Source organism: Neofelis nebulosa, chromosome X, assembly GCF_028018385.1.
Source record: "Neofelis nebulosa isolate mNeoNeb1 chromosome X, mNeoNeb1.pri, whole genome shotgun sequence".
Lineage (NCBI taxonomy): Eukaryota > Metazoa > Chordata > Mammalia > Carnivora > Felidae > Neofelis > Neofelis nebulosa.
In genome coordinates, this window is record NC_080800.1 from 128,270,285 (window position 1) to 128,342,373 (window position 72,089).

The following is a 72,089-nucleotide window of genomic DNA, read 5'->3' on the forward strand; positions in this document are numbered from 1 at the left end:
CATGATCAAGTGGAAATTATTCCTGGATTGCAAGTTCAGTTGAATATTCACAAATCAATCAATGTGATACACCACACTAATAAAAGGATAAAATCTCTCTTATCCTCTCAATAGATGCAGAAAAAGCATTTGACAAGTACAATATCCATTCTTGATAAAAACCCTCAACAAAGTAAGTTTAGAGGGAACATACCTGAACATCATAAAGGCCATATATGAAAAACCCACAGCAAATATCATCCCCAATGGGGAAAAACTGAGAGCTTTTCCTCTATGGTCAGGAACAAGAGAGGGACGTCTCCTCTCACCATTGTTATTTAGCATAGTACTAGAAGTCCTAGCCACAGCAATCAGACAACAAAAAGAAAGAAAAGGCATCCAAATCAGCAAGGAAGAAGTCAAACTTTCAATATACAGATGCTATGATATTCTATATAGAAAACCTAAAACACTCCACCAAAAAGTTGGTAGAACACAACTTCAGTAAAGTTGCAGGGTACAAAATCAACATATATAAATCTGTTATATTTCTATACACTAGTAATGAGGCAGCAGAAGGAGAAAGTAAGGAATCAATCCCATTTACAAATGCACCAAACCCACAGGAACCTAGGAATAAACCTACCCAAAAAGGTGAAAGACCTCTACACTGAAAACTATAAAACACTGATGAAAGAAATTGAAGACATCACAAGAAAATGGAAAGACATTCTATGCTCATGAATTGGAAGAACAAACATTAAAATATCCGTACTACTCAAAGCAATCTACACAAAATGCAATCCCTATCAAAACATCACCACCATTTTTCACAGAGTTAGAACAAAGAATCCTAAAATTTGTATGGAACTGATCCATACCTTCTTATAAACTTAAAGCCCCATGTGTAATTTTGCCTAGATTATCATTTAGATATTACATGGGCACCTCAAGTCCAACATACTCAAAGCTTATTTTTTTATGTTCCTTCCATATCTCAGAATATGGCATGATTTACATCTCACATCTAATAAATGACTAATTCTTGTTTATTCTACATTTTGTATATCATCCACTTTTCTTCATCTACAGTGCCCCTACTTTGATTCAGGCCACAATTATCTCTCATCTGATTTAGTGACAGATTTTATTGTAGTTTATATGTTTACATGTCCATTTATTCTACCAGACTGTGAGTAATGAGAGGCTAAGACCACTTATTCATTCAACTAGTATATATTAAGGGCCTACCACATGGCATATTATGACACATTTATCTCTGTATCTTTCACATCAAGTATATTCCTTGACATTAAGGATGTGCTCAGTATATGTTTGTCTTATTGAATTACATTGAAACTTACTATGTTACAGATGAGAAAAATAGAGCCCAAAGATGAAAAATGATCTGCCAAAGCTACACAGAAGATTAAGATACTAAATTTCACATTTCCTTACTCAGTCCTACTTTCTTTCCACAGAGCCACTTTGTCTCTACCTCCTACCCCTCCTTACCTTCCCACATTATTTTTCTCTCTCTCTCTGACTTTTCTACACCATTCTCTCATTGTTGGTGATATTTCTTTTATACTTGTTTGTCAGTTTCTGTGGGTAAAAATAAGTATCACCATCCCTATGGGTTTTTTGGTTAAGAATCTGTATTTCCTTGGCGTTGTTTACTTCTTCTGGCATCATCACTGCTGAATCAGGATGATCATAAGTCAGCTTTTCATCTGGCATTTCTAAAGAGTTCTTCTTGACTTCAGGAGAGTATGGATAAAACTGGCCAATATAGAAACTTGCAGGCTCTCAAATGGATTTAGTTGCATTCTGGGAAAAGCAGAATGAGGAAAAACTTTCAGAATTTGTGTAGAATACATGTTTTATATAGACAAAATAAGAAAGTATGGGTTATAATTACAAGTGCTATTTTACTGGATTTATGGATGAAGATTATGATAACTATTATTTTATTATTATTATTTTTATAAAGAGAGTGTGAGAGTGGGGGAGAGGGGCAGAGGGAGAGAGAGAGAGAGAGAGAGAGAGAGAGAGAGAGAGAGAATCCCAAGCAGGCACCATACTCAGTGCAGAGCCTGACACAGGGCTTGATCCCATGATCCTGGTATCATGACCTGAGCCAAAATCAAGAGTCAGACATTCAACCAACTGAGACACCTAAGCTCCCCTGATAATGATTATTTTAGACAGTATATTGGACTATCATACAAAATTGGGTTTTTAATGTATAATCTATTTCCACTTTCTACAGTTTAGTAAAACCTAAATGAGAAATCTAAATAAGCTCAGTACATTCTAAGAATATGAATAAAACATGTGGGTGATGCCTTCTTGAGAAAATTTCTGCTCCTACCTTGTTCAAGCCATGAATATAGGGGGCCCTCTTAGAATGGTTTACAAAACATTGTTTTCACATCTTTGTATCTCGATTAGTTCTGTTATCTCTGCTTGTAATTGTTTTTATTCATTCTTTTATTTATCAAATATTTTCTGTGCACCTACTCTGTGCCAGGCATTTTGTTGAGTTTGGGAGATTCAGTGATGGTTCTTTTTGCAGTTCATTCTGTCATCCCCTCTCTTACCTCTTGGCTTCTGCACATGCTGTTCTCTTTGGCTCTAATGTCCTTCTTATCCTTCAAATTTTTATTTAAATATCACCTTTTCTAGGAAGAATTCTATAACTCCTTCAGTATTGGATTAGGTGTATTTCTTCTTTGCTCCCTTCCATAGCATTTATCCTTCATTACATTTGTCTGTTTGCTATCTTTCCTATTAAATTACGAGCCCCTTGATACCAGGAATTCATCGATTAATTATATATTAATTAATAGTATACATAATATAATATGTATGTTATATAAAATTAATTAATTTATTTATATGTCAATTTATCACTATATCTTTATACTGTGGGTCTATATTAAGGCAACAATGAAAACAACTGAGATTAGTCAACCTTCTCACCCCTTAGGATGATACCCATAAAAACAATAATTATGTTAATGATCATTCATTCAACAGTGCCTTCTATGGGCCACTCACTAAGTGCTGATGATTCAACAACTAAATTTCCTTCTCTCATGAAGTTGACATTCAAGTGGGTGGGGAGAGAGGTTCGTTCTGTGCCAGATACTGTTCTAAGTATTTAAAATGTTTTAACCCATTTAATTCTCACAACAACCCTATGAGGTATATTTGTAAATTGTACTGATTTTACAAATGAGAAACCAAGGCCCAAAGAGATTAAGTAACTTGGCCAAAGATACATAGCTGACAAGTGGCTGATCTGGAATTTGACTCAGGTTGACTCATTCCAGAGTTTACACTCTTAATCACAACACCACAGAACCCTTTCATCTGCAAACGCCTTCAAGGATTTTTGCTCTAACTATTCCAAAATACTTGATAGCCCTGAATAGTCCATGTCATTGTATACTCCCTTGTCCACCAAAAGACCAGTTTAGGTGTCCTTTTCTTTATCACCTTTTATTATAATTATCTGTCTCCAATTCTAGACAGTGATCTCTTCGAGGGTAGATATAACATTTATCTTATTTGTCTTCACTGCTGTATCCCCAGGGCCTAGCACACTAGTCACTCAATTAATGCCTATTAAACAAATATCTGACTCTTGGCAATCTACGTAAATATTTTTTATTTGTGCTTTAAAACGTTATGTTTCTGAAAGATCATTTGTAGTTTCATGATTTTTCAAAAAGTTTATTTATTTTGAGAGAGAGAGAGAATCCCAAGCACAGGGCTTGATTTCATGAACCATGAGAGCATGACCTGAGCTGAAATCAAGAGATCAAGAGCTAGATGCTGGGGCACCTGGGTGGCTCAGTTAAGTGTCTGACTTTGGCTCAGGTCATGATCTCACAGCCCTGCATCCTCCAGCTGTCTGCTGTTAGCACAGAGCCTGCTTTGGATCCTCTGTCTCCCTTTCTCTCTGCCACTCCCGCACTCATTTTCTCTCTCTCTCTCTCTCTCTCTCTCTCTCTCTCTCAAATAAATAAATAAATAAATGCTTTAAAAAAAGAGTTGGATGCTTAACTGAGCCTCCCAGGTGTCCCTGCAATTTCATTATTTTTGGTAAGATATTGGGATAGTACAATTATATACAGAAATTGATATTGAGACATTACAAAATTCCTTATGTGATATCTAACAACTTATTTTACAAACTTGTTATATTCAGTGTATTTCAGGAAACATGTTTTCTTAGCTCTTTAGCTAATGGTGTGCTTTTCAGGAAACATTTAGACAAATTCATTGAGTTATCTAAGATCATACAGCTAGTTAGAGACAGTGTTGGCCTAGAAGCAAACATAGGTCTCCTGCCTCTCAGTCCAATGGCTCTTTTGTCTTTATGGATACCTTGTTGACATTAATTCAATTCCACTGGAAGTTGGAAATACTGTCTTACCACTGATCAATCCACCTACTTTTAAAAGCCAGTAATTTCAAAAAATAAATAAGTAATCTTGAAGGACAACAGAAAAATCACTCTGCCTTCCAAACATCTTCGTTACTACTATGATTTAAAAATCTCTAAGTTGTGATTTTATCATGAATTAAACACACCTTTCCATACTTATAGCAACTGGTTGTTCAAATCATTTCTGATATGACAATTAAGTCAAAAATATTTTGAAAGAAAGTAAAACATCTAACAAAGTCTGCTGAATAACGAGGACAGGGCATAGATAAAAGTGTTGTAGGAGTTTCAAATGTAGAAATAAATTAGGGTATTAGTAAAAACTACCATAGAGCTTTAGAGCAGAAATGAGCCTTAATAGTCAGGGAAGGATTCACAGAGGAATTGGGACTTGAAGGCAGAAAATTAAAAAATATATATAACTCATGTGAAGGGTAATATGAAAAGATGGATTGGTAGCCATGTGCATTGGTTCCTTAGAAGAGTGAAACATTCAACTTGTCTTATGTTAAAAGATCTGTTGAGAAGTGGAATGTATAGAGTTGGAGAATAACTTGATTGACAGGCAGAGTAATTTAAACTTAATGCTCTAGGAATTATAAATAAGTTTTTGAACACAGGAATAAAGTATGAGAATTAGCCACATTTAAGAAAGATATATTTGGCATATAACCATTCAAATTTAAAGCTGGACCTTAAAAAATAAAAGGATTTCAAACTGAAATTATCTCCTGCCCCTCCTATGGGCTACGTTAAGGTGAGGACAACTTCTTAATTTTCTTAATATTCATATTTACTGTTCATTGAGCACTTACTATATGCCAGACACATAATAAACCTTTCATATGCAAGACCTTATTCAATCTTTAAGAAATAGCACTTTCCGGGGCGCCTGGGTGGCGCAGTCGGTTAAGCGTCCGACTTCAGCCAGGTCACGATCTCGCGGTCCGTGAGTTCGAGCCCCGCGTCAGGCTCTGGGCTGATGGCTCGGAGCCTGGAGCCTGTTTCCGATTCTGTGTCTCCCTCTCTCTCTGCCCCTCCCCCGTTCATGCTCTGTCTCTCTCTGTCCCAAAAATAAATAAAAAACGTTGAAAAAAAAAAAATTAAAAAAAAAAAAAAAAAAAAAAGAAATAGCACTTTCCTTTGATGTGGGGACTACAGTTACCTCCATTTTATAGATGAAGACACAGGTTCAGAGAGGTGAATTGAGATGCACAAAGTCAGATAGCTCATAAATTTAGGAGCAAAAATTTGAACCCTGATTTGTTTGACCTGAATCTAGTTAGTATAATAGTTGGCACATAGTTGATGTGCAATAAATATCTCCCGAAAAAAAATGGGTGAATGAATATATTAGTAAATCTGTCCTCTTCTGCACATGAAAGTACAGATTAACTTTAATGGTTTTCATGATATAGATAAGTTCAAGTCCATATTAAGAGTAAAGAAGCAGAGGGGCGCCTGGGTGGCTCAGTTGGTTGAGCATCTGACTTCAGCTCAGGTCATGAACTCGCTGTGAGTTCAAGCCCCGCCTCGGCTCTGTGCTGACAGCTAGGAGCCTGGAGCCTGTTTCAGATTCTGTGTCTCCCTCTCTCTCTACCCCTCCCCCACTCATGCTCTGTCTCTCTCTCTGTGTCAAAAATAAACATTAAAAAAAAATAAAGAGTAAAGAAGCAGGGCGCCTGGGTGGCTCAGTCGGTTGAGCGCCCAACTTCAGCTCAGGTCATGATCTCGAGGCCCATGAGTTCAAGCTCCCTGTAGGGTTTGTGGAATCTGGAGATTGCTTCATATTCTGTGTCTCCGTCTCTCTGCCCCTCCCTTGCTTGCACTCTGTCTCCCTCTCTCTCTCAAAAAATAAATAAATGTTAAAAAAAAAAAGTTAAATAAGTTTGAGCCACAAAAGAGAAGAATTTACATAGGCAAATCTCTTGACTCTAGAAATTCTGATTAGGAAGAGATCTGGATTTGCTTAGAAATTACACATATGTGTGTGTATACACTATATATATATATATATATATATATAGTATATACACACACACACATCAACAAGAGAGTTGGAACACCTTTGACACACACATACACATATGTGCATGCAGACCCACACAACCATGTATGTTTTTAATCCCATGCTTTCTTTTATTTCCTTAACCGTCCTGCGAGGGTGTACATAATAGAATGTCAGAGCTAGAAGAGACCTTAGTAATTACCTAATCAGATCCCCTCATGTAAATGTAGAAATTGAGGCACTAGAAGGAAAGTAAATTGCAAAGGTCACACAAGGAGTTAGAGTAAGATTAAGAAACTGAGTTTCCTGACTCAAAGGTTTGTTTTACTGTGAACTGTCACCATTTACCATCTCAATTTTACAGATGGGGTAACCAAAGCATGCTAAGAATGTTGATGATCAAGCTCCTGCTACTTGTCCATTGAAGCAGGACTTGAAATCAGATCTTTTTTATTTTAAACTCCAGCTTGTTTTCATCCAAGTGCTTCTGTCTGGATGCCCAAAAGGAAGACTTATTCCTGTTGCATTAAATACTGAACTGAGGATAATTTACAGAAAACTTTGATCTTCACTTTAAGAGAAAATGTCCAAAGCTGCTTTATTTTCAGAAGAAGGACTGTCCCAAGAAGGCTGCATGAAGGCAGGGATTCTGTCTTCCTTACTGAATCCACAATACCTAGCACAAAAGAAGGCACTCAAAAAATATTTGTTGATTATATGGCATACTAAAGGCAGAAAGGGAAAGTAAGTTGGGTAATGGTTTCCCAATAAATGATGGATGGATAATTATTATTAGTGCTGAAAAAGTAGAAATGAATGCGGGTAAGAGGTGGGAGAAACCCTGAAACAAAGGAGAAGCTCTGTCTTTCTGACTGAAGCGGCAATCACTCAGCAAGGGCTGAGTGGTTTTGGTAGGACTGTGATCGGCAGAGATATTTAAATTAGGTCTCCTTAAAATTGCTACTTTCCACCCCACCCCCATTCCCCTTTAAATTTTGTTTCAGTCATTACCCAGGGACCGGATACAGAGATTCCTATGGGGAGTTCTAATGGGTCGATTCAATTTCAACTGGATGACGCCACTTAGCTAAGCATTAAGAGCTACAGCTCCGGGAAAGCAAACGACACAGAGAGAGGGAGAGAAAGAAATTATACCAAGGAGCAATAAATCCCTTCCCTCCCATCCTCCCCTATAATCCATTCACAAGACCTTCAGAAATCATCTACATTCACAAAACAGCCAGCTAGCTGAGCCGAACACACTGCAATCTCATCCCCCTCCCCCACCCCCGTCTCTGCAGATTATATACCAACACACCCTGAGCTATATAAATAATCACACACTAGCGGTATCTATTGCTCTGTTGAGATACCCTGCGTCTACAACTGCAGTTTCTGCTGCTTTGGTTCATCCGTCAGATTGGAGGAGACAGAGGCGGAGGCGGAGGCGGAGGCAGAAGAGAAAGAGGGGGAGGAGGTAAAGAAGGAAGAAGGGGAGGAGGGAAGGGGGAGGGAAGAGGAGTGGAAGGAAAACGCTGAAGGAGGAGGGGGAAAAGAAAGAGGAGGAGGAGGAGAAGGGGAGGAGAAAGAGGCGGAGGAGGAGGGGGAGGAGAAATAGAAGAAGGAGGAGGAGAAAGAGGAGGAGGAGATGAACAACTTACCCTGCTGAGCCTTCTTTGGGGAATACGTGCATCAAGATTTAGATCTGCATGTAAAATCTATACAAAGTATCTGCCACTACAGGTCTGACTCTCCTCCCCACCCCCACCCCCACCCCCCCGCACCATCGTTTTTTTTTTTTTTTGTTTTTTTTTTTTTCCTTCTTTCCGTTTTCTCTGCTGTGTCAGAAAGACCGACACAGAACTATCTCTGTTTCTGGCTCCACTGCCAGTGGAGTTTTCATTCAGACTTTCCGAAGAGAGGTGGAGAAACCTAAAGACTCAGGAGAAGAAGAGGTCTTTTGAGCCAAATGGGGCATCAGTTCTTCTGCTTTTCTCAGCATGGATAAACCTTTTCCTCAAGGTAAGCCGTAGAGATTAGCTCTTAAAGACCCTAGAATTCTTTCTATGCAATGCACAGATTGCCATTCATTCCAGCCATCGTGTGTGTGTGTGTGTGTGTGTGTGTGTGTGTGTGAGTGTGCGTGTGTGCGCGCGCGCGCGTGTGCACGCGTACAAGAGCAAACGCGTGGGTAAAATAAAATGAAAACCATTTAAATGAGATTTAAATGAATCAGCTTTTGCACAAAACTATCCGTATTGGAAATTTATAAATCAAAATGGAACTTCAAAATAACCCTTTTGTATCCAAATGTCAATTTAATTTCTAGCCTGTTGACCTTTAAATGCATTTTGGTGCTTGCCTAAGCCCCTTATAGCGCAGCCTAACCACCCAAGCTGAGGACGTAGGGAGAGCCCGTGCTGAGGCCAGTCTGGCTGCCCAGCGGGCATCCTGTCAGCGTGGGGCTAGTCTGCTATTGGCTCACAAGTCTGGGCTGTGCATCGTTCAGATTTCATCACATCACCTTGCCCTGGGTAGAAATGGCGCAAGCTGACACGGCATAACCCCCTACTTACATTGAGTCAGAGCAATGATTTAGAAATCTCTGGATCCATTCCTGCGTGTGTGTGCACATGTCTCTGTGTGGCACACGGAAATTTTGTCAAAAGTGAGAACCTGTGAGCGTGTCCAGTTAGCCAATAGGCATTTGATAGGACCTAGTACAAGTGGTTTATACTCCCTTCCATTCCTGTAGCTAATTATAATTATCATTCACCTCTGCATGCTGCAAACCAAGTTAGATGAACAGAAAACAGACCTTGAACTCTTAAACAGAAAATCTATTTTGAAATGCAAACTATTGTTGCTTTTCTGGGTACATTAAAACCTCATTGTAACATAATGTGCTATTACATGAATTTGGATATACCAGGTGTTAAATCATGTTCCCAACAAGTCGGCTGCATACATACATACCAATAAGGCACAGGCTAGCATTTTATCCACAAGGGAGTATTAGTCTTGCTCCCTGTACCTCTAAATAAACATTTACTAAGACTTTATTCTATGCATTTTGCTTTCTTTGTGTTCTGTTAAGTCTCTCTAGCTGCGAAACAATCTAGATGGTGGTCTGAGTGACTTGGATTTGGAGGGTTTTTATTCAGAGTTGAGGAGTTGGGTAGTGAGGAATTAAAAAACATAAAGGAAGGAGACTAATTCTTCATGAAAGACATTTTGAGACAGAGAAATGCAAACAACAAACTCGGCATAAAAAATGTAGAGTATCAAGATAAGCAGGAGCTTTACAAGCCCTCCTTTTGTGCCCCTCATTTTGCAGATAGAAAAACTGAGGCTTGGGATGGAAGTCACTTGCCCACAGTCACAAAACAAAGTAGAGCTAGAGTTAGGACTACAACTTAAATTTCTTGTATCTTATACAAGGATTTGAGGTTTAAAGAAAGATTCCTACTTCTTAAGTGAACAACTAGCGTTTTCCCCAGGATTAGAATTAGGTGAATTCATTTGTTATTACAATTTTTCCCTTTACTGCTCATCACTAAAACACGTATATCTTTAAAAATGCAAGGTCTTAAAACTACAAGACTCTCCAGTTTGAAATAAACTGCCATGAGTCTTAATGAAACTATTAAAGTAATGAATAGGACCAGGGTAGCAAAACGACAAGTTAAGAGTTAAATGTGGTGAGAACCTGGCAGCTCCAGCAAGATGTATGTGGTAGGAGGGAGGCCCAGTCAGTGGCTGAGAGGTTAGTAATGTAAACTATATACAACTTGGTATTTGTAAGGGGGGAGTGCTTTGATAGAGATGCAAATGCCTTTGCACAGAGAGGGATTTTTGGAGAGCAGACTTTGGAACAGTAGAACTAAGAAAACATATAAAGCCATAGCAGAAATTCCCCCTATGTTTGCTTTCAGTTATTCTGAGAACGAGTGTATATAACAGCAGAGCACAGAAAAAAGTAACACACCCCAGAGCTGTTACACAGTAAGGTACAAAACAGCATTGAACCCATGGGAGTGGGAGAAAACAGGAGCCAGGCTCTCCTTCTTTCCCCTCCTCTTCTTTGAAATTGAGGTTGAGTCATATTGTATCAGGAAGGATTTACCAGAGAAATCAGGCTGTCTTAAGGTATTAGCATAGTAGGGCTTTAGATAGGGAAGTTTTCAACTTTGGTCTCAACATGGCAGATTTTAGGTTCCAGGAAGTAAATATATTTTTCTTTCATTAACAAACAGCATTTCTTGAATAGATTTAGCTCTCTAGTCCCTAAGTTGGCATAAGAAAAGAAATTTCTGTTTAGGTTGAACATAGAAAATTTCAGGGCTACAGAAAAACTGTTGAGAAAGCTATGAGCACCTGGCCAGAGTGACTGAGATGGGAGTGGGTTTACAATGCATCATTCATTACTGCAGAGGCACTACGTGACAGAAATCACTAGATCCCACCAATGTGCAGCCAAGACTTGTAATCACCTTGGCTCCTATTTAATAATATTTGATATGCATATTCCCTCATTTAATAGAATGTAGAACTGACCAACAGCACAGTTTCTTAACTGTTTTTGCTCACAATGAATGGCCCTTTAATGGGTAGATTTCTGAATCATAAACATGCAAGCAGTAGTAGTTTTTCATCTAATCTATCTGCTGTAGCAGTCTCTTGCTTATTTGTTTCTTAACTTTTTTCCCCTTTTACCTTCCCCTACAGTATCTATTTCAGTTCATCCTGTTAGTCAGATTTGCAAACAATTTACTATTATTCAATCTTGTTTTATCCTTCTCAACACACTAATTTTACCCAGGTGCTCCTGTCCTGTGTATTGCAGATTTTCCACAGTCCATTCTAATAAAAGATTTTTCAGGGCAGGAAGAAACCATCCGAGTTCATCCTGTTAGTTCCCTTGTAAACAAGACACTAGCACCTCATCATCCCAGACCAATGCCCAGAGCTTCCTTTAATCATCCAATCAAGCATCTCAACTTCTCAGTCTTACAGAAATCTAATCAATATCTAGATACACCTCAACTTAAGCACCATATATACTCTTCTGCTGCGAAGACAGGATCCCCTTTGAACATGGTTCTGAGTCATTTCAATTATGACCTAGATTCCTCCAAGCTTAGCTTTTGAACCTTCTGGGCATGTCCCTGAGATACTTACGGATACCCTTGGAATCCCGTATGATTATCTCTTGTAACTTTGAGGCCTTGTATATCTTCCTTCAAGTTGTTGATTTTTAAATTTCCAATATGATTTGAATCTAGTTTCCTTTGGGAAATCAATGAGTCTAAAATGCATCCACTGCATTTGTTACTGTTCTTATAACAGACACAAAGAGCCCCACGCATTCTTTATCTGATCAATGGGGAATAAATCTATTTCTCATAAATTTGCCAAAAATAATTCTCTTGATTCAAAGCTTCTAAATCCACAGATCCTTCAAGTCAGCTGAACAATGTTTCTTTGTTTATTTAGGTGTTCCAATGAAAACTACTTTTTCCTTTCCAAAACTAAGATTATTAGTCTTCACAAAGTACAGCAAAGGTAGACGTTGGACACTTCAGGGGGCTGCGAGTCCAAGTAAATAAAAGAGACATAAATTTTGCTTTTGAGTGCCCAAATGAACAAGGGCATGTTGCTTAGTTTACCCTCAAGGATTGAAGATGTGGAAGGTATAGACGAAGATTTTTTTTTTTTCCAAACTTTGTAGTTACAGAATAATAGGCGAAGGTATAGACGAAGATAGTTTGGTTTTTTTTTTTTTTGACAAACTGTGTAGTTACAGAATGATAGACCATAATAGGGTTCAGTCCTTCAAAATCACCTAGTTTACCCCTATAATTATATAGACACTGAAATTGAGGCCCAAAAAAGCAAGTGATTTGACAAAAGTTTTATAGATATTTGAGCCTTAGAATGTCCACAGTGTTTATCTGCATTCTCTTGTGCTGCATTAAATAACACAAAAACAACTAACTAAAAAACGAAATTATAGTCAGACTGGTTCTTCTATGTGATGTGCCAGAAAGTTATTTTTAACCAAATTAAATCTTCTTTTCAAAAAATGAACAGATGTAAATTCAACTAAACAGGTTTGCATGGGGATATAGCCTCAAAAGGCAATGAGTCTGGTCATATTATTAGCCACTGAGGCCTTTGGCATCCATATTTCTCCTGTTATTGAGCTTTGGACACATTTCAGTGCCGTGTTTGCTTGCTTATGGAAATCTAATCAAGCACTATCCTCTTTCACTTGTTCATTTCTATTACTCATTCAAGCTTTGCATTCTATACAGTAGTGTGAGTAATTGATCTATTTTGAGGAGGCCTGAAATATGATGGATTTCAAATGTATGCTTTATTCATGCTAGTGTTTCCTAGGTCCTCATGCCTCCAGGATGACTCTGGGATTTGTGTTTAGGTTCTCTTGTGTACACCTTTTTGGTTGTTCAGTCTTCCAGGTGTTGCAATACAGCAATCTACTGTTTGTACAACATTTTCCTCATAGTCACCATTATCAGTACTAGGCTCAATCAGATCCTTCAGAAAATGACCAGCCACCAGTTCCTGATTGTGGTACAATGGAGACACAAGCACATATGCTTTCTAGATATTCAGCTTGGTTTAGATCTGATATAAGAACATTGTTGCTCTTTAAGAAAGCCAATTTACTATGTAAGGTAAACATAGGGAAAAGCAGTTGAAGTAGATTCTGCCTAGCAAATCCCATCAATGTAGATTTGACTTAGGGTAGTAATAGGTACAAATACAGGTGATAATTCAAATAATTCAGGGTTCATCTTTTATGGCTCCCTCATCCCAAGTGTTACTCCCACATGTATAAAAGGGTTTTTTTTCCTATTGTTCTACAGATAGCCTGATTTTTGCCTTCTGTGTCTCTGCCATATCAGTGCCATTATCACATCTTGCCTGCCTATATTCATTGAATCAAGCAATTCCTTTCTCATCTGTTTATTTATGCTTATCAGAAATTTCACTGAAGGGAGAATTTTGATTGATGATACCTATATGTTCACCTGTATGTATGTCTCATACATACACACTCACACAACTTCTCCTGGAAGACTTGTGAGGCTTTTTCTTTTACACTGGCATTGCTTCAGGATGAAGCCTTTGCATTTGAAATTAGGTTCCATTTTTATTATAATTGTGAGGCTCGAGGCCTAGATTTCTGTGTTAGCAAACATCTGAATGAGATAGCTGCTCCTGTGACCCTAGTCATATGATGCAATACAAAAGGAATCAATGATCTGAGCTTTGCTCCCAGAATGCTTTATAGCCTGGATAAGTTGACCAGATTTGCCTGTAAAGAAGTAGGCAAGGTAAGTTACAGAATAAAGGTGTAACATGAGGACTACCCTAAAGTAATTGAAGGTAGTGGTAGAGGAGACAGGGCTCAAGCTTTGTTTAGCTCCCTGCAAAGTATTCAGGCCGATGTGTTCTCATGCGTTGTTTGTGTTTCTTCTCTCCTAGGATTTTCTGATGTGCCCTAACGTCCATGTAACAACAAGGGCTCTTTATCACCACAAGTGCCACCCTGACCCAAAACCACTCAGAACTCAAGAATCAAGGCGAAATGGATGCTGCAGTGACAGATGATTTCCAACAAATTCTTCCTATTGAACAGCTGCGCTCTACTCATGCTAGCAATGATTATGTGGAACGGCCTCCAGTCCCCTGTAAACAGGCCCTCTCCAGCCCTTCCCTTATAGTGCAAACCCACAAATCTGATTGGTCCCTGGCTACCATGCCTACTGCTCTTCCCCGCAGTCTCAGCCAGTGCCATCAATTGCAGCCCTTGCCTCAGCATCTGAGCCAATCTAGCATTGCCAGCTCAATGTCCCATAGCACCACTGCCTCTGATCAAAGGCTCTTGGCCAGCATTACCCCCTCACCTTCAGGCCAGTCCATCATCCGAACCCAGCCTGGAGCAGGTGTCCACCCAAAGGTTGATGGTGCTCTGAAGGGAGAAGCTGAGCCATCTGCAGTGCACCCCAGTGAGCACCTCTTCATCTGCGAGGAGTGTGGGCGCTGCAAATGTGTCCTTTGCACGGCAGCTCGTCCTCTCCCCTCCTGCTGGCTGTGCAACCAGCGTTGCCTTTGCTCTGCTGAGAGCCTCCTCGATTATGGCACTTGTCTCTGCTGTGTTAAGGGCCTCTTCTACCACTGCTCCACTGATGACGAAGACAACTGCGCTGATGAGCCCTGCTCCTGTGGACCGAGCTCTTGCTTTGTCCGCTGGGCAGCCATGAGCCTCATCTCCCTCTTCCTACCTTGCCTGTGCTGCTACCTGCCTACCCGTGGATGCCTCCATCTGTGCCAGCAGGGCTATGATAGCCTCAGGCGACCAGGCTGCCGCTGTAAGAGGCACACCAACACTGTGTGCAGAAAAATCTCTTCTGGTAGTGCACCATTCCCCAAGGCCCAGGAGAAGTCTGTATGACCTTCCCACAAAATGGATCCAGAGCTTTCTCTTTCTTAGCCCCCATCAGTAAAGTGCAGGCCTCATCTTTGAAGAGGGGGAGGAGGAGTAAAGTAGCCAAAGTTAGGGCCTCACCAGTTTTGCTCCTGCAGTGTCAGGGGAATGGCCAAGTACATCCTGGTGCAGGATGCCTTGTTCTTGCTCACAGTATCTATCCCACTCCTCTTCAACCTTTTTACACCTTGCCGTTTTAGCCCTGTGGCTGTCATGGCAAATTCAGGTGATATATAGGCATGACATTTGGACACCGAGGGCTGACAGAGCCCGCAACGTGGAGGTTTAGGGGCTCCCCAATATAGTGCCTCTCGATGCAGGCTCTGAGCGTCACTCTACTTTCCACAGTGCCTTTGGAAACTTTCTTCTAAGATGGTTTTCACAGGTCCATGTGGAACAGCATTCAATATTCCAGGGAATCTGATCCCTTCTCCCTTGTTTACTGCCCTTCTCTTCTTTAGTCTCTTTTTCTCCCTGTCTCCTCTTGTTCTGTGCTCCTTCCCCCTTCGTTCCCAGTCTCTCTCCTTCTACTTTTCCTCTCTTTTCTTTCTGTCTCCCTTCCTTCTACTCCTTTGCTCCCTCTCTTTCAGACTAATCCATTCTCTACCTGTATTTCTATCTTGTTTGATCTATCTTTGTCTCTCTCTACCTGACTTTCTTTCTCTACTATGTCCGAAAGTGCTGTTTTTCCATAGGTGTTTCCTTTGACGCCAAACTTTGCTATGCTATACTATTTACTAAATTTTATTAAGGGAAATGGATTACTGTAATGAACTGATCACTAGCAATAGTCTATATCCTGACACGTGTGTGTGCGCTCATAACCACACTCACCTGTTTGTGAGCATATGAGGCAAAATTATCTTACATTTCCAGGTTTAACTAGTTGGAGTTTTACTCCCTTTCCCAATAATCAACTTATAGTACTGACAGATTCCACTAGCATGCGGAGTAGGATAGTAAATCAGGATGCTCATAACTTTGTATGTCTGACCCAAGTGCCAAAGGCAGACGTGCTTTATAGCTAAATGAACAAAGCAAAGGATATTACAGAGGTCTGTTCTCTCTTAGAAGCTAACTGCCCTGAGACTGCATGGCTCAGGCCTTAATTATGGACATAAAAAGTCATAAAACTTTAGAGCTGGAAGGAATCTTAACTGTTAATCTAGTTCAATGCCCTTATTTTACAGATGGGAAAACTGAGGCCTGGGGATAGGAAGGGATTTTCCCAAGGCCACACACTGAGTTCATAGCAGAGTTGGGACTGGAATACAGGCCTTCTGACTCCTAGTTAAATATTCTCTACCCTACACCACATTGAGTCCTGGGACTTTTCTCGTAGGACTCTATTAACAGTAACAGAAGGCCATTGCCATTCAATTTTCTGGAACCATGCCAACTTAGTGTACTGGTCTTTATGCAGTGCATGGTGGGTAGCTAATTAACTATCAGGTGTTGAGGCTGCCCCCAGTGGACATCATCTTTGGCTCTGTCACCTGTAGAAGCTCAAGTGTGGAAAAAACAAACAAACAAACAATCCCTAACCAAGCTGTACCTTCGCCTACTCTTTGCTGCACACATTGTGCTCACTCCTGGCTTTGTCTGCAATGGCAATTGCCTGAAAACCTAAATTTCAGCAACAGTGGAGAACTGAGATGAAAGACATATAATGCAGAGAACTGACTTCTCTTTTAAAAAATACCAAGAGCCTGTGTTGTGAATCCACTTCAATGGGAAAAGGCTGCAGTGGGGATGGCAGGCTCCTAAAGACAGCTGTTGTTAAAGACACAAGAATTAGATCCAGTTTCCCTCTGTAAGTGAATCCAAAATTCACTAAGGAATTCAGAGATTGAGGGCACTTGCTTGAAATCAAGGTGCTCCAACTTAGTTTAAGACTTCCAGACTCTGACTTTATATATCATCTCTTTTAAAGTGTGCATGGATGTGTATTGCAGAGTGGAGAGGTGGAGAGAAATGTATAGTCATACACAGGGGGAAGAAGAAGAGAACATCCATATCTCTTTGTTGGATATATACTATAGAAATATGTGCCACTCAGTTTTTGTTGGTTCTGAATCTTCCTGAAGTATACTGACATTTGGGCTGTACACAGCCTCATACTTTCACTTTCACCTCCTCTTCTAGAATTGCTTTGCTCTATTTTTGTATATATAAATATGTTATGATTATTATTAATAATGTTAATGATATTGCTGCAAATGGTGCCATATATAAGGTTTGGCTTCTTGGAACATTATAAACCCAAACCAATACCTGTAACCTCTTATGTTGCTTTCAGATCTTTCAATTTTAAGTAACTTTTAAAAATCTTACAAGTCTGCCTGATTGAACTTTGACTTATCTACCTACCCCTAAAGCTGTGCCCAGTTCTCTGAGTCCAGCTGGATGGTGATGAGTAGCAACACACACTTCTCCCCGCTTCTGCCTGAAATTTGCTTAGAGCTGAGATATATAAGGATTCTATGACACTAGTGCATTGTTCCTGGAGCTAAAGTTATTCTATGGATGTTTGCTTACTAGTATCAGGGCCCAAACTAACACAAGTTCCTCCTCTTTGATAGCTCCTTGATATCCCAATCCTGCAGTCCTTACTCAGGCAAATTGTGCACTGCCAGAGGGGCCCTGGGCTCTGCCATACACCCAGAAGAGCTCTTCTCAGTGTGTTTCTAAATGGCCTTACACTTGGTAGAAGAAACTGAAGGGTTACTCAAATGCAATTGCAATCTGCAATCTGCTGCTGAGTCAGGGCTTTCACTTGTGTCCAAGTTGGCCTGATACGGGCTGCATCTGGTTTACGTATAGATGGGTCCTGTTGGGGTATGCATACAGATGTGTGAGTGTGCATTTGCGTCCCTTCTGTGAAGTTATATATATGTATATGTATATGTATAGTATATGTATATGTATATATATATGTGTGTGTGCGCGTGTGTGTGTAAATATATATATTCACACATCTCTATATATTTTAATGTATTGCACATGTATATTTAAAATATATATGAAAGAACTCTAAATCCTGCAGAAAGCCTCTGTTTTCATTATTTTCTACCTTGTGGCATGTACTGTATAAACAGGAATATTAGAGGGTGTTTCCTGCTTAGCATTTTTTTTTTGCAGTCATCCATTACCGCCTTATTCTACTGCTTTCCGCATATTGGTTCCCTGATACATCTCATATGGCTTTAGTCAAGAGTTCTCCTCTAATTCCAGCCCGTCTTCCTCATCACAATAGCTATAATAAGTATAGTGAACACGTATATAGTGCTTACTGTATTGCTAAGCACTATTTTAAGCACATTACCTATATTGGCTCATTTAATTCCCACACTAACTGTAAGATGTAGGTACAATTACAAATGCCATTTTACAGATGTGAAAACTAAAGCACAGAGAGGTTATTTGAACTGCTAAAGGTAACAATGCTTATAAATTATGGAGCTAATATTTGACCCTAGGCTGTCTGAGTCCCAAGTCCCTGCTCCAGAGTTGGGTGTAGAAGTCTGGAGGATAATGCAAACTCTTCTGGTATAACAAGCCCCAAACAGTGAACAGTCCTTTCCCTAACTGCAGTTCATCTGCAGCCTAAAACTTGAAACAAATGTGCTCCTATGTTAGGAGTGAAGCAATAATTACAGACATCATATATGTCTCTTGCTTCCCAAGATGATGGCATTATAAACTTCTCCACTATTCCCTTTGAAAACATGTTTGCAGACAGTTGCCATTTTTCGGGCAGTTTACAGTGTAGAACTAGTAGCGAAATATTGTGACTTGTGCCAGAGAAGTTTACGAGTTTTTAAGACTTTGACCTTTTCTTTATAGGCCCAGAGAAAACTAATTTGATTTCTTTCTGCAGAAAGTAGAACTAAAACTATTTTTGGAACTTGAGATTAGTTGGAATTGTTAACATTTAAGTTCATTGATTATACTGAGAGCATTTTTCTGATTCAAATGTAAGCAATCCACGGATGACCACTGTTCAGTGTAATACCTTACTTTTCTCATCACTGCCTTCATACTGACAATCCTTTACCCTGGTATTATTTCAGAGCCATAAAGACTCTTAAAGAACGTCTACCCCAATGTCAACATTGTATAGTTGGAGGAAAAAATGCATAGAGAGGGAATAAAACCTGTCCAAAGTTACACAATTCTGAATTTGGGTGGAATTATGATTTATTTATTTTCAGAAATCTAAGTTTCTTAGAAAATAGAACTTGAAGCAAAAACTTATGTGCAATTCCAGGGAAGTAAGAGTAAGGAAAAAGAGTAGTGAGGAAGGAAGGAAGGAGAGCAAACAAAAAGGAGTGTATCATTGTGTTGTCCATAATCAGTTTCATGACAAGCTAATTTCTCAGTTTGTTATGACTGGCCATATTACATCTCCATACAGCCCATCTGGGGGACTAAAGGAGAAGAATTTATCTCCTGCCTCCTATCTCAATAGTCAAATACCTTCCCTGTAAGATATTAACTCCCCTACACTTCTGTGTAGTGCATGTGTGGATGCCCAAGCAGGTACCTTGGCATCTCATACGTCAGGAGCAAGGGGTAGCAAGTGTGTGGCTATGTGTGTACTATAGGGAGACTAATGAACTTGAGAACCTATGTATTCTTGACTTGCTTTGAAGGGCTTCCTTCTATATGGAAATGAAGTCCCTGGTTCAACTAGTGGAGAAACAAAGTCTCAAAATATCCTTCTTCTTAACATAAAAAGAAACTTTATCCTAGTGAACTCTTCAAAAAGTATGTCTAAACCAATGCATGTACATGCACTTATGTTCACTTAAGCTTCATCAGCATAATAGCAGGAAAACTGGTCAAGTTATTAAATTCAGGAAAAAATGGCTAAACAAGTTATTTTGCAACATAAAAATAAAACATTCTGTTGGTCAACTGAATTTTCTCTATTTCAGCCACTAATTATGATATATAGACACATTCTAAGAGCTATACTATCTCTTATTCTCATACTCAATAATTCCCCGTGCCCAATAGACTATGCTCAGATGAAGTCAAAGCATCTAGTTAATAAAAACATCCCATCGATATAGTTTTATATCTATGGACAGTGTCATTAAAGCATTGGAATGCATTCCACTCATTTAATTCTTGCTTTTTTTATGTAAGAAAAGATGAGCATAGGAGAATTCTGAAAGTTTTTCATGGTGAATAATGAAACCATATCATCACTCCAAACAATACAGAAAACTCTCCTTCAGTGACATCTACTTTACTGAGTCCAGTGGTTACTTCTCTGTTCTCATGTACCTGACTTACTAGCACCATTTGACATAGTTGTTCATTCTGTCCTCGTAAAAACACTTTTACCACTTGGCTTCCAGGATACCATATTCTTCTGGTTTTCCTCCTACTTCACTGTCTGCTCCTCTCTATTCTTTACTGGATACCCTCATTTTCCTCACCTCTTCATATTCAAGTATCTCAGCAATTGGTCTTTGAAATATGCTCTTTGGGTACCATTTACATGATGACTTTCAAAATTGTATCTCCAGCCTGGACTGCTCCCTTGAACTTCTCACTCTTATATCCAACTGCCTATTTCACATCTCTACTCTGATATCTAGTAGAAATTTCAAACATAACATGTTCAAACTTATTTTTTCTCTCCTCAAACCTGAACTTGGCAGCATTTCTTATCTCTTTTAATGCCAATTCCAAACTTCTAGTTGCTCAGGTCAAAAAATTTTATACTTACCCACTAGGCGTTTTATTAGTTATAAATGTAGCTAAAATTCTCAACCTCCAAATCCTCAATTAGTCTTTTATTCTGATGATTTATCATGTGGTCATTAGTGCCCCTTTTGAACCTCTGGCCTAAAGTTTGATAAGATTGAAATCCTTGGTCCCTTTATCCTAATCTAGGCCCACATCCTTATCTTGACCATTAAATTGATTAGCACACTACCGGTATTGCTGCTTTAAAAGGCCAGAATGACAAGACACATAGCCCTCAAGGAAAGACATCTTGAGAATGACACTGCTCATTGTTTAATCTTGCTGTTATTACAATCAATGTTATATATGTTGCTCCCAAATGTATTTGCTGGCCAATCTCCTGGAAAAGTAGAGGGTAATCTTGACCCACAAGCTGTGATTCTCCAACTACTCAGGCAATGCTTTTGACTATACCATATAATGGGCATGTGTCTGATGGTAAAAGCCACAGATGACAAGGATCTGGAAATCCCCAAGTCATCTAAGAACTAACAAACACTGTTGATGCAGATTACTAAGGAAAGAAAGCAGAGACAATCACTCAGGCAAACACCCTAGTTTTATTAATATAGGGCTTTGACCTCAATTCACCTGTATGTTTTTGTACTGTGACAAGATGAGTGAACTATACAAGCATTCTGAAGGCTCATTTTGAACCTATGTTCTAAGGCTTAAACTAAAGGGAGACTGAATGACTCAATTGGCCCTTTTCTCTTATGTCCACATTGTAATCTTAACCTTCAAAGTCCCACCACTCAGATGACAAAAACAAAACAAAATAAACAAACACTAAACTAAAAAGGAAACCCAAGGAAAAGAACACTACTTTTTATAATGCCAGAGATTAGTTGGGTAACAATTTTACTCTGTGAAAGGGTCCCTTTCCTATGGGAGTGAAGACCTCTCAAGTAGGAGAAGTCTTTACACCTATATTAATACATAAGCTATATTAAAGGAAAGAGAGGAAAAGTAGTGAGGAGTAATACTAAAGGCAGGCTGAGAAAATTTTTTTAAAAGGTTAAGAAAATAAGTCACATGAAAGAAAAAGGCTCTGTAATCACTTTGTTTCTCTCACCTAAAACTCCATTTCACCAGCCTCTTGGCACAGTTGTATCCTTGAACTCCTTTTTGTCCTTGACTTTTGTCAGCACACTTCTTTCTTTTTCAAGCTCCTGTACCACACCCACTGGAATGATTCTGTGAGTGTGTGTGTGTGCGTGTCTGTGTGTGTGTGTGTGAGAGAGAGAGAGAGAGAGAGAGAGAGAGAGAAAGAGAGAGAGAGAGAGAGAGAGAGAGAGAGAGAGATGGATGGACACTTGAGCTTTCCCTTAGAGGTTCAGAGTTAAGAGTATGCCCATTAACACTCTCAGCTTTTCACACTCCATTCTAGAACATGCCCCCTAGTACCTAGATCTTACACTAAATGACAAGGTTTCTCTCTTTCAGAAAGAAATACCAGACTGGATTCGTGGCTTTCCCTGGATTGGCTTCTTCTCAATGTGTTGTTGTGGAAATTATAGTACCCTGAGACCAATTAAATCAGAATCTTTGGAATTGGGGCTGAGGAATAGACTTTTTTAAAGCTCCCAGGTGATTATAATATGCAAACAGGGTTGAGAAAGCCTAATCACTTCACTCTATAAATGCAGATACTGAAACTCAGAGGGGGGAAGTGACTTAATCATAACCACACAGTGAGTTATAAACAAAGTTAGGAGTATGAGAACACAGGTCGGCTGGCTTCTAGGCCAGAGGTCTTCTCTTCATACTTCGCTGCTTCTCTTTCTATCCTGTGCTTTGTGGACTTTTGCTTTTCTCGTTTGTAAAATGAAGATAACAAATCCTAGAGATTTTGTGAGAGTCATTAAGACAGACACATTTTTTAATGTCTAAGTTTCTGCACAAATATGAAGGACTGTTATACATGAGTGAATTAATATACAACACATATGTGAAGCTGAGTCCATAAAACAACATAATGAAAGTTGTTTTCTATTTTTTAATGTTTTATTTTTGCGAGAGAGAGCATTAGTTGGGGAGAGGCAGAGAGAGAGGGGGACAGATGATCTGAAGCTGGCTCTGTGCGGACAGCAGAGAGCTCAGTGCAGGGTTTGAACTCACAAACTAACGAAACATGAGATCATGACCTGAGCTGAAGTCTGATGCTCAACCAACTGAGCCACCAAGCGCCCCAGTTGTTTTCTATTTTAATCAGTCAATTATTTGGATATTGTGTATACCTAATAACATGTATCAAGATGGAACACTTGTGTGGGTTGTGTATCTTTAAACTGAACTTGGTGTCAGTGACAAGAAATTAGGAGTCGACGACAGAGGTCATTCTTTTCTTTCTCTTTTCCTCACTGGAATAGAGATTTAAAAAAATTTATAAAAGCAGTGGAATATCTGGACTACTTGTAGTCAGTCAACTACAACATGGCCCTGGGACTGAACTAGCCCAGGGTTTCTATTAGACTTGAAGATTCCATTCCTGAGGACAGTTAAGGGCTGGAGAGAAGGAATAAAAAACGGGTGCCTTTTCTGAAAGCCAGGATATATGAAAAAGCAGGGGGAGAGCTGCCCATTAGGAGGAGCTACTGTTATAGAAGCAAGAAAGGAGGGATGAGGTTTTCCTATTTGGCTGATCTGAGGAAGTAGATTATTTGGGGCTATAGTATCTCCAGAATAATCTGTAACCACAAGGAACACATTTCCTGAATTTCAGGGCCCTAGAACAGAATATCTAGACCCATTCCTGTGTTATCCATCCCAGATATTAGGAATTTCCAGAAGGGCCACTTCTATTCCCCTAGGAGTCATACATCTGGCTACTTGTTTATTTGGTAAAAATGGAATTCTGTACCATTTATAAAATGGAACTCTTGTGTCTTCCTTATTTTGAAAGTATAATGCACATTCCTCATTCATCATTTATTTTTTCCAATGATTTTTAAGAATTTATTTGAAAGTTATTTTTAAATACAAAATACATGTATTTAACAAAGCACTCCTTTATCCTTTTATTTCAGCCATGCTAATAAATTAAAAACAAGCCATGATTAAACTAGGTATTTCTATATGTCAAATTATAAACTAGTTTAAAAAATCTATTTAGTATATATATCGTCATTTCATCTTGAAATGCCTGCTTTTTAAGGTGGAGGCAGAGAGACAAGGAATTTGAAGGAGTCAAGAGGCCTAAAAGCATAGTGATGGGCATTTATAATCCAGACCTGCCTCAGGCAGGGGTTACCTTTCAGGTAATTAAGTGGTGATGACCTGCACTTACGAAAAAATGGGTTGTTAGAGGCCATGTTTCAGGGGTCTATGATTCCCTAGAAAATATAAGCCAAAAAGCTACTTGCTAATAGCTACACTGCCAATGAAGTGCTTGTACTTTTGCCTGACAACAATTAATACAAAAAACAAGGATGAGCTGCATATTATAGCATGTGGACAGAATGAGAAATCAGATTGTCTCTAGTTCTAAAGGAATGATCAATGTTGGTTGTGGTATTAGCCATAGGCATTAATAGTAGGGACATTGAAATCTCTTTCAAGAGAACTTCAAATAAACAGAATGGAGATTGGGCCTGAGGAGAATAAAGGGTAATTACTCCATAAAAGGCTACAGCATAAGCTGCAGTACATAAGCAACACTGAATTTAGAATCAGAAGATAAATGCAATAACACATAGGACAATATGAGATGGTAGAAGCCAGCCTTGATGAATTTCATCCAAAGAATTATAGGTTGTGCCATCATGTGCTACTTGCCTTTGGTAGGTTACTTAGGCTTTCTGTGCCTGGTTTTGAACCCAGAAACCACGACTCTAAATATGTTTCGCCCTTAACTACTACAATCAACTTATATTCAGTATAAAAATGGCTGTATCAGTAGAGTCGTAATATGTCCTAGCTGATCAGGCCCTCTATCCTAACTTACATTCCCTCAAAAGCCTAGCAGAGCCTGAGACAAGGATTTACATGCAGTTAGTTTACTTGGCAAGATGACTCGGGAAACAGGAAAGGGGACTGAGAAGAATGAATCAGGAAAGGAGTGACCATCAATTCGAGGGTATATTATTAATCTGTTTACCACTGTAGGCAACTGTGGACTATTCCCACTGAGGGACTCTCTTTGGAACTATGTAGATGCGCTTCACAATTTTCCATCAGACATAAAAGGGAGGTGTATTTATCCATCATATTTTATCTCCCGTTGACCAAAGGTGATCTGAGAGAGTATTAACTCACTGGCACTTGCAGGTTTGTCCATGAACTAAAATCACTAAGCAGTCTCTTGCAGGTGTTCTACCTGGTGATAGCAGACAAGCCCCATGGCAGGAAGAAATACTATAAGAAACAGCTGAATGAGGAAGCATCACATTACTCCTGCATACAGCTGCACAGTAATGTCCTGAACAAAAAGATGGTCCAGGAGTATGTGAAGTGTGGCATAAAGGATGTTCAACACACCCTCCTTCTTGAAACACATTCTTTACTTGTCATCTAGCACACCACACTCTCCTAGTTCTCTTCCTGCCTCAATCATCTCTCCTTTTCTAAGTCCTTTAATGGTTCTTCTTCATCTCTCTGAACTCTCTGATATTAGAATGCCAAAAATTTCAGTTCTTAGTCTTCTCTTCTCTTCTCTTCCTCTCTTTCTTTTTTTCTCTTCATCTCATCTCATCTTATCTCTACTCACTTTTTTGGTGATCTCATCTACTCTTGTGTTTATGTAACATTTTTATATACACACAACTCCTAAATTTATACCTCTATCCCCAAATCTCCCCTGAATTCCAAACTGCTTTCTTAAAATCTCCACTTAAAAGTTTAATAATGAGGGGTGCCTGGGTGGCTCAGTCGGTTAAGCGGCCGACTTCGGCTCAGGTCATGATCTCACGGTCCGTGAGTTCGAGCCCCACATCAGGCTCTGTGCTGACAGCTCGGAGCCTGGAGCCTGTTTCGGATTCTGTGTCTCCTTCTCTCTGACCCTCCCCCATTCATGCTCTGTCTCTCTCTGTCTCAACAATAAATAAACGCTAAAAAGAATTTAAAAAAAAAGTTTAATAATGATATACAACTTAACATATTTAGGAGATAAAACTCCTGAAAACTGCTGCTCTCTCAGTTTCCCCCACCTCAGTAAATGATGACTCCATTCTTCCAATGACTCAAGCCAAGCATTTTGAGGTATCCTTGACTCCTACCTTTTTCTCATATCAATAGGTCAACAAATACTGTTAACTCTGCCCTAAAAATAAATCTAGAATTTGACCACTTCTCTCTATTATCACTACTACTCTCTGGTCTCATCCACCCTTATCTCCTCCCTTGATAACTGCAGCAGCTCCTTGATTCTACTCTTGATGCCTCCTCCAAAGTCCAATCCCAATAGAGAAACCAGAGTGATTGTTCTAAAATTGAAGACTGGATCTTGTCATTATCCTGTATAAAATCCTCCAATGATCTTTCAATTCCCTTAGAATCAGATTAATAATTTTCATCATGGTTATAAGGCTCTACATACCTGCTCTTTTCCTGATATCTACCTGACCCACTCCCTCACTTAAATCAGGAGTCCACTCAAATGTCACTTCCTAAAGAAGACCTTCCATGGCCACCCTAAATTGGCATTTCCTTCCTCTCATTGTTAGTGTTATTGTTGTCATAGACTATAATTCCAAAATACATTATCTGTGTTTCTAAATGAGTAACATTTATTTTTAATCTATAAAGGTACAATTTACATCATTTGGTGTACAATTCTTTGAGTTTTGACAAATGCATCAAACTGTATAACTACCACCATAATCAGGATACTGAACTGTTCTATCACCCTTAAAATTCCTTCATACAAATTCTTTGTAGATAACTCTTGTCTGCAGCCCCTGGCAACCACTGATCTGACTTCTGTCTCTATAGTTAGGAGTTTCATGAATGTCATATAAACTGAATCATACAGTATGTAGCCTTTTGAATCTGGCTTCTTAAACTTGACATATTTGAGATTCATTTATGTTGTATGTTTCAGTAGTTTGTTTCTTTCTATTGTATTCACTTGCAATTTGAAGGACATTTGAATTGTTTCCAATTTTGGGCAATTAAGAATAAAGTTGTTCTACATATTCATACACAGGTATTTATGTAAATATAAGTTTAAAAAAATTTTTTTTAAAATGTTTACTTATTTTTGAGACAGAGAGAGACAGAGCATGAATGGGGGGAGGGTCAGAGAGAGAGGGAGACACAGAATCAGAAGTAGGCTCCAGGCTCTGAGCTGTCAGCACAGAGTCCGACGCGGGGCTCGAACCCACAGACCGCGAGATCGTGACCTGAGCCGAAGCCGGACGCTTAACCGACTGAGCCACCCAGGCGCCCCTGTAAATATAAGTTTTTATTTCTAGTGAGAAAATACCTATGATGTAGGTATTTATGTAAATATAAGTTTTTATTTCTAGTAAGCAAATACCTATTAATGGGTCATATAATAAGTGTATGCTTAACTTTATAAGAAAATTTCAAACTGTTTTCCAAAGTGGCTGTACCCTTGCTCACCAGGAATGTGTCAGAGTTCCAATTGTTCCAAATCCCCCTCAGCACTTGATACTGTTACTTAAAACTTTTTTTAGCCACTCTAATAGATGTGTTAGTGGTGTCTCATTCTGGTTTTCATTGTATGCATGTTTTTCTTTAAATTATTGAGCATTCTATAATATATATCATACTAGTTTAAGGTATTTGTCTTCTGATTGCATTATCTCTAACATTTCTGTGTCTGTTTCTATTCTATAATTTTCCTCCTGGTATGAGTAACATTTGCATGAATTTTTCATTGGTTGTTAGACTATGAGAATTAATATTTTTGGACAATGGACTTTGTTGTCTTTTTTAAAAGAGTGTTAAAGTTTGATAAACTTTTGTATCAAGGTGATTTCTTGGAAATTTCTTTTTTTGAGAGAGAGAGAGAGAGAGCACATGGAGGGGGGGTAGAGGGAGAATCTTAGGCAAGCCCCATGCCCAATGTTGAGCCTGACTCAGGGCTCAATGTGGGGCCTGATATCATGCCAGTGGGTTCATGACCTGAGCCTAAGTCAAGAGTCAGACACTTAACTGACTGAACCACCCAGGCGCCCCTGGATATTTCTTTTTTTAAGCTCTGCCAGGGAAAGTCTAGATATCCTTTCCTTATGGCTAATTTTCTAAGTCTAGATATCCTTTTCTTTATGGCTATTTTTCTAAGGTGTGACTCTTTTTTGTGGTTTCCACTGAATGTCCAACATTTATCAGAGGTATTTTTACTTTGGCTTGTCAGAACTCAAATAACTCTCAGCTCTGTCAACTCTGGGCATTGTTATTAGATTTGCCTTGTGGAGTTTCATCCCATACATGTGTGGATTAATATTCAACCAAAGACCTAAGACAACTCATATGCAGATTTCTGGAGAGGTTTTTCCTGAGTAATTCTCCCTCTTCAGCTCTCCACCCCCAAAGCTGTAGCATCCCAAGCATCCTCAAACTCCAGTTTCTGTCTTCTCAACTTAGACTGATGTGCTATGCTTGGTATTCTCCTAGCACTACTATCCAGAAGGTGTCTCCAAGCACAAAATAATTCCAGGACCCCCTTCAATTGTTTTCCTTGCTTTGGAGGCCACAATCCTTTGCTCTGGTTTTCCAATGTCTGGAAATGGTCACTGCATATTTGTGTCTACCTTTTAAATTTTTTATGGTGGGAAGATCATTTCAAATGCTAAGGTTTGAGTTTGAATTTCAGACATTTTCTTTTTTCTATACCCATACCTTAGGTTATCTTATCCAATAGTATTGCTTTATATAATATTTATATCTTGATACATTTCCAAAATTTATTTCTCCTGCTTGGACTTCACTTCCCAAATCCAGATGTATATAGTCAACTGCCGTATTCACTCAAATGTTTAAGGGACATCTGAAGCTTCACATATTTAAAACTAAAGTCTTGAAGAGAGAAAACGTGAGGAGCTGCCACTGCCACTAGCACCCCTGGCTCTGTGTCCTTGAATTCACTCCAACAGTGGATTTCTATGAAGTTCAATCATGGTGGATTTCTATGAAGTTCTGGGCATGCAAAGACATGCCTCAGCCAAGGATATTAAACAGGACTACTGGAAACTGGCACTGAGGTGGCATCCAGATAAAAACCCTGAGAATAAAGAAGAACCATAGAGAAAATTCAAACACATAGCTGAGGTGTATGAGGTGTTATCAGATGCCAGGAAATAAGATATGTATGAAAAATATGGCAAAGACAGATTAAATGGTAGAGGTGGGGTTCATTTTTATAATTTGTTTGAGTTTTGCCTCACATTCCATAACCCATATGACATCTCCAAGGAATTTTTTGGTGGAAGGGACCTGTTTTCATCTGACTTCTTCAAAGACCCATTTGAGGACGTTTTTGAGAGTCAAAGAGGCCCCAGTGGAAGCAAAAGCTGAGATACAGAGTTATTTTTATCTGCCTTCAGTGGATTTCCATCTTCTGAAGGAGGGTTTTATTCCTTTTTAATTTTATATTATTTTAATTAATTAATTAATTTTTTTTAAATATAATTTATTGTCAAGTTGGCTAACATACAATATACACAGTGTTCTCTTGGTTTTGGGGGTAAATTCTTGTGATTCATCACTTACATACAACACCCGGTGCTCATCCCAACAAGTGCCCTCCTCAATGCCCATCACCCATTTTCCCCTCTCCCCTGCCCCTCCATCAACCCTCAGTTTGTTCTCTGTATTTAAGAGTCTCATGGTTTGCCTCCCTCTCTGTTGGAAAATATTTCTCCCCCTCCTTTCCCCCATGGTCCCCCAAGTGCCACATATGAGTGAAAACATATGATATCTGTCTTTCTTTGACTGACTTATTTCACTCAGCATAACACCCTCCAGTTCCATCCACGTTGTTGCAAATGGCACAATTTCATTCTTTCTCATTGCCAAGTAGTATTCCATTGTATATATAAACCACATCTTCTTGATTCATTCATCAGTTGATGGACATTTACGCTGTTTCCCTACTTTGGCTATTGTTGAAAGTGCTGCTATAAATATGGGGGTACATGTTTTGAAGGGACACATGCACCCCAATGTTTATAGCAGTACTATTGACAGTAGCCAAAGTAGGGAAAGAGCGTAAATGTCCAGCAACTGATGAATGGATAAGGAAGATGTGGTTTATATATACAATAGAATACTACTTGGCAATGAGAAAGAATGAAATTGTGCCATTTGCAACAATGTGGTTGGAACTGGAGGGTGTTATGCTAAGTGAAATAAGTCAGTCAAAGAAAGAGAGATATCATGTTTTCACTCATATGTGGCACTTGAGAAACTTAACAGAAGACCATGGTGGAAGGAAAGTTTAGGTTTAAAAAAGTAAAGCTGCTAAACTGAGTCTTTTTCATTTTCCCTATGTGTTTGGTGCAAAAAAAAAAAAAAAAAAAAAAAACCTTCAGGAATGAAAAAAAGTCTTCATTCCTTTATCCTTTCCTTCCAAACCTTCTACACCACTGTTCTCCACTTAAGTAAGTGACAACTCCATTATTCTAGTTTTTATGTCCATCCTTGAGTCTTTTCTTTCTCTAACACCTCACATGTAATATATCAAGAAGTACTTCAGGCTATGCCACTCAAATTATATATGGAATACAGCCCCCTTTTATGACCTCCACTGCTACTACTCTATTGAAGCTCACATTATCTCTCACCCATATTACCTTAATAGCTGCCTAACAGGTCTTCTTGCTTCTGTTACTATACTCTCTATATTCTATCTCTTCAGAAAAGTCAGAGTGGTGCTGTTAAACTATAGGTCAGATAATGCCAGGCAGATAATTTGGAGTTAGTAGAGGGAAAGTGAGTTTTATTCATATATCCATCTTTCTGGAAGGTGGGTTTTAAGTGGCAGTTCACTTGGAAAAGCAATGTTTTCTTCTAAAAGTGTGCAAGGATAATATATTTTTCTTCTTTTTCCCTATTTTTTCCTTATTTTTGTTTGTAATAGTAGGTGTACTTTCAGCTAGGTGTGCTCAGAAACTTTGGCTTTCTCTCCTGCTACTTCTTTTGTAGACTCTTCCTCCCAAGACCTTGAAAAAATAGTGTGGTTTGAGGCATACTCTTCTTAGAAGAAGCTTAGTTATATCTCTTTCTTTGTTCATTTATCTGTTCATTCATTCAAAAATATTGAGTACCTATTCTGTGCCAAACACTGTTCTAATTGAATAAGACGTATGGCCCCTACCCTTATGAAGCCTACATTCTATTGTGGAGAAATAATCACAAGTTAATTTTATATAGCCATAAATGATATAAGGAAACTGTGGGATGATGATAGGGAGTACTGGGATAAGAATGTGAGTCAATAATACCTTGGAGAAGAGACTGAAGGTGTGTGTAAGAAGCCTGGGGTAAAATCAAGGGAAAGCTCTTTATAGTAGAGATCCTTATCTACCACTACACAAAGGTAGGAAAAACAAACAGGACTTGCTCTTTTTCAGAACTTCATGTCAAATTGTAAAAACAATTTATAGCTTAGAGATATCTAATCAGGAATAAGTTATACTCCTAACCAGGTAAACTCTTTTACCAACAATTCAACAAATCTCACAAGAAAGAACCCAGATGCTCCAAGGCTGTGTACAAATCTCAACTGAGCTTCCCATTTGTATTCACACTCCAAACTTAGAAGTGAAAATTCATGGACCCCTCCTCAGAACTATTGAATTAGAATTTTGGAATAAGGCCTAGGAATTTGGATTTAAACAAGCCCTCCAGGTGACTCTTATGTAAGTTAAAGTTTGATAAATGCAAATTTAGATCATAATACATAGGTGGAAAGAACTTTAAGTTCCCAACATCTTATTAGTGCAAAAAAGGTCTAGAATAGGTAGGATCACCCATGTTAACACATAAGCAAGGTGAAAAGAAGTAGCATGGCAAAAAGTTGAACACACTGTAGGGGAAAAGAAGTCAAAAGAACTAAATCTGGAAGAAAATATATAACAAATACTGAAAGTCACCTCCTCATCTTCCTTGAATAATAAAACTCCCATGTTTCACCTGGGCATATAGTTGCACAGTTAGAAAGTTACATTGTTAAACCTTTGTTGCAGGTAGATGTGGCCATATAATTAAGTTATGGCTAATAGGATATGAGAAAAAGTAATATGCTTCACTTTCAGATACCTTCTCTTGAAAAGAATGAGTATGCTCCCCTTACCCTTTCTCCCTTCTTACTGGCTATAGGTATGAAAATGGTAACTGGAGGAGTCTATTTAGACACAGACATTGAAGCTATACAATTTGTCCAACCAACCCCATACCACCTTACCTCTGGACTGTTATGTGAAATAGAATAAAATTCTATCTCGTTTGAGCTACTGTATTTTGGAATCTCTTTGTTATAGCAGTTTAGAATATACCCTAATTAATAGACTGTATGAATCTGATAAAACAAAGACTCAAAGACAAATGATAAAACAACAGAATGAGATGAAAAGGCAGAGTATAGAACTCAGGCATCAAATCAAAGATCAAAGCAATACTACTGTAGAATTAATAATTAGGAAACTGAAAAGAGTAAAAAAGATGGATTAAAATATTGTTATTAATATAAAGAAAGGCCTGGGATATATTCACTCAGGAAATATTTTGTGTAGCAGCTACTTTTTTCCACACACTGTTCTAGGTACAGATAATTGGGGGGAAGAGTTTACATAGGTTGTATTTCAAACAAAAGAAATAGTATGAGTGAAAACCTTGAGGCAGAAAAAAGGCTGGTGTTTTTATTCATAATGGAAATGAAATTGGCACAGCTAAAGGCACATGAACAAGGGGAGCAGAATTGTACGGGGTTAAGTTGGAAAGTCTAGAAGGACAAGATTATGCAGGGCCTCTATGGACCATGGTAAGAATTTCAATTTTATTCTAGGATAATTGGGAAGCCACTGGGATATTTTGGGTGGGGGACAGGCATGATATATTTTATATGTTAAAGCTAGCTGTTATATGAAGGTTAGATTACAAGGGGGTAAGAAAGGAAACAGGGAAACCCACTGCTCACTTTCCCTCCAATAACAACTCCAAGGCAAGTAATGATGATGGCCCAAACTAGGGAATGCCTATGAGTAAATATCTAAGTGATGTCTCACAAAGATTGTGTGTGTGAATATGAAGCTCAGAGAAAAAGTCTGATCTGAAGATATAAAATTGGAAGTCCTCAGCATATTTGCTAATTGAAGATATAGGACCAAACAAAATCAGCTGGAGTTGAAATGTAGCATAGGAAGATAAGAGAATTCAAGCCCAAGCTCTGAGGAGCTTTCAACATTTAGAATGAGTAGAAGGGGAGAAATTTCCAAATAATAATGAAAGGGGGAATTCAGAGAGGTAGGAAGAAAGCCAGAAGAGTGTGGTGTTATGGAAGGTGGAAGAAGAGTGCGTTTCACTAAATAAAATGCTGCATGGAGTGGTCAAATGAGATGAGAACTGAACAGTGTTTGTTGAATTTAGCTATAAAGAAGTCTTTAGTGGGGATTCTGTTAGATTACAGATGGTTAAAGAGTAGGAGACAGGTATATAAGTGTTTTTAATGATAAGATGACTGGCAGCCTGTACCTCATAGGAGAAAGCCTCACTTGCTTTTTATTGCCTGTCCTCTTCCTTTTTTCAAACATAATATCTGGGTCTAGGGAAAGCAGTCTAGGTTAGCTTAGCTATAGCTCACTCAGTTTGCTTAGAGCAATGTTTTTCTTCCTTGATCCATTTCTCTGGCATTGGAAGATGTGGCCTTTCATGTTACTGGAAGGTTATATCAGAGGTTCAGGTTTGGGCTTGGAAGGAAGCCACTTAAGTCTTTAAGCTAAAAGAGAGAGGGGGAGGTGGGGAGAGAGAGGAGGGAGAAAGACAGAGACAGAGATCTTTCTATATGACTCAGCCAGGCTACTAGAGTTTTTATTTAATATTAGGTTCCAAGTTCTCAGCTAACAATAAAGCATTTTTGTTTGTTTTCTTTGTATTCTTTGTGGCTATACCTATGTCAGGGACCTCATAGAAATAAGGGAGAGTTGGGATAAGTCAGGATTCATATATTCCCAAGATTTCCTTTCAAAATATAATCTCAATAGATCCTCTTAACAGCTCCCCATGGCAGCTTCTTACATGACCAAGCTATCAACTTGAATTACGGATCCCTTGGCAGTCCCTGTCTTGTTCCAAACCTGTGCTTGTACTTTTATACTGAAATCTTTCTGGTATTCACACACCTCTCATCTACAGTAATAGAGTCATAACTTTAACTTCAGTCCTATGGTTGTCACTCTCCTGTTGCCAAACTCCCCCAAGAAATTGACCGTATGCTTAGGCTGATTTCTACAGCTTGTTAATGCTTTCCCGATATCACGCTCTGTTCAACTACTTGACTGAAATTTCTTGTCATGTGCACTGAATCTGCTATTTAGTATTTGCCTTATGTTAACGAGTGTGTCTAGGTTTCTGTTACCAATCCTTCCTGATGTGGTCTGTATAGTCATTGACCAATGTATTAAGTCTCAGCCCATTTCTCATAGCTATAGGAATAAGGTAATAACCAATTGTGGTTCCAATTGGTTTCTTAAAAAACAAAATGATCTCATTTTGAGAGAAACTCATTGGTTCTTCCCTTTTAAATATATTCGTGCCTAGTATTTCCTTAGGTCAATATTAACATCTCTACCATTTTCTTATTGTAATAAAATTTCAATGGGTTTACTTTTGTGGCTGTATAGATTTGAGGACAAGACCATTTCCCCTCCACAAAATGACCTAATAGTTTATAATTTTCATAAAGTTATTATTTATATATAATAAAATTCATCCATTTTAAATGTACCATCAGATTAATTTTGATAATTGTATACAGTTATGTAACTACCACACACATAGCCAGGTTTGGGAACCACTGCTACCTCTCTACATTCACACTATTTTTAGCAATTTTCTTAGGTGGTTTTTATACACACTCCAGTTTGAGCACCACTGATATATTGTGCTTGGTCCAGGGTTACTTTGAATCCAATCCTCTTTCTCTCTTTTTCTCTCATAGATTGTTTATATGTTGTGGGGGATTGGTTTCCCAGCATCCACAGATAGTTGACTTATTTTTCTGCTTATGTTACCACAGGCAGAGCCATGCATTCAACTGGTGTGGATTCATAGAATGGAAATTGTCATTATGTTTGGCTTAGCATAATATTAATGAGGTAGTGCTTCCACAAATGCATGTCCTGAAGTTCAATGTCAAATAGAAATGGTTTTCTTTCTTTTTCTTTCTTTCTTTCTTTCTTTCTTTCTTTCTTTCTTTCTTTCTTTTCTTTCTTTCTTCTTTGTTTGTTTCTTTCTTTCTTTCTTTCTCTAAACCACTGTTTGTAATTCAGTGGCTATAGGTACCACTGTGGTCTGATACCCCAGATGTCAGGGATTCACCTATAATAGGTAATGGGGAATAAAGGTGATGAGGAAAATGATTATTTTCATTTTAATAGAAAGTAATGACTTTAGAATTAGTCCTTCAAAATTTATGTTCTGAGTTTCTGCACCAATAGGATACAGAATAAAACAACAATGTGGGTCAGAAATTTTCTATGAGATACACAATTACTATTTGGTATCATTGCACTCTTCTCCCAGTATGGAAGTATAGAGTGGGTGATTAGTAAGTAAGAATCATTTTACATAATAAAAAGTATTCTGGAAATGAAGAATACCTATGCATTAGAGCCATGGGATCTAATCCTGACTTTACTACTAACTCACCGTTCTGTTTCACTTTCCCCATTTTACAACAAGAAGGATAAATTAAATAATCTCTGAGGACACTTCAAACTCTGAAATTCCATGAAGCTATAATTCTCACCACTTCTCTCCTTCTCCCAAACTGTGAGGAGAGGGAGAAGATGTGTTGGATTGCTTTTACTCTCTCGGCTTAACAATTAGCTCTTCAGTTGATTAATGCTCTGCTGGCAACAACAGCATCTTAGTGAAGATGATTTAGTATTTCAGCAATTGATGGATGCTTATAAATGTGCCAGTTTGGTGTATTGAAATTAGTAAGGTTTCTAAAGGTATTTCAAACTGGCTTTAATTAATTAAATGCTAGATAGATGCATTCCAAGGTTAACCACTTAATAAATTGGCAACCGAATAAAAAATGGAATCAAACATTTTGAGCAGTTTACTGGAAGAGATCTGGGCTTTCCACCAAGGGATTCTGTAGCAACTCTGGCAGCAGAATGGGCCATTTTTAAGCTCCTGACTCATTGTCACTATATCCTTTCACCCAAGACTGAATCCTTCCCCATAAAAAACTGCATAGTGTTGCTTGACTGGTAGCAACAATGACTGTGTTGGTATCCACAGACTAAAAGAAAGTCCTTACATTAAATCTTAATAGTTGAGACAAGAACCATCTTTAATTTACTGTGTACTTGAACATAAGAATATTGTAAAGGAGGACAATAGTGATAATTCTTAGGTATGTAGAAAAGTTCTTTGCTATTTCTCTGAACTGGTATTTAAGTGGAGGACTAGAAAAAGGGATCATAAAATAAGATAATTTGATCCTGCTTAGAAGACTGTAGAGAGTGTTAAGGTTTTCAAGATTGAAAATGAGAATTAAAGGTTGCCCATGTACCTATGAGAAATTAATTCAGGAAAACTTCTGTTTTCAGAGAAACTAAAGGAATAGATATTATCATCCATGTTGTCAGGAAGCTATATTTATAAAAACCTGAGCACCTTGTTAAATCAAGTTATAATACCAAGAAACACAGCAAGCAGCTACTTTATGCTCAACCCTGTGCTAAGTGCTATGAAGAACATGAGAAAGAAAGGAGATTCATGCTTGAGAGTACTTACAAAGACAGCATGATATAATGGAAAGACTTATGGACTGAGAGTCAGAAGCCTTGGATTCCACCAGCTTAATCTGTGATTTTGATAAGGGACTTCTCTCCAAGTTTCAGATTCCCAGACCATTGAAATAGGATTCAATGAGATAATATGTGAAGTACTTCAGAAATTATGAAGAGCTAGTCACATGTGGTCAATGACAATATACTTGCTAATGACTAGAGGTAATAATAGTGAAGTAAAAAAAACCCACAAAACAGAACTCCGATAGACAAATTTGTGTTCGAATCCTGTGCTTGTCATTTACTAGCTGTGTGGCTTTGGGGGAGTCACTTAACCTCTATAAGCCTCAGTTCCCCATTTGTAAAATTAGGGTATGATAACAATAAGAACTTACCTCAAAATATTGTTGCCTGTCACATAGCAGGTATTTGTTAATGACAGCCTTTATTACTCATCAAAATAAATGCAGTTAGGTAGGAAACTGTATGGTAAGCTGTAAAGGCAATGGGAATTTTAAATTCCATGTCAAAATACACTGTGAGCAAAGCTACCATGATAGCAGAAATAACTTAGGGTACCCCTTTTCAGAAATTTTATATAATGATTTTGTGTTCTTTGGGTAAATACCCTGTGGTGTGATTGCTGGATCAAAAAAAAATAGTTCTATTTTTAACTTTTTGAGGAATAGCCATACTGTTTTTACAGTGGCTGCACCAGTTTGTATTCCCACCAACAGTGCAAGAGGGTTCCTCTTTCTCTGCATCCTCACCAACACCTGTTGTTTCTTATGTTGTTAATTTTACTGAAAAGTGTGAGGTGATGTCTCATTGTAGTTTTGATTTATATTTCCTTGATGGTGAGTGATGAGCATTTTTTGTGTGTGTCTGTTGACCATCTGGATATCTTCTTTGGAAAAATCTCTGTTTATGTCTTCTGCTCATTTCTATATTGGTTTACTCATTTTCAGTGTGTTGAGTTTTGCAAGTTCTTTATATGTTTTGGATACTAGCCCTTTATCAGATATGTCATTTGCAAATATTTTCTACTTTTCTGTAGGTTGCCTTTTAGTTTTGTTATTTTCTTTCCTGTGCAGAAGCTTTTTATTTTAATGAAGTCCCAATAGTTTATTTTGGTTTTGCTTCCCTTGCCCCAGAAGACATATCTAGGGATACATGTACCCCTATGGTTACAGCAGCTTTATTTATAATAGCCAAAATATGGAAGTGGCCCAAGTGCCCAAGTGTCCATTGATTGATGAATGGATAAAGAAGATGTGGTACACACACACACACACACACACACACACACTGGGAAATTACTCAGCCATAAAGAGGAACAAAATCTTGCCATTTGCAACAACATGGATGGAGCTGGAAAGTGTTACTTCAAGCAAAATAAGTCAGAGAAAGACAAATACCATATGATTTCACTCATAGGTGGAATTTTAGAAACAAAATGAGCAAAGGGGGAAAAAAGAAAGAGACAAACCAAGAAACATACTCTTAACTATAGAGAATAAACTGATGGTCACTAGAAGGGAGGTGCAGGGGGACGGGTGAAATAGGTGATGGGGATTAAGGAGTGCACTTGTGATGAGCATAGAGTGATGTATGGAAGTGTTGAATCACTAAATGGTACACCTGAAACTAATGTAACAGTGTATGTTAAGTAAAAACATAAAACTTAAAAAAATAAAAAGAAATAAAAAATAAATTTTATATAATGAAAATAGACCTTCAAAAGAAAACTACGCTTGTATATTTTAAGAAATTATGTGAGATTAAGGCAGAAGCACTGGAGACAGAGATGAGTCGGTGAGGAGTTAAAATCTATGAGTAGATGACTCATTGATGACAAAAACATGACAAGTGAGAAAAGGTGACTCGAGTTTTTGGCTTGAGTGATTGGATAGATGATGGTACCATTTGTTCATTCAACAAAAATTTATTGATGTCTAGTATGTACCAGGTTCTGAAAATAGGGTGGTAAACTAAACAGATATAGTTCTTGTCCACGTGTATGTTACAATCTAGTGGGAGAAACAGGATATAAACAAAATAAAACAAAAAATGTAGTCCAAAACCGTGATAAGTGTTAAGAAAGAAAATACAGACTGCTATCTCAAACTATGCCAGAGAGACAAACAGTGAAAAGGATTTCAGACTTAGATTCCACCTACACCTGCCTAAAGAACCCAGAAAACCGCCAGAGGATTAGCAGAACGGAGTCTCCGGAGCCAAGCGCAGACGAGAGGCCCACGGAAGAGGGTAGGAAGGGCGGCGAGGCGGTGCGCGCTCCACGGACTGGCGGGAGGGAGCCGGGGCGGAGGGGCGGCTCGCCGGCCAAGCAGAGCCCCCGAGTCGGGCTGGCAAAAGCGGAGGGGCCGGACGGACTGTGTTCCGACAGCAAGCGCGACTTAGCGTCTGGGAGGTCAGAAGTTAACAGCTCTGCTCAGAAAGCGGGAAGGCTGGAGGACAAAGGGAGGGAGAGCTGCTGAGCCCCCGGACGGCAGAGCTCAGCTTGGCGGGGAACAAAGGCGCTCGCCAGCGCCATCTCCCCCGCCCATCCCCCAGCCAAAATCCCAAAGAGAACCAGTTCCTGCCAGGGAACTTGCTCACTCCGCGCAAACACCCAACTCTGTGCTTCTGCGGAGCCAAACCTCCGGCAGCGGATCTGACTCCCTCCCGCTGCCACAGGGCCCCTCCTGAAGTGGATCACCTAAGGAGAAGCGAGCTAAGCCTGCCCCTCCCGCCCCCGTGCACCTTGCCTACCCACCCCAGCTAATACGCCAGCTCCCCAGCACCACAAGCCTGGCAGTGTGCAAGTAGACCAGACGGGCCACGCCACCCCACAGTGAATCCCGCCCCTAGGAGAGGGGAAGAGAAGGCACGCACCAGTCTGACTGTGGCCCCAGCGGTGGGCTGGGGGCAGACATCAGGTCGGACTGCGGCCCCGCCCACCAACTCCAGTTATACACCACAGCACGGGGGAAGCGCCCTGCGGGTCCTCACCACTCCAGGGACTGTCCAAAATGACCAAACGGAAGAATTCCCCTCAGAAGAATCTCCAGGAAATAACAACAGCTAATGAACTGATCAAAAAGGATTTAAATAATATAACAGAAAGTGAATTTAGAATAATAGTCATAAAATTAATCGCTGGGCTTGAAAACAGTATACAGGACAGCAGAGAATCTCTTGCCACAGAGATCAAGGGACTAAGGAACAGTCACGAGGAGCTGAAAAACGCTTTAAATGAAATGCAAAACAAAATGGAAACCACGACGGCTCGGATTGAAGAGGCAGAGGAGAGAATAGGTGAACTAGAAGATAAAGTTATGGAGAAAGAGGAAGCTGAAAGAAAGAGAGATAAAAAAATCCAGGAGTATGAGGGGAAAATTAGAGAACTAAGTGATACACTAAAAAGAAATAATATACGCATAATTGGTATTCCAGAGGAGGAAGAGAGAGGGAAAGGTGCTGAAGGGGTACTTGAAGAAATTATAGCTGAGAACTTCCCTGAACTGGGGAAGGAAAAAGGCATTGAAATCCAAGAGGCACAGAGAACTCCCTTCAGACGTAACTTGAATCGATCTTCTGCACGACATATCATAGTGAAACTGGCAAAATACAAGGATAAAGAGAAAATTCTGAAAGCAGCAAGGGATAAACATGCCCTCACATATAAAGGGAGACCTATAAGACTCGTGACTGATCTCTCCTTTGAAACTTGGCAGGCCAGAAGGCTTGGCACGATATCTTCAGTGTGCTAAACAGAAAAAATATGCAGCCGAGAATCCTTTATCCAGCAAGTCTGTCATTTAGAATAGAAGGAGAGATAAAGGTCTTCCCAAACAAACAAAAACTGAAGGAATTTGTCACCACGAAACCAGCCCTACAAGAGATCCTAAGGGGGATCCTGTGAGACAAAGTACCAGAGACATCACTACAAGCATAAAACATACAGACATCACAATGACTCTAAACCCGTATCTTTCTATAATAACACTGAATGTAAATGGATTAAATGCGCCAACCAAAAGACATAGGGTTTCAGAATGGATAAAAAAACAAGACCCATCTATTTGCTGTCTACAAGAGACTCATTTTAGATCTGAGGACACCTTTAGATTGAGAGTGAGGGGATGGAGAACTATTTATCATGCTACTGGAAGCCAAAAGAAAGCTGGAGTAGCCATACTTATATCAGACAAACTAGACTTTAAATTAAAGGCTGTAACAAGAGATGAAGAAGGGCATTATATAATAATTACAGGGTCTATCCATCAGGAAGAGCTAACAATTATAAATGTCTATGCGCCAAATACCGGAGCCCCCAGATATATAAAACAGTTACTCATAAACATAAGCAACCTTATTGATAAGAATGTGGTCATTGCAGGGGATTTTAACACACCACTTACAGAAATGGATAGATCATCTAGACACACAGTCAATAAAGAAACAAGGGCCCTGAATGATACATTGGATCAGATGGACTTGACAGATATATTTAGAACTCTGCATCCCAAAGCAACAGAATATACTTTCTTCTCGAGTGCACATGGAACATTCTCCAAGATAGATCATATACTGGGTCACAAAACAGCCCTTCATAAGTTTACAAGAATTGAAATTATACCATGCATACTTTCAGACCACAATGCTATGAAGCTTGAAATCAACCACAGGAAAAAGTCTGGAAAACCTCCAAAAGCATGGAGGTTAAAGAACACCCTACTAACGAATGAGTGGGTCAACCAGGCAATTAGAGAAGAAATTAAAAAATATATGGAAACAAACGAAAATGAAAATACAACAATCCAAACGCTTTGGGACGCAGCGAAGGCAGTCCTGAGAGGAAAATACATCGCAATCCAGGCCTATCTCAAGAAACAAGAAAAATCCCAAATACAAAATCTAACAGCACACCTAAAGGAAATAGAGGCAGAACAGCAAAGGCAGCCTAAACCCAGCAGAAGAAGAGAAATCATAAAGATCAGAGCAGAAATAAACAATATAGAATCTAAAAAAACTGTAGAGCAGATCAACGAAACCAAGAGTTGGTTTTTTGAAAAAATAAACAAAATTGACAAACCTCTAGCCAGGCTTCTCAAAAAGAAAAGGGAGATGACCCAAATAGATAAAATCATGAATGAAAATGGAATTATTACAACCAATCCCTCAGAGATACAAACAATTATCAGGGAATACTATGAAAAATTATATGCCAACAAATTGGACAACCTTGAAGAAATGGACAAATTCCTAAACACCCACACTCTTCCAAAACTCAATCAGGAGGAAATAGAAAGCTTGAACAGACCCATAACCAGCGAAGAAATTGAATCGGTTATCAAAAATCTCCCAACAAATAAGAGTCCAGGACCAGATGGCTTCCCAGGGGAGTTCTACCAGACGTTTAAAGCAGAGATAATACCTATCCTTCTCAAGCTATTCCAAGAAATAGAAAGGGAAGGAAAACTTCCAGACTCATTCTATGAAGCCAGTATTACTTTGATTCCTAAACCAGACAGAGACCCAGTAAAAAAAGAGAACTACAGGCCAATATCCCTGATGAATATGGATGCAAAAATTCTCAATAAGATACTAGCAAATCGAATTCAACAGCATATAAAAAGAATTATTCACCATGATCAAGTGGGATTCATTCCTGGGATGCAGGGCTGGTTCAACATTCGCAAATCGATCAACGTGATACATCACATTAACAAAAAAAAAGAGAAGAACCATATGATCCTGTCAATCGATGCAGAAAAGGCCTTTGACAAAATCCAGCACCCTTTCTTAATAAAAACCCTTGAGAAAGTCGGGATAGAAGGAACATACTTAAAGATCATAAAAGCCATTTATGAAAAGCCCACAGCTAACATCATCCTCAATGGGGAAAAACTGAGAGCTTTTTCCCTGAGATCAGGAACACGACAGGGATGCCCACTCTCACCGCTGTTGTTTAATATAGTGCTGGAAGTTCTAGCATCAGCAATCAGACAACAAAAGGAAATCAAAGGCATCCAAATTGGCAAAGATGAAGTCAAGCTTTCGCTTTTTGCAGATGACATGATATTATACATGGAAAATCCGATAGACTCCACCAAAAGTCTGCTAGAACTGATACATGAATTCAGCAAAGTTGCCGGATACAAAATCAATGTACAGAAATCAGTTGCATTCTTATACACTAACAATGAAGCAACAGAAAGACAAATAAAGAAACTGATCCCATTCACAATTGCACCAAGAAGCATAAAATACCTAGGAATAAATCTAACCAAAGATGTAAAAGATCTGTATGCTGAAAACTATAGAAAGCTTATGCAGGTAATTGAAGAAGATATAAAGAAATGGAAAGACATTCCCTGCTCATGGATTGGAAGAATAAATATTGTCAAAATGTCAATACTACCCAAAGCTATCTACACATTCAATGCAATACCAATCAAAATTGCACCAGCATTCTTCTCGAAACTAGAACAAGCAATCCTAAAATTCATATGGAACCACAAAAGGCCCCGAATAGCCAAAGTAATTTTGAAGAAGACCAAAGCAGGAGGCATCACAATCCCAGACTTTAGCCTCTACTACAAAGCTGTCATCATCAAGACAGCATGGTATTGGCATAAAAACAGACACATAGACCAATGGAATCGAATAGAAACCCCAGAACTAGACCCACAAACGTATGGCCAACTCATTTTTGACAAAGCAGGAAAGAACATCCAATGGAAAAAAGACAGTCTCTTTAACAAATGGTGCTGGGAGAACTGGACAGCAACATGCAGAAGGTTGAAACTAGACCACTTTCTCACACCATTCACAAAAATAAACTCAAAATGGATAAAGGACCTGAATGTGAGACAGGAAACCATCAAAACCTTAGAGGAGAAAGCAGGAAAAGACCTCTCTGACCTCAGCCGTAGCAATCTCTTACTCGGCACATCCCCAAAGGCAAGGGAATTAAAAGCAAAAGTGAATTACTGGGACCTTATGAAGATAAAAAGCTTCTGCACAGCAAAGGAAACAACCAACAAAACTAAAAGGCAACCAACGGAATGGGAAAAGATATTTGCAAATGACACATCGGACAAAGGGCTAGTATCCAAAATCTATAAAGAGCTCATCAAACTCCACACCCGAAAAACAAATAACCCAGTGAAGAAATGGGCAGAAAACATGAATAGACACTTCTCTAAAGAAGACATCCGGATGGCCAACAGGCACATGAAAAGATGTTCAACGTCGCTCCTCATCAGGGAAATACAAATCAAAACCACACTCAGATACCACCTCACGCCAGTCAGAGTGGCCAAAATGAAGAAATCAGGAGACTATAGATGCTGGAGAGGATGTGGAGAGACGGGAACCCTCTTGCACTGTTGGTGGGAATGCAAATTGGTGCAGCCGCTCTGGAAAGCAGTGTGGAGGTTCCTCAGAAAATTAAAAATAGACCTACCCTATGACCCAGCAATAGCACTGCTAGGAATTTATCCAAGGGATACAGGAGTACTGATGCATAGGGGCACTTGTACCCCAATGTTTATAGCAGCACTCTCAACAATCGCCAAATTATGGAAAGAGCCTAAATGTCCATCAACTGATGAATGGATAAAGAAATTGTGGTTTATATACACAATGGAATACTACGTGGCAATGAGAAAGAATGAAATATGGCCTTTTGTAGCAACGTGGATGGAACTGGAGAGTGTGATGCTAAGTGAAATAAGCCATACAGAGAAAGACAGATACCATATGGTTTCACTCTTATGTGGATCCTGAGAAACGTAACAGAAACCCATGGGGGAGGGGAAGGGAGAAAAAAAAAAAAAAAAAGAGGTTAGAGTGGGAGAGAGCCAAAGCATAAGAGACTGTTAAAAACTGAGAACAAACTGAGGGTTGATGGGGGGTGGGAGGGAGGGCAGGGTGGGTGATGGGTATTGAGGAGGGCACCTTTTGGGATGAGCACTGGGTGTTGTATGGAAACCAATTTGACAGTAAATTTCATATATTAAAAAATAAATAAATAAATAAATAAATAAATAAATAAATAAATAAAAAAAGAAAAGGATTTCACAAATGGTGAAAACCTTGAAAACAAGTTTTTGAGGAAAAACAAAATTATGACCTTATTTTTTGAACATGTTAAATTTTGAACTATCAGTGGGAAACTGATACAGTTGAAGATATTCAGAAGTCAGTGAAGATAATAGATTTGGAACTCAGAGTAGATCTGGGTGGCAGATATTAAAAGAAAATTTATTCAGATGGTGATTGAAGTTCTAAGATTACATGAAGTCATCTAACAACAATATACAGGGCAGGGGGCCCCAGACAAGTGTGTGTGTGCAAATGCGTGTATGTGTGGGGCTCCTGGGTGACTCAGTTGGTTAAGCGTCAAACTTCAGCTCAGGTCATGATCTCATCGTTCGTGAGTTCAAGCCCTGCTTCGGGCTCTGTGCTGACAGTTTAGAGCCTGGAGCCCGCTTCAGATTCTGTGTCTCCCTCTCTCTGCCCCTCCCCGGCTCACACTCTGTCTCTCTCTCAAAAAAATAATTAAAAATTTTTTTAAATGTGCGTATGTGTATGTGTGCATGTGCAGTTTTGTTTTTAATTGGATTTGAATGTCTTCAGTTGGGGCACACACTATATACTTCAAACATAGTCCATATCATTCCCTGTTTTTCTTATAACTGAATGGCTTCAATTTCATAAATGCATTTTACCTATTTGGTCTCTGGGAACATTTGAGTTTTCATTTCTGATATAGAAAAAAAAAAAAAGACAGACTTCCTAGCATTTAACATTCACATTTTTTAAAAAATTTTTATATTTATTTATTTAGTTACTTAAAATTGTATTTTTTTAATTTACATCCAAATTAGTTAGCATATAGTGCAACAATGATTTCAGGAGTAGATTTCTTAGTGCCCCTTGCCCATTTAGCCCATCCCCCCTCCCACACCCTCTCCAGTAACCCTCTGTTTGTTCTCTATATTTATAAGTCCTGGCATTTAACATTTAAAACACATATTAACCTGTCAACATATTTTAAATATTATTTGTAAATAATCATGCAAAAATGTACTTTTTTCTATTTTGATGTACAGTTCTATGAATTTTAACATTTGTATTGGTACATGTAAATCACCATCACAATCTGGGCACAGGACAATTTCAATAGCCAAAAATAACTACCTCATTATACCACTTTATAGTCATCTCTCCCTCCACCCATAAACCCTGATAATCTGTTCTCCATCCTTTATAGTATTGCCTTTTTCACAATGCAATATAAATGAAATAATGCAATATGTAGCCCTTTGAGACTGGCTTCTTTCATGCAGAATCATGTCTTTGAGAGTCATCCAAATTGTTCTGTAGATCAATAGTTTGTTCTCCTTATTCTGAGTAGTATTCTGTTGTATGAGCATACTAAAGTTTGTGCATGTATTCACTCATGGAATGACATTTGGATTCTTTCCAGTTTGGGGCTATTATAAATACTGCTGATATAAACATTGCTGCTCAGACATAAGTTTTCATTTCTCTGGGGCAGAAACTCAGAGGTGAGATTGTTGGGTCATATGGTAAGTCTATGTTTGACTTTACAGAAAATTGCCAAACCATTTTCCAGAGTGACTGTCACATTGTTCCTTCTAGTAATGTATGAGAGTCTCATTTGCCCATATACTTGTCAGTGTTTGGTATTGTCAATATTTATTAAAAATTTCTTTTTTGTTATAAAAGTAAAGGATGTATTGTTAATATTTAAGGAAATATACAAGAAAGGCAAAAAATATAAAATAAAGTTCTCTAATGTCTCTCCTCTTACCCATGAGAAACCTGTTAATGGTCTCAAATGTATTTCTTCAGAAGTATTTGACTTATTCATAAGTATATATGGACATATACAACCATCCTTGTGCTGCTTTTTAAAATTCAAATGATATTATAAGAGAATATGGTTTGTAAGTAAAAGTACATTGTACATTAACATCTATGTTCCATTATGAGATAATTTCTGTATAAGGTGGGAGGTTAAGATTGAGGGTGTTTTTATTTTGTGTATTGATGTACAATTTTTGAAACACCATTTGTTGAAAAAACTATCTTTACTAAATTGAATTGTTTTTGTACCTTGGCGAAAAATCATACGACCATATTTGTGTGGGCATATTTCTTTTTTTAATTTTACACTTTATTTTTTATTTAACTTTTTGTTTTGATTCCAATTAGTTAACATACAGTATTATATTAATTTCAGGTGTATAAAATAGTAATTCGACAGTTCCATACACCACTCTGTGTTCAACATTACAAGTGCACTCCTTAATCCCCATCATCTATTTCACCCACCCCCCTACCCACATCCCCTGTGGTAAACATCAGTTTGTTCTCTATAAATAAGAATCTGTTTCTTCTTTTTCTCTCTGTTTTTTTCCCCTTCGATCCTTTGTTTGTTTCTTAAATTCCACATATGAATGAAATCATGTGGTATTTGTCTTTCCCTGACTGATGTATTTCACTTAGCGTTATACATTAGCGTAGTTGCAAATGCAAGATTTCATTCTTTTTTATGGATGAATAATTTTCCATTGTGTATGTGTATGTATATGTATGTATATGCATATATATCATGTCTTCTTTATCAATTCATCTATTGATGGACACTTGGGCTGCTTCCTTATCTTGCTTATTAAACAATGCTGTTGTAAAAGTAGGGATGCACATATCCCTTTGAATTGGTGTTCTTGTATTTTTGTGTAAACACCCAATAGTGTGATTGCTGGATTATAAGGTAGTCCTATTTTCAATTTTTTGAGGAATTTCCATATTGTTTTCTACAGTGGCTGCACCAGTTTGCATTCCCACCAACAATTGGAATGAGGGTTCCCCATTCCTATGAGGGTTCTCCTTTTTCCACATCCTCACAATCACTTGTTTTTGCTTGTGTTGTTGTTAGCTATTCTGACAGGTGTGAGGTGATATCTCATTGTAGTTTTGATTTGCATTTCCCTGATGATAAGTGATGATGGACATCTTTTCATGTGTCTGTTGGTCATCTGTATGTCTTTGTCAGAAATATATCTATTCATGTCTTCTGTCCATTTTCAATTGTATTATTCATTTTTGGGTGTTGAGTTCTATAAGTTCTTTATATATTTTGGATACTAGTCTTTTATCAGATGTGTTATTTGCAAATATCTCCTTCCATTCTGTAAGTTGCCTTTTAGTTTTGTTGATTGTTTCCTTCCTTCTGCAGGACCTTTTATTTTGATGTGGTCTCAATAGTTTATTTTTTATTTTGTTTCCCTTGCCTCAGGAGACTTATCTAGAAAGAAGTTGCTATAGTCATCACAGAAGTTACAGCCTCTGTTCTCTTCTAGGATTTTATGGTTTCAAGTTTCACAGTTAGGTCTTTAATCCATTATTTTTGTGTATGGTGTAAGAAAGTGGTCATTTTTCATGTTGCTGTCCAGTTTTCCCAACACCATTGGTTGAACAGACTGTCTTTTTTCCATTGAATATTCTTTCCTGTTTTATCAAATATTAATTGACCATATAATTGTGGGTTTATTTCTGGATTTTTCTATTCTGTTTCATGGATCTATGTGTCTATTGTTGTGTTAATACTATACCGTTTTGATCACTACAGCTTTGTAGTACAACTTGAAGTCCAGAATTAGAATGCCTCCAGCTTTGCCTTTCTTTTTTTAAGGTTGCTTTGGCTATTCAGGGTCTTTGGTGGTTCCATACCAATTTTAGGGTTGTTTGTTCTAGCTCTGTGAAAAATGCTATTGGTATTTTGATACAGATCGCATTAATTATGTAGATTGCTTTGAGTAATATAGATATTTTAACAATATTTGTTCATCCAACCCATGAGCATGGAAGGCATTTCCAATTCTTTGTGATGTCTTCAGTTTCTTTCCTCAGTCCTTTATAGTTTCTGAGTACAGGTCTTTCACCTCTTTGGTTAGGTTCCTTCCTAGGTATCTTATTATTTTTGGTGCAATTGTAAATGGTATTGATTCCTTGAATTCTTTTTCCTGTTGCTTCATTATTGGAGTATAGAAATGCAACACATTTCTGTACATTTGATTTTGTATATTATGATTTCAATGAATTTGTGTATCAGTTCTATCATTTTTTGTGGAATCTTTTGGGTTCTCTATATAGGGTATCATGTCATCTGCAAATAGTGAAAGTTTGACTTATTCCTTGCTGATTTGGATGTTTTTTAAAATTTCTTTTTGTTTTCTTAATGCTGAGGCTAGGACTTCCAATATTATTTAAAATAACAGTGGTAAGAATGGGCATCCCTATCTTGCTCCTGACCATAGAGGAAAAGCTCTCAGATTTTCCCCATTGAGGATGATATTAGCTGTAGATTTTCATATATGACCTTTATTACATTGAGGTATGCTCCCTCTAAACCTACTTTGTTGAGGGTTTTTATCAAGAATGGATGTAGTATCATGAAGGCCCTATATGAAAGACCCAAAGCTAATATCCTCCTCAATGGAAAAAATCTGAAAGCTTTCCCCCTAAGGTCAAGACCACGACAGAGATATCCACTTTCACCACTGTTGTTCAACGTAGTACTGGAAGTCCCAGCCTCAGCAATCAGAAAACAAAAAGAAATAAAAGGTATCCAAATTGGCAAGGAAGAAGCCAAACTTTCCCTCTTCGCAGACGGCATGATATTTTACATAGAAAACCTGAAAAATTCCACCAATAACTGCTAGAGTTGATACATGAATTCAGAAAAGTCTCAGGATATAAAATCAATGTACAGAAATATGTTGCATTTCTATACACCAATAATAAGGCAGCAGGAAGAGAAATGAAGGAAATGATCCCATTTATAATTGCAAAAAAGCCATAAGACACCTATGAATAAACCTAACCAAAGATGTAAAAGATCCATACTCTGAAAACTATAGAATGTTTATGAAAGAAATTGAAGAAGACACAAAGAAATGGAAAAACATTCTGTGTTTATGGATTGGAAGAACAAAAATTGTTAAAACGTCTACACTATCCAAAGCAATTTACCCATTCAATGTAATCCCTATCAAAATAATACCAGCATTCTTCACAGACCTAGAACAGACAGTTCTAAAATTTGTATGGAACCAGAAAAGACACCGAATAGCCAAAGTAATGTTGGAAAAGAAAACCAAAGCTGGAAGCATCACAATTCCAGACTTCAAGCTGTATTACAAAGCTGTAATCATCAAGACAGTATGGTACTGGCACAAAAACAGTCACATAATCAGTAGAACAGAATAGAGAACCCATAAATGGGCCCACAAATGTATGGCCAACTAAACTTCAACAAAACAGGAAATAATATCCAATGGAAAAAAGACAGTCTCTTCAGTACATGGTGTTGGAAAAGCTGGACAGTGCCATGCAGAAGAATGAACCTGGACTAATTTCTTATACCATACACAAAAATAAATTCAAAATGGATGAAAGACCTCAATGTGAGACAGGAAACCACCAAAATCCTAGAGAAGAAAACAGGCAACAACCTCTTTGGCCTCAGCCACAGCAACTTCTTACTAGACATGTCTCTGGAGGCAAGGAAAACAAAAGCAAAAATGAACTATTGAGGCCTCATCAAGATAAAAAGCTTCTTCACAGTGAAAGAAACAATCAACAAAACTAAAGGGCTACCGACAGAATGAGAGAAGATATTTGCAAATGACATATTGGATAAAGGGTTGGTCTCCAAAATCTATAAAGAACTTATCAAACTCCCCCCTCAAAATAAATAATCCAATGAAGAAATGGGCAGAAGACATGAATAAACACTTTTCCAAAGAAGACATCCAGATCACTATCAGGCATAAGGAAAGATGTTCAACACCACTCATCATCAGGGAAATACAAATCAAAACCACACTCAGATATCACCTCACACCTGTCAGAATGGCTAAAATTAACAACTCAGGAAACAACAGATTTTGGCGAACATGTGCAGAAACGGGAACCCTCTGGCACTGTTGGTGGGAATGCAAACTGGTGCAGCCACCCTGGAAAAGAGTGTGGAGGTTTCTCAAAAAGTTAAAAATAGAATTATCCTACAACCCAGCAATTGCACTACTAGGTGTTTACCCAAAGGATATAGGAGTGCTGATTTGAAGGGGCATGTTCACCCCAATATTTATAGTAGCACTATCAATGATAGCCAAATTATGGAAAGAGCCCAATTCCCATCAACTGATGAATGGATAAAGAAGATGTGTATACATATGTATACTCCATACAATGGAGTATTACTTAACCATCAAAAAGAATGAAATCGATTTTTAGGGAAGATGGCGGCGTAGGAGGACGCTGGGCTCACCGCGCGTCCTGCTAATCACTTAGATTCCACCTACACCTGCCTAAAGAACCCAGAAAACCGCCAGAGGATTAGCAGAACGGAGTCTCCGGAGCCAAGCGCAGACGAGAGGCCCACGGAAGAGGGTAGGAAGGGCGGCGAGGCGGTGCGCGCTCCACGGACTGGCGGGAGGGAGCCGGGGCGGAGGGGCAGCCTGCCGGCCAAGCAGAGCCCCCGAGTCGGGCTGGCAAAAGCGGAGGGGCCGGACGGACTGTGTTCTGACAGCAAGCGCGACTTAGCGTCTGGGAGGTCATAAGTTAACAGCTCTGCTCAGAAAGCGGGAAGGCTGGAGGACAAAGGGAGGGAGAGCTGCTGAGCCCCCGGACGGACGGCAGAGCTGAGCTTGGCGGGGAACAAAGGCGCTCGCCAGCGCCATCTCCCCCGCCCATCCCCCAGCCAAAATCCCAAAGAGAACCAGTTCCTGCCAGGGAACTTGCTCGCTCCGTGCAAACACCCAACTCTGTGCTTCTGCGGAGCCAAACCTCCGGCAGCGGATCTGACTCCCTCCCGCTGCCACAGGGCCCCTCCTGAAGTGGATCACCTAAGGAGAAGCGAGCTAAGCCTGCCCCTCCCGCCCCCGTGCACCTTGCCTACCCACCCCAGCTAATACGCCAGATCCCCAGCACCACAAGCCTGGCAGTGTGCAAGTAGACCAGACGGGCCACACCACCCCACAGTGAATCCCGCCCCTAGGAGAGGGGAAGAGAAGGCACTCACCAGTCTGACTGTGGCCCCAGCGGTGGGCTGGGGGCAGACATCAGGTCGGACTGCGGCCCCGCCCACCAACTCCAGTTATACACCACAGCACGGGGGAAGTGCCCTGCGGGTCCTCACCACTCCAGGGACTGTCCAAAATGACCAAACGGAAGAATTCCCCTCAGAAGAATCTCCAGGAAATAACAACAGCTAATGAACTGATCAAAAAGGATTTAAATAATATAACAGAAAGTGAATTTAGAATAATAGTCATAAAATTAATCGCTGGGCTTGAAAACAGTATACAGGACAGCAGAGAATCTCTTGCCACAGAGATCAAGGGACTAAGGAACAGTCACGAGGAGCTGAAAAGCGCTTTAAACGAAATGCAAAACAAAATGGAAACCACGACGGCTCGGATTGAAGAGGCAGAGGAGAGAATAGGTGAACTAGAAGATAAAGTTATGGAGAAAGAGGAAGCTGAAAGAAAGAGAGATAAAAAAATCCAGGAGTATGAGGGGAAAATTAGAGAACTAAGTGATACACTAAAAAGAAATAATATACACATAATTGGTATTCCAGAGGAGGAAGAGAGAGGGAAAGGTGCTGAAGGGGTACTTGAAGAAATTATAGCTGAGAACTTCCCTGAACTGGGGAAGGAAAAAGGCATTGAAATCCAAGAGGCACAGAGAACTCCCTTCAGACGTAACTTGAATCGATCTTCTGCACGACATATCATAGTGAAACTGGCAAAATACAAGGATAAAGAGAAAATTCTGAAAGCAGCAAGGGATAAACGTGCCCTCACATATAAAGGGAGACCTATAAGACTCGTGACTGATCTCTCCTTTGAAACTTGGCAGGCCAGAAAGGCTTGGCACGATATCTTCAGTGTGCTAAACAGAAAAAATATGCAGCCGAGAATCCTTTATCCAGCAAGTCTGTCATTTAGAATAGAAGGAGAGATAAAGGTCTTCCCAAACAAACAAAAACTGAAGGAATTTGTCACCACGAAACCAGCCCTACAAGAGATCCTAAGGGGGATCCTGTGAGACAAAGTACCAGAGACATCACTACAAGCATAAAACATACAGACATCACAATGACTCTAAACCCGTATCTTTCTATAATAACACTGAATGTAAATGGATTAAATGCGCCAACCAAAAGACATAGGGTATCAGAATGGATAAAAAAACAAGACCCATCTATTTGCTGTCTACAAGAGACTCATTTGAGATCTGAGGACACCTTTAGATTGAGAATGAGGGGATGGAGAACTATTTATCATGCTACTGGAAGCCAAAAGAAAGCTGGAGTAGCCATACTTATATCAGACAAACTAGACTTTAAATTAAAGGCTGTAACAAGAGATGAAGAAGGGCATTATATAATAATTACAGGGTCTATCCATCAGGAAGAGCTAACAATTATAAATGTCTATGCGCCAAATACCGGAGCCCCCAGATATATAAAACAGTTACTCATAAACATAAGCAACCTTACTGATAAGAATGTGGTCATTGCAGGGGACTTTAACACCCCACTTACAGAAATGGATAGATCATCTAGACACACAGTCAATAAAGAAACAAGGGCCCTGAATGATACATTGGATCAGATGGACTTGACAGATATATTTAGAACTCTGCATCCCAAAGCAACAGAATATACTTTCTTCTCGAGTGCACATGGAACATTCTCCAAGATAGATCATATACTGGGTCACAAAACAGCCCTTCATAAGTTTACAAGAATTGAAATTATACCATGCATACTTTCAGACCACAATGCTATGAAGCTTGAAATCAACCACAGGAAAAAGTCTGGAAAACCTCCAAAAGCATGGAGGTTAAAGAACACCCTACTAACGAATGAGTGGGTCAACCAGGCAATTAGAGAAGAAATTAAAAAATATATGGAAACAAACGAAAATGAAAATACAACAATCCAAACTCTTTGGGACGCAGCGAAGGCAGTCCTGAGAGGAAAATACATCGCAATCCAGGCCTATCTCAAGAAACAAGAAAAATCCCAAATACAAAATCTAACAGCACACCTAAAGGAAATAGAAGCAGAACAGCAAAGGCAGCCTAAACCCAGCAGAAGAAGAGAAATCATAAAGATCAGAGCAGAAATAAACAATATAGAATCTAAAAAAACTGTAGAGCAGATCAACGAAACCAAGAGTTGGTTTTTTGAAAAAATAAACAAAATTGACAAACCTCTAGCCAGGCTTCTCAAAAAGAAAAGGGAGATGACCCAAATAGATAAAATCATGAATGAAAATGGAATTATTACAACCAATCCCTCAGAGATACAAACAATTATCAGGGAATACTATGAAAAATTATATGCCAACAAATTGGACAACCTTGAAGAAATGGACAAATTCCTAAACACCCACACTCTTCCAAAACTCAATCAGGAGGAAATAGAAAGCTTGAACAGACCCATAACCAGCGAAGAAATTGAATCGGTTATCAAAAATCTCCCAACAAATAAGAGTCCAGGACCAGATGGCTTCCCAGGGGAGTTCTACCAGACGTTTAAAGCAGAGATAATACCTATCCTTCTCAAGCTATTCCAAGAAATAGAAAGGGAAGGAAAACTTCCAGACTCATTCTATGAAGCCAGTATTACTTTGATTCCTAAACCAGACAGAGACCCAGTAAAAAAAGAGAACTACAGGCCAATATCCCTGATGAATATGGATGCAAAAATTCTCAATAAGATACTAGCAAATCGAATTCAACAGCATATAAAAAGAATTATTCACCATGATCAAGTGGGATTCATTCCTGGGATGCAGGGCTGGTTCAACATTCGCAAATCGATCAACGTGATACATCACATTAACAAAAAAAAAGAGAAGAACCATATGATCCTGTCAATCGATGCAGAAAAGGCCTTTGACAAAATCCAGCACCCTTTCTTAATAAAAACCCTTGAGAAAGTCGGGATAGAAGGAACATACTTAAAGATCATAAAAGCCATTTATGAAAAGCCCACAGCTAACATCATCCTCAATGGGGAAAAACTGAGAGCTTTTTCCCTGAGATCAGGAACACGACAGGGATGCCCACTCTCACCGCTGTTGTTTAATATAGTGCTGGAAGTTCTAGCATCAGCAATCAGACAACAAAAGGAAATCAAAGGCATCAAAATTGGCAAAGATGAAGTCAAGCTTTCGCTTTTTGCAGATGACATGATATTATACATGGAAAATCCGATAGACTCCACCAAAAGTCTGCTAGAACTGATACATGAATTCAGCAAAGTTGCAGGATACAAAATCAATGTACAGAAATCAGTTGCATTCTTATACACTAACAATGAAGCAACAGAAAGACAAATAAAGAAACTGATCCCATTCACAATTGCACCAAGAAGCATAAAATACCTAGGAATAAATCTAACCAAAGATGTAAAAGATCTGTATGCTGAAAACTATAGAAAGCTTATGCAGGTAATTGAAGAAGATATAAAGAAATGGAAAGACATTCCCTGCTCATGGATTGGAAGAATAAATATTGTCAAAATGTCAATACTACCCAAAGCTATCTACACATTCAATGCAATCCCAATCAAAATTGCACCAGCATTCTTCTTGAAACTAGAACAAGCAATCCTAAAATTCATATGGAACCACAAAAGGCCCCGAATAGCCAAAGTAATTTTGAAGAAGACCAAAGCAGGAGGCATCACAATCCCAGACTTTAGCCTCTACTACAAAGCTGTCATCATCAAGACAGCATGGTATTGGCATAAAAACAGACACATAGACCAATGGAATCGAATAGAAACCCCAGAACTAGACCCACAAACGTATGGCCAACTCATTTTTGACAAAGCAGGAAAGAACATCCAATGGAAAAAAGACAGTCTCTTTAACAAATGGTGCTGGGAGAACTGGACAGCAACATGCAGAAGGTTGAAACTAGACCACTTTCTCACACCATTCACAAAAATAAACTCAAAATGGATAAAGGACCTGAATGTGACACAGGAAACCATCAAAACCTTAGAGGAGAAAGCAGGAAAAGACCTCTCTGACCTCAGCCATAGCAATCTCTTACTCGGCACATCCCCAAAGGCAAGGGAATTAAAAGCAAAAGTGAATTACTGGGACCTTATGAAGATAAAAAGCTTCTGCACAGCAAAGGAAACAACCAACAAAACTAAAAGGCAACCAACGGAATGGGAAAAGATATTTGCAAATGACACATCGGACAAAGGGCTAGTATCCAAAATCTATAAAGAGCTCATCAAACTCCACACCCGAAAAACAAATAACCCAGTGAAGAAATGGGCAGAAAACATGAATAGACACTTCTCTAAAGAAGACATCTGGATGGCCAACAGGCACATGAAAAGATGTTCAACGTCGCTCCTCATCAGGGAAATACAAATCAAAACCACACTCAGATACCACCTCACACCAGTCAGAGTGGCCAAAATGAAGAAATCAGGAGACTATAGATGCTGGAGAGGATGTGGAGAGACGGGAACCCTCTTGCACTGTTGGTGGGAATGCAAATTGGTGCAGCCGCTCTGGAAAGCAGTGTGGAGGTTCCTCAGAAAATTAAAAATAGACCTACCCTATGACCCAGCAATAGCACTGCTAGGAATTTATCCAAGGGATACAGGAGTACTGATGCATAGGGGCACTTGTACCCCAATGTTTATAGCAGCACTCTCAACAATCGCCAAATTATGGAAAGAGCCTAAATGTCCATCAACTGATGAATGGATAAAGAAATTGTGGTTTATATACACAATGGAATACTACGTGGCAATGAGAAAGAATGAAATATGGCCTTTTGTAGCAACGTGGATGGAACTGGAGAGTGTGATGCTAAGTGAAATAAGCCATACAGAGAAAGACAGATACCATATGGTTTCACTCTTATGTGGATCCTGAGAAACGTAACAGAAACCCATGGGGGAGGGGAAGGGAAAAAAAAAAAAAAGAGGTTAGAGTGGGAGAGAGCCAAAGCATAAGAGACTGTTAAAAACTGAGAACAAACTGAGGGTTGATGGGGGGTGGGAGGGAGGGCAGGGTGGGTGATGGGTATTGAGGAGGGCACCTTTTGGGATGAGCACTGGGTGTTGTATGGAAACCAATTTGACAGTAAATTTCATATATTAAAAAATAAATAAATAAATAAATAAATAAATAAATAAAAAAAGAATGAAATATTTCCATTTGCAACTATGTGGATGGAACTAGCGTGTAATATGCTAAGTGAAATAAGTCAGTCAGAGAAGGACAAATATCATGACTTCACTCATATGTGGAATTTATGAAACAAAACAGATAAAAATAGGGGAAGGGAAGGAAAAATAAAATAAGATAAAAAGAGAGAGGGAGGCAAACCATAAAAGACTCTTAAATACAGAAAACAAAAAGAGGGTTGTTAGAGGGGAGGGGATGGGAGGATGGGCTAAATGGGTGATGGGCATTAAGGAGGGTACTTGTGGATGAGCACTGGGTGTTATGTGTAAGTGATGAATCACTAAATTCTCCTGAAATCAATACTACACTGAATGTTAATTAACTTGAATCTAAATTTTAAAAGAAGAATGGATGTTGTACTTTGTCAAAAGCTTTTTATGCATCAATTAAAAGGACCATATTGTCCTTTTCTTTTACTGATGTCATGTAGCATGTTGATTGATTTGTGAATATTGACCCACCCTTGCAGCTCAGGAATAAGCTCCAGGTGATCGTGGCAAATGATTTTTTAATGTATTGTGGGATACAGTTTGCTAGTATTTTATTGAGAGTTTTGCACCTATGTTCATCAAGATTATTGGCTTGTAGTTCTCTTTTTAGTGGTATCCTTATCTGGTTTTGGTATCAGGGTAATGGTGGCATCATAGAATGAATTTGGAAGCTATCTTTCCTCTTCTATTTTTTTGGAATAGTTTGAGAAGAATAGGTATTAACTCTTCTTTAAATGTTTGGTAGAATATGCCTGTGAAGCCATCAGGCCTCGAGGTTTTGTTTATTGGGGTTTTTTAGATTACTGATTCAATTTCTTTGCTGTGTATTGGTCTGTTCAAGTTTTCTATTTCTTTCTGAATTCAGTTTGGGAGGTTATATGTTTCTAAGAATTTATCCATTTCTTCTAGCCTGTCTAATTTTTTGGCATATAGTTTTTCATAATATTCTCTTAAAATTGTATTTCCGTGGTGTTGTTATTTATCCTCTCTCATCTGAGATTTTATTTATTTGGGTCTTTTCCCTTTTCTTTTTGATAAGTGTGGCTAGAGGTTTATAAATTTTTTCAAAGAACCAGTTCCTGGTTTCATTGATATGTTCTATTGTTTTTGTTTTGTTTGTTTTAGTTTCTATCTCACTTATTTCTGTTCTAAACTTTATTAGTTCTTTCTTCTACTGGCTTTAGGCTTTGTTGTTCTTTTTCTAGCTCCTTTAGGTGTAATGTTACGTTGTTTATTTGAGATTTTCCTTGCTTCATGATGTAAGCCTGTATTGCTATATACTTTCCTGCTAGGATCACTTTTGCTGCATCCCAAATGTTTTTGACCGTTGTGTTTACATTTTCATTTGTTTCCAGGTATTTTTTAATTTTTTTCTCTGAGTACCTGGTTGACCCATTCATTATTTAGTAGTATGTTGTTTAACCTCCATGTGTTTGTGGTCTTTCCAGATTTTTTCTTTGATTGACTTTTAGTTTGATAGCGTTATGGTCAGAAAAGTTGCGTGGTATGATTTTATTCTTTATTCGTTGAGGACTATTTTGTGATCTAATATGTAATCTATTCTGGAGAATATTCTGTGTGCACCTGAAAGAATGTGTATTCTGCTGTTTTAAGATGGAGTGTTATAATGGGCACTGTGTTATATGTAAGTGATCAATCACTAAATTCTATAGATGAAACCAGTTTTACCATATATGTTATCTAACAAAAATTTAAATAAAAACTTGAAAAAAATAAATGAAATAAGAATCAAAAAAGAAAGAAAAAGAAAAATAAAACAAAGGAATGCTCTAAATATATCTTTTAAATCCATCTTTCCAGTATGTCATTCAAAGCCATTGTTTCTTTGTTAATTTTCTGTTTAGATGATCTGTCCATTAATGTAAGTGGGGCATTAAAGTCCCCTACTATTATTGTATTATTATCCATGAGGTTTTTTATGTTTGTTATTAATTGTTTTATATATTTGGGTGCTTTCATATTGGGTGCATAAATATTTACAATTGTTATATCTTCTTGTTGGATTGTCCCCTTTATTATGATATAATGCCCTTATTTGCCACTTATTACAGACTGTTTTAAAGTCTACTTTGTGTGATGTAAGTATTGCTACTTATAGTTACTGGTGTGGGTAGGGGTTTGTATTGGTCTTCTTGGTGAGGGGCCAGCTGTGCTAGGACTGATGGAAGCTTGACTAAGAAGGGCAGTCCAGCCAGAGCACAGGGGCGTAGGGCTTGTTGTAAGCAAGTTAGGTAGCCAGTGTCAGTGCTGTGCTGCTTCCTGCAGGTGGCTCTGTGTTTATGCTGAGGGGTGGGGATGGGAAAAGGCACCAGCCAGCTCCTTTGTTCCTGAAGAGGTGTCTCTGTGAACCTTGACTCTCAGGGACACCTGAGAAGAGCTGATAATCTCCCCACTGTATACCCAGGGTATACCCAGGGTATACTCTTCAGATCACTGTTTCCATGCTGTCTGCCTCCCAGGTTGTTTGCCTGCCTTCTCTCCAAGAGTAGTGCAGTGCCCTCTAGGCCCTTTCCCAGCCAAATCCACTGACCTTTAAAACTCCAGGATTGGGCACCTGGGTGGCTCAGTCGGTTGGGCTGCCGACTTCGGCTCAGGTCATGATCTCGCGGTCCATGAGTTCGAGTCCCGCGTCGGGCTCTGTGCTGACAGCTCAGAGCCTGGAGCCTGCTTCAGATTCTGTGTCTCCCTCTCTCTGACCCTCCCCTGTTCATGCTCTGTCTCTCTCTGTCTCAAAAATAAATAAAACGTTAAAAAAATTTTTAAAAAAATAAATAAAAATAAATAAAACTCCAGGATTTAGGCCCTGCTGGTTGCAAGAACTCACGAAATTCAGCCCCTCTTGATTTCCAAGCCAATGGCTTTGGGGAAGCGTTCCTCTTGTGTGTTCCTCTGTGTGTTCATCTCTGTCTCACCTTTCTCCACAAACATGGTTCCCTCCCATCCATATCAGCCATGATCCATTTCTCTCCTAAACCACATACCCCTACTTCCTATCTTCTTCAATGTGGCTTCTTCTCTCCCTTTAGTTATAGAGTTTGTTCTGTCAGCCTTCAGGTTGATTTCTGGGATATTTAAGATGATTTGATAATTATTTACTTGTGTTCATGGGATAAGGTGAGTCTAGGGTCCTTCTACCCCACTGCCATCTTCCTCCTCTGATTCTATAGTCTTTGCTTTACAGTCTGTTTTGTACAATATAAATATTGCTACTCTGGCTTTCTTTTGACATCTATTTGCATGATAAATGTTTCTCCATCCCCTTACTTTCAATATGAAGGTGTCTTTAAGTATAAAATGGGCCTCTTATACGCAGCATATAGATAGGCCTTGTTTTTTTCTTATCCATTATATAACTGTATGTCTTTTGATTGTAGTGTTTAGTCTATTTACATTCAAAGTAATTATTTATAAGTATGTATTTATTGTCATTTTATTATTTGTTTTGTGGTTGTTTCTGAAGATCTTCTCGATTTTTTTCTTGTCTTTCACCCTTTCATGTTTTGCTGATTTTCTTTATTGATATATTTTCATTTACTTCTCCTTATTCTTTGCATATTTATTAGTGGGTTTTGATATATGGTTACTATTAGGTTTGCACATAACATCTGCATACAGCAGTCCATATTAAGTGGTGGTTGTTCAAATTTGAACTCATTTTCTTCTCTCCTCCCCATGTTTTAGGTATATGGTATTATATTTTACATCCTTTTACTTGGTGAGTTCCTTGATTGATTTTTTAATATGAAATTTATTGTCAGATTGGGTTCCATACAACACCCAGTGTTCATCCCAACAGGTACCCTCCTCAATACCCATCACCCAGCCTCCCCTCACTCTTACCCCCCATCAACCCTCACTTTGTTCTCAGTTTTTAACAGTCACTTATGTTTTGGCTCCCTCCCTCTCTAACTTTTTTTTTTCCTTCTCCTCCCCCATGGTCTTCTGTTAATTTTCTCAGGATCCACATAGGTGTGAAAACATATGGTATCTGTCTTTCTCTGTATGACTTATTTCACTTAGCATAACACTCTCCAGTTTCATCCACATTGCTACAAAAGGCCAGATTTCATTCTTTCTCATTGCTACGTAGTATTCCATTGTGTATATAAACCACAATTTCTTTATCCATTCATCAGTTGATGGACATTTAGGCTCTTTCCATAATTTGGCTATTGTTGAGAGTGCTGCTATAAACATTGGGGTACAAGTGCCCCTATGCATCAGCACTCCTTTATCCCTTGGGTAAATTCCTAGCAGTGCTATTGCTGGGTCATAGGGTAGATCTATTTTTAATTTTTTGAGGACCCTCCACACTGTTTTCCAGGGTGGCTGCACCAGTTTGCATTCCCACCAACAGTGCAAGAGGGTTCCTGTTTCTCCACATCCTTGCCAGCATCTATAGTCTCCTGATCTGTTCATTTTAGCCACTCTGACTGGTGTGAGGTGGTATCTGAGTGTGGTTTTGATTTGTATTTCCCTGATGAGGAGTGATGTTGAGCATCTTTTCATGTGCCTGATGGCCATCTGGATGTCTTCTTTAGAGAAGTGTCTATTCATGTTTTCTGCCCATTTCTTCACTGGATTGTTTCTCGGGTGTGGAGTTTGGTGAGTTCTTTATAGATTTTGGATACTAGCCCTTTGTGTGATATGTCATTAGCAAATATCTTTTCCCATTCCGTTGGTTGCCTTTTAGTTTTGTTGATTGTTTCCTTGGCAGTGCAAAAGCTTTTTATCTTCATGAGGTCCCAATAGTTCATTTTTGCTTTTAATTCCCTTGCCTTTGGGGATGTGCCAAGTAAAAAATTGCTGTGGCTGAGGTCAGAGAGGTTTTTTTTCCTGCTTTCTCCTCTAGGGTTTTGATGGTTTCCTATCTCACATTCAGGTCCTTTATCCATTTTGAGTTTATTTTTGTGAATGGTGTAAGAAAGTGATCTAGTTTCATTCTTCTGCATGATGCTGTCCAGCCATGAGGAGCTAAAAAATGCTATAAATGAGGTGCAAAATAAAATGGAGATGAACACAGCTCAGATTGAAGAGGCAGAGGAGAGAATAGGTGAATTAAAAGATAAACTTATGGAAAAAGAGGAAGCTGAGAAAAGGAGAGACAAAAAAAAAATCCAGGAGTATGAGGGGAGAATTAGAGAACTAAGTGATGCAATCAAATGGAACAATATCCGTATAATAGGAATTCCTTGATTGATTTTTATAGAAATATTCATTTTTACTGCTTTTGTGTTTCCTAACTCCATACTGCCACTTTTGGTTTCTCCTTTCCATTCAAAGAGTCTCCTTTAGTATTTCTTGTAGTCCTGGTTGAGTGATCATGAACTCCTTTAATATCTGCTTGTCTGGGAAGCTCTTTATCTCTCCTTCTATTCTGACTGATAGCCTTGCTGGATAGAGTATTCTTGGCTGTAGGTTTTTTCTATTCAGCATTTTGAATATATCATGCCACTCCTTTCTGGCTTGCAAAGTGTCCACTGAAAAATACACTGATAGCCTTGTGGAGTTTCCTTTATATGTATCTGTCTTCTTTTGCTGCTTTGAATATTTTTTTCTTTACCACTATATTTTGCCAGTTTAATTACATGTCTTATTGTGGGTCTTATTGTGGGCTTTTGTTGATTTCGTTGGGGCTTCTTTGTGTCTCCTGCATCTGGATATTTGTTTCCTTCCCCAGATAAGGAAGTTTTCAGCTATTATTTCTTCAAATAAATGTTCTGTCCCTTTTCTTTCTTTTAATTCTTCTGGGACTTCTATAATACAAATGTTATTACATTTGATGGAGTCACTGAGATCCCTAAATCTAATCTCATTTTGCATAATTCTTTTTCTCTCTTTTGTTCAGCTTGATTATTTTCCATTACTCTCTTTTCTAGATCAGTAATTTGTTCCTGTGCTTCTTCCATGCTGTTCATTCCATCAAGTGTGTTTCTCATTTCATTTATTGAGCCTCTATCTCTGCTATGTCTCTGTATTAATGGTCTCACTGATGTCCACCACTGTTTTCTCAAGTCCAGTGGGTATCTTTATGATCATTGTTTAAATTTTCCATCAGGCATGTTGCTTATATCTGTTTCACTTAATCTCTGGTCATGGCCTTGTTCTGTTCTTTCACTTGGGATAAATTTCTCTGCATTCTCATTTTGTCTAAGTCTCTGTGCTTCTTTCTGTGTGTTAGGAAAGTCAGCTGATTCTCCTGTTCGTTAGGGTAATAACCTTATGAAGAAGAGGTTTTGTAGTGCCTTGCAGTGTAGTGTCCCCTATTCTCCACAGCTTGGCCCTTCTGGGAGTGTCTCCAATGTATGCTGCGTGTGCTCTGCTATTGGGTCCTGGCAACTTTAGGCCAGTTATCTACATAGACTCTATTTGCTTGTTGTGGACAGTGATCCCTGGTCTGAATGTAGCAAGTTTTACCTAGGTGTGCTCTGGTCTGCTTGTGAAATAAGACCTGTTGCCACCAGAACCGAGGCTTCGCAAAAACCCTAGGTTGGGAGACACAGTGTTGGCAGGAGTTTGGGCCAGTCTTCTTGGGGAGGGGCCCCACTGTGCTGGGACTGGGGCAAGTGTGACTGGGAGGGGTGGTTCCACAGGAGCATGGGGGGGGGTGGGTCTTGATGTAAACAAGTTAAGTAGCCAGTGTCTGTGTCTGTGTTGGTTCCCACAGGTGTCCCTGTGCTTATGCTGAGGGGTGGGGGTGGGAAATGGAACTGGCCAGTTCCTCTGAAAAAGGATCTCTCCATGAATGCTGCCTCTCTGGGACATGCTAAATGAGCAAATGACCTCCCCACTGTGTGCCCCAGGCACCTTTCAGATCATTGTTTCCATGCTCTATGTTCCCAGTCTGCTTGCCTGTCTTCTTTCCAAGAGCAACCCCAATGCCCTTGGGGCTTGACCCCAGCCAATCCCACTGATCCTTAATACTCCAGACAGGTTGCAAGAACTCATGAAATTTGGGCCCTCTCACTTGCCAAGACAACTGTTATGGAGATTAATTTTCCCTGTGCATTCCCCTGTGTGCCAGTCTGTCTCTTGCCCCTCTCTACAACCAGCTGTCTCTCCTCACCACAGTGGCCATGATCTGTTTTTCTCCCAAATTCTGTCTCCCCACTTCTTACCTTCTTGATTTGACCTCTTCTCTACCTTTAGTTGTGGATTTTGTTCTGCCAGTCTTCGAGTTGACTTCTGGGATTTTTAGGATGATTGATAATTACCTAGTTGTGTTCATGGGACAAGCAAGGCGAACCTAAGGTTCTCCTACTCTGCTGTCATCTTCCCCTCTCTCCAGGCATATTTCTGGGCACATTATTTTGCTCCATTGATCTATATGTCTATCCCTTTGCTAATGTCATATTGTTTTGATTACTGTAGCTTTAAAGTAATTCTTTTTTTAATGTTTATTTTTGAGAGAGAGAGACAGAGAGTGTGAGTGGGGGAGGGACAGAGAGAGGGGGATAGAGAATCTAAAGTGGGGTCTGGGCTGACAGAAAGGAGACTAATGTTGGCCTTGAACTCATGAACTGTTGTGAGATCGTGACCTGAGCCAAAGTCAGATGCTTAACAGTCTGAGCCACCTGGGTGCCCCAGCTTTACAGTAATTCTTAAAATAAGGTAGTGTGATTGCTCCAACTTGATTATTCTTTTTCAAAATTGCTTTAGCTATTCTATTTTGTTTCCCTTTTAGCATTAGCTTGCCTGTGTCTACAGAAAAATCTTGCTGAGATTTTGATAATTATTGCATTAAATTTATAAATAATTTTAAGTAGAATTTATATATTTATTTGAATCCATGAACTTGGCATATTTATTTTAAGGCTTATTTAGGTCTTTTAATTATTTCATGGACATTTTATAGTTTTCAGCCTACAGATCCTATATATGTTTTGTTGGATTTACACTTAAGTATTTCACTTTTGGGGGGTTATTATAAATAGTATTATTTTTAGATTTTTTTCATTTCCAATTGTACACTAATAGTATATAGAAAAATTATCTCTCTTTCTTATTATTGACCTTATATCCTTTGATCTTGCTAAACTCACTTATTATTTTTATATATTTTTTGTAGATTATGTTTACATATCACTGAATTCAACTTCCTGATATTTTGTATTGAGTTTTGCATCTATGTTCCCAAGAGATATTGGTCTGTTGTTTCTTGTAATTTTTTGCAATGTCTTGGTATCAGAGTAACACTAACTTCATAGAATAAGCTGGTAAGTATAACTTTCTCTTCAATTTTTGTTAAGAGCTTGTGTGGAGAAAACTTATTTCTTTCCAAAATGGCATAATTCACCAGTGAAACAATATGAGCCTGGTATATGTATGTATGGAGGGCTTTTCATTATAAATTGTTTCTTTAATATACATAAGGATATTCAATTGATCTATTCTTTTTTTCATCATACAAAAGAAACTTTATTTGCAGCAAATAAGGAGATCATGGGGGAATAGCTTGCAGAGCTGTGACTCCCCAAAAGGGAGGGTGAGTGGGTTTCTTTTAAGGATAGGATGCATATTCAGAAAAGGGAGTTTTGTTATCGCATGTAGAGGTAGCTATAAGATCACTGATGCATACTTAGGAAACATGGCTATACATGTATTGTATGTTATGTTAATGAGGTTTATATTCTTCCTTGTGTGGTGATTTTAACATTATTGTGAGGTAGAGGTAACTGTTGGACATTCCATGGTCCATCTGCAAAGGTGTGAGTGAGTAGTTGAGCTCAAACTGGTCTAGGCTGGCTGGAGCTCTTCCTGTTTGCCTCTAAAAGATAAGGTTAACATTCCTGTGAAAGGACGAGGGGTCAATGGAGGTCTTTATGGTGACAGCTTTAACCTCATTAACCCCATGGGGCATGGTTTCAATCCACCCAAGAGTAATGATCATTCCCCAATTTTGAAGGAATTGAGGCAATGGCCACTCTATTTCTTGTTGAAATGGAGTACAGTTTTGGAGTTTGAGGAATGAAACAACTCTGCACTTTGTTGGAAATATACCTTGGTACTTGGCTAAACTTGTACATTTTGCATGGCCAAAATGTTTGGAAAGCACATTTCATTAATACATATAACCCAAATTTTAGTAGCCTCTGTAACATTGACCTAACACTTTGGGGATTCCAGAAAAAAGAGTCTGGTATTTAGTACGATTAGCTTGTTCCAAGTATAATGGAGCCCTCTGACTTAATTTCTTATAACTGGGAGTTATCTGTAAGAATCCGTCTCATATCTGGAATAAATTTCTATCAAAAGTTATTGTGGCATGGTTACAGATAACATTCTCTCCTTTGACAAGATTTTTCTTAGGGAAACATCATAGATCAACATTGTTTTCTCTTAGCTGGAATTTAAGTGTTCTGTTCTGAACCAAAGGTAAGAAGTTTGCTCCATATCTTATGAACCAGTCTTAGTCTTGAAAATAGATTAGTTTAGTTTAACAGTTGTCTCATTTCAGGAGGCAGTCCTGCAAGTGGGCTCTCAAAATTAGGCCTATATTGTGTAAGCAATCAGGTAATTAATAAGAGCCAGTTATATGGAAACAAAAGAAAAACACAGATTAATGGTTGAAGCAAATTATAAACCCAGTGTCTGAGTCCTGAGTGTTGCCAGTGAAAAGATTTCTAGATGTTGGGTTTGAAGTAGTCTCAGAGGTAATGGGAGCAGGTGGTGGCAATCTGATGGATTTTTTTCTTGTTTATAGTTCAAATGCCGCTAGTGACCTTTCTGAGTGGACTAAACACCAAAGGCCATACAAGAGTGAGTATACATGGGCCATTGTGGCTATTTCTCTGAAATGTACCTGAAGTTGTCTAGCTTCAGTTTGCACAGCTTCAGGAAAGGGGGCACTTTTAGTTCTCAGTGATTCTAAGTCAAGAGAATGAAAGAAAATTGGAAACTTTAGTTTGGAGAGTCATAGATATTCAAGGAAGCTGGAAGAATTCAGGATCTAGCCCAGTTTTATAGGAAAACAGCAAACAGTCAAAGATAAATTAATCAGAGCTAGAATCTAACATCTACACAGGTGTGTTATTGAAACAATTTTTCTCTAAAATCACCCTCATTTCTGTCAAAAATAGCCAAATAAGGCTAATTTGTTGTAAAACAAATCCAGTTTTAACAGATTTGGCCTATTTACATACATGTAGAAAGAATAGTGATTGTCCATAAACTTTTTTTTAAATCTGCTTTGCTGAAACTTTTTAAAAAATTTTATTTATTTAAATTCAAGTTAGTTAACACACAGTGTAATATTGGTTTCAGGAATAGAATCCAGTGATTCATCACTTACATGTAATAAATACCCAGTGCTCATCCCAAGTGCCCTCCTTAATGCCCATGACCCATTTAACCCATTCCTCTACCCACCTCCCCTCCAGCAATCCTGTTTGTTCTCTGTATTTAAGAGTCTCTTGTGGTTTCTGGAGCTTTTTGTAAGGAATTGTAGATTGAACTCTCAACAGTCTCTGAAGGCTAAGAAACCAAGCCAAATACTTACCATCAGACTCTCCTGCAATACTTATAGATTTAGGTTACTTTCTTTTTTCCCCAAGGTCCCCAAAACCATCCTGAAGTCCCTGCACCTGCCAGGAAGTGACATTCTTTACTCATGTGGTAAGGCTGCTAGGAACTCAGTAAGTAAGGTATCAGGCTAATATTTCTAAGGGGTTTCATTGGCTCCATAAATTCAACCTTAGTTCCCTAAAGCTATCTGGTCATATCTGAGTCTATGCATGTCTCTCTCAAATATGGCATTCCAGTCAAAATCTTGGTAATATAGCCAATGTTTCCAATGGTGTCCTGCTCAAGGAGAACATATTCTTACTGAGCTTATACAAATAACTACAAATGCCATGAAAGAAAGAATGCTTACTGAGAGTTTATGAATTCCAGAGGGTTTGGGTAGGAAGAAAAGATAAATGTTCCAATTTGTTCACAAAGGAATATTTACCAAATTTCTGTAAGCCATAGATAGCTTAAGAGAAAAAGGTTATTGTTTGTTTTTTTAATCTGGAAGAGCAAACATTAGAGAATCAGCAGTGTTTTTTTAAATTTTGTAATGTTTATTTATTTTTGAGAGAGATGGAGACAGAGCACAAGCAGGGGTAGAGCAGAGAGAGGGAGACACAGAATCTGAAGCAGGCTCTAGGCTCTGAGCTGTCAGCACAGAGCTCAGCATGGGGCTTGAACTCACGAACCGTGAGATCATGACTTGAGCTGAAGTTGGATACCCAACCAACTGAGCCACCCAGGTGCCCCCAAGAACCATCAATGCATTATACAAAAGTCATAAAAACTGTAATCATCTTTCTCTATTTAGTTCATGTTACTAACCCTTAATCTGTTTGAATGAAATTTTCCCATTAGTTCTGGAAATACTTATTCAGTTTAGTTTTATAATTCTAAGGGTATCAGAAACCTGTATTTGTTAAAAATTTCTTTCCACAAATCTCCTTGAAGGTGAAACATATTTGCATCAGAATAACGCAAAACATCAGAACAATGACTGTTAATGACAAAAGACTCAAAAATGGACATGGTTAAAAGTTTGATGAGAATTCCCTATAGTGTAGTTGACAAGGAAATTCAGTTGTTTTTGTGACACACATTTTGTCTAGACTTTGTGAGACAACTCTAGTTTTCCTCTAAAAGTTGTGCTAGAATCCAGGATAACCTATCCCAACAGAGATCCTTTCAAATAAAAGCATTCAAAGTGGCCACTGGATTTCAGGTGAGATCAGAATACTGGGGCACTTATCACAAGGAGAGTCCTCCAAGGAGTTGGCTCCATGCCCTGGTAGCTTAACTCAGGTAACTGGAGGGCAGAACCTCAGGAGGACAAGGGTCCCATCTGGGCCCCAAATCTGTAACTAAAAAAACTTGAGTTAGCTCCTTGGTGAGTTACAGATAGAGACTACACTAGGTGGAGTTGTCACACAAAGGAAACTTTATTGGCAGCAAATAAAGAGATCACAGGAATAACTTCCAAAGCCATGACTCCTCAAGTGATCTATTACTTCTTGAATGAGACTTGTTTTCAATTGAGAGAGGCAATCTACAATGGAACCTGAGTATCCCTGCAAGTTCTTGCTGGGTATGCCAAGAATACAAGGCTCTGAGCTCTCTTTACCTCAGTTATTTCTCAGTGTTGTGTTTTCAGTGAGCAGCCTAGAGGGATGAGGTAATGTCTGTCCCTTAGACAAAGAGCAGTGGTTCACTATAAAAATGGCAAATACCCTAATCTCAGTGTTTCTCTCTCGTAATGCAACCCACAGAATCTATAAGCATCTATCTTACAGCATTCATGAACCAGTAATAGTAATAGTAATAGTAATAGTAATAACAGTAAACAGTAATAATCTCAATTAGCTTGTAAGCAGAGTAAAACCCTAGACCCCTCATGGTTCTTGACAGTTTTGGCAATGAGGATGAGTGTGTGCTGTGTTAGAGGATATGAGAAGATTCTCCAGGATGTAATAGAGAAAGAATCCTTTCTCCCTAGTGGTGAGAAGGCCAGTGTGGGAATAGGGTTCCTCCACTGTTCTAGCTGTTAATGAGACCAAGGATTACAAAAAGCCACTGCAATGATGCTTTGATTATTGCTCAATCTCCTCTGGGAGTTTGTAGGGATATTATCATGACAATGGGGCAGCAAGCCCTGGGACTTCAACCAAAATACAATGTATGCTGACTGCTGAGTCAAAAGGCCTGCAATAAGGATAGTGTGTCAGCAATGAGAATATAGAACTTTGGATCAAAACATCGGAAGTTCACTTGTTGAGCCTGAGCAGGTATCCACTTGAAAACAAAGTAAACGTAAAGTTTTGTTGTGAAACTTCTTTTTCATTCTACACCACCGATCACTCTCTCTTCTTGTATCCCAATCTCAAGTGCTTTAAAAAAAAAAGTATACTGGGGGGGCGCCTGGGTGGCGCAGTCGGTTAAGCGTCCGACTTCAGCCAGGTCACGATCTCACGGTCCGTGAGTTCGAGCCCCGCGTCAGGCTCTGGGCTGATGGCTCGGAGCCTGGAGCCTGTTTCCGATTCTGTGTCTCCCTCTCTCTCTGTCCCTCCCCCGTTCACGCTCTGTCTCTCTCTGTCCCCAAAAATAAAATAAACGTTGAAAAAAAAAAAAAATTTAAAAAAAGTATACTGGGGAATTTGAGGGGAGAGAAGGGACTCAAACTTTTATAACTAAGATATAGGCACCCAAGTCACCAAATATCTGGTCTTGTGGATGTGTTTAAAAACATTGAGGATTACAGTGCAAACATTTAGCAGCATATGTGAGGGCATAAAGGGTGGCTGGGCCTGGGCCCTTGATGGTCTCTAGGAGGTACATGGGGAAGAGGCAGCAGCAACTCGGGGTCAAGTAGCCAAAGGAAAAAGAGTTTCCCTGCAGCTCAGCTTTGTAAAAGATATCTACAAAAATATTGCAACATGCATAATGCCCAAAAATTAAAAAAATGAGTACTTTCTCCTGGGATCATGAACCAGTCAATATTGCCAACGTCACAATTTTTATTTGACACAGTACTGGAAATCTTAGTTGGCAGGTATGAGAAGAAAAAGAAATAATAGGTATACTGATTTCAAAGGTAGAAATAAAATCCTTTACTCACAAATGACATGATCATCTATGCATAAGATCTTAAAGAATCTATATAAAAAGCTATTTGAACTAGTAAGATGAGAGGATAGAGTGTAAATATAAAAAAAATCAATTGTATTTCAATATACTAAACAACAAACAATTGAAAATTGAAATTTAAAAATGTCATTTACAGAAACATATAAAAACATTAAACATGATGAGTCAATTAAATAAAATAAGTGCAATAACTGTGCACCTAAAGGTATAAAACATTGTTAAGATAAATAGAGAGATACAGTATGGCCATGCATTGGAATGTTCAATATTTTTAAGATGCTGTGTTAATTTTCTATTGTGTGAGAAATTGCTACAAACTTAGTGACTTAAACTGACACAAATTTATTATCTCATAACTTCTGTGAATCAGGAGTTGAGGCACAAGTTGGTTGGATCCTCTCTGTACAGGGCTGGCTGGCTGGAATCGCTAGGCTGGCTGAAATCAAAGTGTTGGCCAGGGTTGTGATCTCATCTGAGGCTCAGGGTCCTCTTCCAAGCTCACTGGTTATTGGAGAATTTAGTTCCTTGCAGTTGTAGGGCTGAGGATCAGAGAAAGAGTTGCTGATCAGTCCTCTGAATCACTAGAGCAAATAAATCAGTTGGAAATTTTCAGGGTAATCTGAGAACCCAATTACATCAAGTCATTAAAGTAAGACTATGAAGTGGGAACTTATGTAGGTATCTGTGGAAAGCTTATGCCTTTGTGTAAGCCATCATTTTTTTTTTGAACTTAGTATCTGATGGTAGATCTGGGGCTGCTGTTGGTCAGCAGGGGCAGCAGTTGATAAGAAGAGACAAAGGCTGAGCAGAGGAGAGTAATGACAAACTAATCTATAAGGCACCTCTGCATTTGTCTATCACTATATCTGCAGCACATTTGTATTTTTCAAAGATGGTTGCAACAATATCTCCCATCTTATATGTTCTTCTGCAATATGACTTTGCTATTCCCCCATCAGGAGGTACAGTCTATTTCTCACCCCATTGAATCTGGCCCCTGTCTGTGACTATTTTGACTAAAAGTATATATTGTAAGTGGAACTATGCCAGTTCTAGGCACAGCACTAACCTGGCATAAAACTTCTGATTCCTGCCTCTTGGAACACTTACTGGTTTTTTTTTAAGTTTATTTACTTTGACAGAGACAGCACAAGTGAGGCAGGGGCAGAGAGAGGGAGAAAGAGAGAATCCCAAGCAGGCTCCATGCTGCCAGCACAGAGCCCTATGTAGGGCTCAACTCACAAAACCATGAGATCATGACCTGAGCTGAAACCAAGTCGGATGCTCAACTGACTGAACCACCCAGGCACCCAGGAACACCCACTGTTGATACATTCCCTTGTGGAACCCACTTTCCATACTGTAGAGGCCGAAGCCACATGGTGAGACCATATATAAGTGCTATAGTCCAGAGCAGCAGCTAA

At 38.8% G+C, this 72,089-nt stretch overlaps 1 protein-coding gene across 1 annotated transcript; it reads left to right on the forward strand.

Moving 5' to 3' along the window:
- Positions 1-8,253: 8,253 nt before the first annotated feature.
- Positions 8,254-22,991, forward strand: SPRY3 (sprouty RTK signaling antagonist 3). Its single transcript, XM_058713160.1, has 2 exons — positions 8,254-8,468; positions 13,962-22,991. The coding sequence occupies exon 2, from the start codon at positions 14,065-14,067 to the stop codon at positions 14,929-14,931; it is 867 nt and encodes a 288-aa protein (XP_058569143.1). The 5' UTR covers positions 8,254-8,468; positions 13,962-14,064; the 3' UTR covers positions 14,932-22,991.
- The last annotated feature ends 49,098 nt before the right edge of the window (positions 22,992-72,089 follow it).

Coding starts and splice junctions, on each gene's coding strand:
- SPRY3 (XM_058713160.1), top strand. CDS start 14,065: ATGGATGCTGCAGTGACAGATGATTTCCAACAAATTCTTCCTATTGAA.